The following is a 71,750-nucleotide window of genomic DNA, read 5'->3' as shown; positions in this document are numbered from 1 at the left end:
TCCTCTATTATGTGTAATATATCCTCACACCTTGACAAGAGGTGGGTATTTTTTTTTCCAGCGATGACGCACATCTGCTCCGGAGGCAGGTTTGTTCCCATGGTCTGTTACCTCCAACTCTTGCCACGTGCTGCCTCCTGCTCCTGAAAAACTCATTGGTGTGGATGGTCCCACAAGACCACATCTCTCTCCTTTACCACCACGAAGCCATTAGCCGTTGCCTGGATGGGTGTGCTGGGACACAACCTGCTTCAGCCTCAGCTCGCCTTCCCCACCTGCTCAAGTGTTTTCTCCTATGTTGAGACCCAACACCTGGTGACTCATTAGGTCCAGTTTTCATTAATTCACTAGGAAAAATATCCTTGGCTCTGTATGTGTGCATTTATAAAGCGTTCTGGACTTCTGTAGCTGTTCTTTGTGATTTTTTTTTTGTTGCAGTTTATTTTATTTTTCAAATAATTTTTTTTTATGTTCCAAAACCTAATCCAAAAATATATATATAAGTTGCAAACTGTTTTAAATGCATTTGTTTTTTTTTAAAAAAAAAAAAAGGCAAAAAGGAGACAGAAATAGTGACAGTTTTATTTCAGGAGACTCACCTTCACGTGCTGCCCTGGCTTGCAGGCAAGCCTTTCCCATCTGCTCCTCTGTGGCTCCAGCCAAGTAGGCAGATCTCCTTAATCCGGCCAGGAACCGCACACCACCTCCGGCTGGACCTCGGAGACAGACCTGCCTCCCCAGAGGCTATCAGTTGATGTCTCTTTGGATGCAGACTCAATACAGCTCTTCACGGCCATTTAAAGCTCCTCCACGTGGAGCGTGAAGGTTTGAGGAAGACTCGCCAGCAATCACAGAAGTGCTCCCTACAGGCTGGGAGAAAGAGTTTGGTTTTAGAGGAATAAAGGCTTCTGGGTCCTAATAAAAAGGTGTGGCAAGGGCTGGTTTTGGCAACAAACTTTGCTGAATAGTGCAACTCAGGACAGGGAGAAAAAAATTGTATTTTGCCAAGCAGGAGCTTGTAACTAAGAGCGCTTGAGTTAATGATGGCTCTGAGAACAGGCTCCCGCTTCTACTGAATTTTCCCTGGATGGTGAGGGGCTGTGAGAATTAATGGCAGCAAAATATTGACAGTCCATTAATGGCTCTATGGCACAGCCCCGTCGGCGTAAAAGGCACGTGGCCTTTCCCCAGTAATTCCAGCTGTCTTGAGCTCTGGTCTCTCTTTGCTCAGCTGAGGCTCCGTGGAGCTGCCTGCCACGAGCCGCTGCATCGCCCCATGCAGGGGTCAGCCACCTCCTCTTCCCCTGCCCCAGGGGACACCGGCAGCATCTTCTGCACTTTTGGGGTTGACCCTGGGCATTTGACTCAGGGGAGCACTGGGACACCCCAAAAGTGTTGGCTCAGTAATGATCATTTTAGCACCCCAGCACCAAGAGCGAGTTGGATTTTAAGTATCATTTTCCTAGCTCAGCAGTGGACTCTAGCCTGAAAATCATAAGAAAATTGGTAAGTGCACACACCTATGTTCATTACACAGCCATTAACTAAAAATAGCCACTCTGTAACCTTCATAACTGGACTTTGGGAAGAAACAGTAATACATACCTGTAATAAAAGTGCATTGCACTGGGCTGCAACTCAGCTACGTCACGATCAGAGAGAAAAGTTGTATTTCATTAATTTTGCAGAAAATGTATGGTAGTCTCTGCCTAATGAATACTAATAGAACCTTTAAAGCTCATTTACCAAATACATACAATTAAAGGACAATGAGAGGCATTACTTACAGAGCACATTCGAGCATTACTGAAATATCCCATTTGTTTATTGCAATAATTGTGAAATAAAATACATCGATTGCTCCATATTTATAAATTCAAGAGCTATTTGGGTCTGCGTGTGCTCTTCCTAATGTGTAATGAAGGTTATAAAAGGAACAAGCATCTTAATGTAAAATACAAGGAAAACTCTCAAACTGCATGAAATTTGAGAAATAAGACCCTGTGAGTCAGTCATTTACTCATATTCTCTCTTACCAAAGTACACGGGCAGTGATGCAAACAGGATGTGGGAGGATTTGCAGATATTTATGAGCAGGTGCTCTTCAGCTGGAGTCAATTTTGAAATAATTGACACCTGGGGGCAGAGTCTGCCTGGGGGGGTTGTGGTGGGTAGCAGAGATGCTTCTGCAAAGTGTCTTTGGATTTACAGCACCCTCAGGGACAAATTTATCTTCTAGCTTTTTTTTTTTTCTTTATAATGCCCCCAAGAAAGGCGCTGGCCAGGTTGCATCTCTGCCAGTGTCACTCTGGGTCGCTCTGGGCACGGCACTGGGCGGTACTTGGAGAACAACAGCAATGAACGGGTTCTGCTGGTGTGTTGGAGACCTTCAGCCCTACCTTCCCCTGAGGTCTTCCTTATGGGAAGCTGGGGGAAGGGCCCCAAACCATGCTGCCAAATGGGGTGACAGTGCCCAACCTCCCCTCCCGCTGGCTTTCTCAGGGCTGGGGCAGAAAGGGACGGGGTGGGTGTAGGGTGTTTAACCAGGTGATCAGGCCCCGTCCGCACGGGTTTAGGAAAGGCAGGTCCTGCTTGACCAACCTGATCTCCTTCTATGACAAGGTGACCCACTTCGTGGATGAGGGAAAGGCTGTGGACCTTGTCTACCTGGACTTCAGTAAAGCCTTTGACACCGTCTCCCACAGCATTCTGCTGGAGAAACTGGCTGCTCATGGCTTGGACAGGCGTACGCTTTGCTGGGTAAAGAACTGGCTGGGGCTGGATGGCTGGGCCCAAAGAGTGGTGGTGACTGGAGTTAAATCCAGTTGGCGGCTGGTCACCAGTGGTGTTCCCCAGGGCTCTGTGTTGGGGCCAGTTCTGTTTAATATCTGTATCAATGATCTGGACGAGGGGATCGAGGGCACCCTCAGTCAGTTTGCAGATGACACCAAGTTGGGCAGAGTGTTGATCTGCTGAGGGGAGGAAGGTTCTGCAGAGGGACCTGGACAGGCTGGATCCATGGGCCAAGGCCAAGTGTGTGAGGTTCAACAAGGCTCAGTGCAAGGTCCTGCACTTGGGCCACAGCAACCCCATGCAACGCTGCAGGCTTGGGGAAGAGTGGCTGGAAAGCTGCCCGGCGGAGAAGGACCTGGGGGTGTTGGTCGACAGCCGCCTGAATATGAGCCAGCAGTGTGCCCAGGTGGCCAAGAAGGCCAATGGCATCCTGGCTTGTATCAGGAATAGTGTGGCCAGCAGGACTAGGGCAGTGATCGTGCCCCTGTACTCGGCACTGGTGAGGCCGCACCTCGAATGCTGTGTTCAGTGTTGGGCCCCTCACTCCAAGAGAGACCTTGAGGGGCTGGAGCGTGTCCAGAGAAGGGCAACGGAGCTGGGGAAGGGTCTGGAGCACAAGGCTGATGGGGAGCGGCTGAGGGACCTGGGGTTGTTCAGCCTGGAGAAAAGAGGCTGAGGGGAGACCTCATCGCTCTCTACAGCTACCTGAAAGAAGGGTGTAGAGAGGTGGGGTCGGTCTCTTCTCCCAGGTAACAAGCCATAGGACAAGAGGAAATGGCCTCCAGTTGCGCCAGGGGAGGTTTAGACTGGGTATTAAGAAAAATGTCTTCACCAAAAGGGTTGTCAAGCATTGGCACAGGCTGCCCAGGGAAGTGGTGGAGTCACCATCCCTGGAGGTATTTAAAAGACGTGTAGACATGGTGCTTCTGGTCATGGTTTAGTGATGGACTTGGCAGTGCTAGGTTAACAGTTGGACTCGATGATCTTAAAGGTCTTTTCCAACCTAAACGATTCTATGATTCTGTGATTCTAGGAACAAGTGCCCTCAAGCCCCCACCTTGCAATAAAAGGTTTCCACTCAAGAGCCATCTGCTTCCTTTTATTTGCAGGCTTGAGTCATTTTGACATTGTTTCGTCTGCAAAGACAAAAAGATACATCATTTTGCCAATTTTTTTTTTTTTTTTTTTTGCTTTAGACCAAGAAACAGCTGCAGCACAGACAGTTAGCGGGGTCTCAAGGGCTTCAGTGGTTGTAAAGGGGTGTCAGAGGTGCGTGCGTGGCTGCGTTCGGGGACATCCCGTGTGGGGTGACAGGCAATAGGCAGGGGGATAAATATGAGCATCACCAAAAGACTAAAAAAATCCCATTGCATTTAAACCATGGAGCTGAAACCCTAATCCCCAGAAGAATGATCAAAAATTAGACTATTTGTCTTCTGCTGAAACACATCCATCGGGCACTTGGATTTATTCTTGGGGCTTTGGGCACATCTCCATAACATCTATCTCCCCGCTAGTTTACGTATTCCCGCTCTAAAGCCGTGCTATCCCACGGTGGCAGCCCCTAGCTGTGCTGGATGCATCGGTTATCATCTGCTAGCGGAGCAATTCATCTCTTCCAGGTGAGGGAACGCAGACATACGTAGTTTTCAGTGGCAGTTTAGTCATTGTCTTTATTTTTTAACTGATTTCTCTGATTCCACAAACACACTGTTTTCAGGTTTCTGCTTTAAAACCCCAACTCGCCCATCCATCCCTCATCTTCTTATTTCCCCTAGCTCAGAAGCAGCCACCCGCCGCTCTGCAGGGTTACCAGCCTCTCAAAACGCACGTATCACCCCAAAACTACTGCCAGCCACAGGCGGGCCATGGTGACAGCATGTCTATGAAATAGCTGGATCTTGACGAACAGCCTGAGACCCACCAGCCCATCCATAACGTCTGCTCCTGCGGTGAAATGCCTTGATAAGTCTGCAGAGCCGATGTGTGCAGCCTTCAGGACAGGGATTTAATAACTTAGGTTTTTTTTTCTTCCAAGGATCATTTATTAGCTCCTTACAGAGCTGTTTGCTTCTCACTCAGAAAGTAAAGCCAACATTCTTTGTGTGTGTGTGGTTATAATGCCATTAAACTTCGTGAAAACCCATCAGCTATGATTTGGCCCCAGGTATGTACAATTGAGGAGGAAAAAAAAGCAGCATTTTCTTGCTCGCCTGTGGACCTCAGGAGCCTGGCGGGCTCTTGTTGCAGTGTGTCCTGGCTAGATGTGGCTCCTGGACGTGGTCACATCCTCCATGGAGCCCGAGGTTTGTGCCAGGTGATGAATGGTTTGGACATCCACCAAAATCTCCTCCGAGCCATTCTGAAATCTTAAAATGCAGATTGATGTCACTGGGACCAATCAGGAAGTCCTGGGTAAAGGGGGAGGAAAGCTTTTGCTTTGCTCTTGGGGTTTTTTGGTTGGTTTTTTTTTTTCATTTAATGAATTCTTTTGCTTCAGTAGATTTTGAGATGGGAACATTGTTGGGAAATGAGAGGCTGAAGTACCACTACGTAGGGATGGCAGTGTGAAATGGTTCGGGGCAGAGTGTTTACAAAATTCAACTGAGCGACTCATGAGCGGTTCTTTGTCCCCCAAATAGTACTTTTTAGCAAATGCAGAATTTAGATTAGCCAGCAAGCCCGCTCTGGGATGGGTGGCAGAAAGACCTGACACCTCATCATGTCCTGGCACATCTTGTGCATGTCCCTGGCGAGGCGTGGAGCCGGGTCATTCCCATGGCAACGTTGCCAGCGCTGGACCAGGGAAGGTATATGTCAGTTGTTAAGTGGTACTGACACTAATGATATAATTAGCTGTGTTAAAAGTCATGTCTGGTAGCATCTACTTTGTTTCCAGGGTGACTAAAACACCATAAATAATGATGTCCAGCAGTGTTTCCATAGAGCCACTGTCCCCAGCAAGAGCAGGGCAGAGGGTCCTTCATGGTCAACGGGCAGGAGATGAACGTCAGAAGTTTCCATTCTGCTTCCCAAACCGGCAAAACCAAGATCGCCGAATCTTGCTCTGACAAAGGGAGCAGCTCCAGGCTGGGATCTTCTTCCTTGGCTTGCCACAGGTAGGTGGTGTGTAAATACATCAAGAGTTTGGTCACCAGAAACTCATGAGCAGGAACCCAAACCTCAGTTCTTGCTTCCAGCCCTTCCCGAAGCTGACTGGGAGGAGAGGGAGATTTTCCAGTGAAAATCATTGATTTGTCAAAATGGCGAAGAGCGTGGTTTTAACCTGCTTCAGCCAAAGGTTTCTGGTAGAGAACCACTTCTTTGGCAGCTTGCCACACGGGCAGGGGAGCTCAGAAATCCAAATCGATGGGTATCATCACCCCACCACGTGTCGCACATGTCCCCTGGCCCCTGGGGATCACCAACGTGGAGAAATCCTTGTGGGTCCCCCAACTCCTCGCACCTTTGCCATGCACTCACCCCTGGCTGTTGTCTATCTTCCTAGCTGTAGTTTTCATTTTAAATTGCAGGTTTGTTTCAGAAGTGTGGAGTTTATCATGGATCTGATGTCCTGATGGTCCCTGCCTGGGGGATGCCCATGCTTTAAACCGGCAAGGGCTTGGGAAGGAATCTGTCCACAGGAAAAAAATCGCTCACGCACACTCGTTTTTGCTGTTTCCAAGAGGCTGTGCTTTGCAATTTCAATTATTTCGACTTTTTGCTGAAACAGAGCGCTCGATTCGGTTCAGCTGCTCCGCTACCTCCATGAATGCTGCGTACTTCATTTTCAGGCTGATTAAATGCACGTATTCCCCTTCTCATTTTAACAGCCAAGCAAACCGATTCACGTAAGGGGGTAAAAGCAGGTGACTGCCAGCCATGAGCTGCAGCAGCCGGGCTCGAGCCGTGCCCGCGGTGTTTGCACAAGGCTGAGCTGCTGGAGGGCCCATCGGCATGGGCTCTAACGACCAGCTCGGGTGAGGCTTCAAATGGGAAACAGGGAGAAGAGAGGAGGAGGAGGACACGCATTTTCAAATGAAAAGCAACCTCAAAATCTTCCACTCCTGTTAAATCAGAAGCAGAAAGCCATGTGCACAAGGCTGAGCCTGATCCAACCCTTATCAATATTGAAGGGAGGATTTCTAATGACTTCCAGTGGCTCTAAAATTGGCTTTTACAGTGTCTAAGATGCAACCGCAACTGAAAAAAACCCAAAGCCTCTATCTTAATTGTTCTCTTATTTACTCCAGTCTTCTTACGTACTTTTTATTGAGCTCTGCAACTTAATACTGTAAAACCGTAGTCAACCGCTGTTAGCACGACCTGCACGAAACCTATACCTGCAGAGTTTCCAGCTCTGCTGTCTTTCAAAGCATAGACATATGCAGAGGAGGGGGTTACTGCTCCGGTTCAGGGGGTGGACTATCAGGGCAGAGCCAGGAAAGACTTTTCCACGGATTTTAAGCAACCTGAGAGCCCTTTGGACTGATTGCCTACCCTCTACAAGGATTTGATGACCTAGTGCCATTAAAGTCAACAGAGCAAAACTGCTAATAAAATCTGTAATATTTTTCAAGCAGGTGTTAAGGAAAATGCTGTGTCCTTCAAACTAATTTCTCTCCACCATTTTAACTCAGAAGTTGTTCGCTGGGAGAACTGCTGCTTTGGCGAACACAACTGCTGAGACACTCCGATAGTTACCAGGAGGTGGCATTTCAGGGGATGCATTTTTATTTTCATGCTGCCACTGCACAAAGACTCCGCATATCAGCGAAGGAAGGTAGAGAAGTGCACAATTATTTAAGAAGGGACGAGCAACGAAATAATAATACATGAAAATAGCCCCACGCCTTGGGTATTCACAGTTATACAACAATGAGGAAATAGTTAAATTCATCACACCTCAGCTCCAGCAGTGACCACGTCCATATTCAGTGCATACACCCATTTGCCCAGACCGCAGCACGAGCCCCGAATGGATCCCCCTCCCTTCGCCGTCACGGGACCCAGCTGCCACGGCAACATTTCATTAGTCAGCCTCACTTTATAAAATAAATTCTTTTCCTTTTGTTAACACAAACATGTACTGACTAATACACTGTTACACCAATCCAAATCACTATGAAAACCAAAATACCCTTAGATTGTTTGCATTCCGCTCTTTAACATCACTAATGGGAGAAGTTGATGAGGTTTTTTTATATTTCCCAAACTCTGAATTGTTTGGGATGGGGTTCCCCGTCGTATTGGCCCTGCAGAACCCTCAGGATGAGGTGTGTACATTGCAGATGTATACATTGCACGTGTAGGAGGCAGGTTTTTGCCACTCTGCTCAGTGGTTTAAGCCCTAAGGATATCCCAGCACAAAAGGGGAGGTAAAAGAGGGAGCAAAAGCAGGGGGGGGAAAAAGAAAGTGCCAGAAACAAAGTAAGCAAGAAGCGAACAAAAAATATTTTTAATCTGAAGATGTTAAATGCAAGTTTTAATAAAGACAAATCACTCGGTTTTTAAACCTGAAGAACAAAACCACTTCCGATTTTAAAATATTTTTGGTTTTATTACTTTTTATTGTAGCTCTGCTTCATAGTCTAACTTAATAACCTTGTTGACTCCAAGGGGAGCCAAACTTTTACCTAAAACATGCTTCTCTCACAGGTTGGTTAGTTTTTGTACTATGACCTGTTTTCTTGTTATGACCTTACTTAGTATCCATGGGAAAAAAAAAAAAAGTCACATTTCAGTTCAGAAAAGCACATAAACGTGCACCTGGATGTGTCTCTGTGGGAAGCCTCCGTGGAAGCCGTATGAAGCACGTGCCTGGCTCGCACGTTGGATGTAAAGACTTCTGACGCTCTTGTTTCCTATAATAAGAGTTGGGAAATTCATTGACTGAATACATTATTTAATGAAAGAGCTAATCGATGCAATAAATTATTTAGAGTTTAGTATTAGACCAGCTGTGCTTGTCCCACACTATTAAATTTGACAGCTGCGATGTTGTTTCTTATGGTCATCTTTCTGCCTCGTGATTGAAAACATGACTGAGTGTTTGGGCTGGAACTTACAGTTTAATCAACTTCTAAAGAAGCGTAACGAGTTGTTTGTACTTCAATACGAGAAGTTCACAGCTCTTTCTTCTGACCTGATGGGGTATATAAGCCGTTCAAGGCAGGTAATGAATCCAGACCCTTGATTGGAAAATGTCATTACCTGGGAACTGCCAGGGATAAGCAGGCAATACAATAAAAAGAGATATATTTCAACATCCATTTTTATCCTTTAGGCAAAACTACGAGCCGCAATTTCAGCCTATTGTCTGGAAAATGTCAGGAGCTGATAAAACGCTGGAGGAAGAAATTGTTGGCGTAAATGGTGAGAGCACCGCAGGGCTGCAGCAGCATCTTGAGCCCAGACTTGTCGTGCTCCCAGCACCGCCTCTCCTCCGCGGGGAGAACGGGACGGCAAAGCCGGCACCGGGCAGCTGCCGAGGATGCCGAAATGCCTCCGGTTGCATGTGTTCAGCAATACAGGAACATATGGGCAGCATCATGTTCCTGTCTATTCTGGAAAGCAAAACAGAAGGAGTGCAAAATAAATTCGTATCAACAACAGGATGAGAATATTTACAGGAAAACGAAATATAGGATGGGGGAAAAGGGGCTCCTATTGGAGGGCAGGGCTTGCGAGGGAGCAGGGCTGCATCTCGGTGGGGTTTGCTACGCTGTCTGTATTCACGTACACCCAGCATACAAGGAAAATATAATAAAAAATTACATTAACCTGTGTACATGCAAGCACACACTTGCACATAAACATATATGCACGTGATCTGGATCCAGTTCTCTGGAGGGCTTTCTTTTTTTTTTTTATTTTGTAATACATAGCTGAGTGAGCAGCCTTTGAGTGTAATTATTACGGGATTGAATTGCTTTCCATGGTAACTAATTGCGATTTCAGAAACACAGGTTCTGCAACGGTACAAGATGAAATGGAGCTGAATATGGAAGCAGCTGGTAAGAAGAAAATCACTTGCTTATGAAATAGTATTTAATGATGGAGATTGATGGAGCAGAAAAAATGGGGGTGGCAGGGACTAGAAAACAAAACAGCCCTCCCTTGCCTTCATGTATTTCCTTAGATTTTGAATTCCTCAGGAAAGTGTCTGGTGAATATTTAAGGAAAGGAAATCCCCCTATGTGGGCTGCCTTCCCATTTCCCACTTACCGCTTTATTAAGAGGCAGACTATTAAAAATCTGGCTGTATAAAAGAAAAGAAACGGTCAGGAAATGAAATTATGATTAAATGGTTATTACTGGTTAAAAAAATGGGAAGGCTTTTACAACAATGTATCCATTCCACTAAGAAAAACAGGTGAAAGAGCATGTTTTGAGCAATGTTAAAAAAAATAAAAGGTTTCCCCATGCTGTGGGAGTCTCGCTGCCCTCCCGCACCCAGAGCTCGGGACGGCACGGGGTGCGCAAGGGAGAGCTGAACGGAGCTGGCTATGCACGCATGAAGCGAAGTGGTAAACCATTGAAGACCATTTTGAGTCAATTTATGAGCGTCACTAAAGCAGAGAGGAGATTTGCAGATTCCCCCGCACAACAGGTTGCCATTCCCCTTCCCATCCCTTTAATCTCATCAGGCGTTTGATAGCAAAGGGGCTTTGGGGTGCAGCTCAAAGGGGCTGGCGAGGGTGAGGGAGCCTCTCCGGCATCCTCACGCTGCCGAAGCACACCAGTCCCGGCTGCTTTTCCTCCCCGTTTCCACCACATGGCAGCACCTTTGCCGCATGCGAACCGCAGCAGAGTCTCGATACTGCACAGTCAACACCGCAAGAGGCTAAAAGGCAATAAACACCCAAGTCAGGAATTTCTGAGCTCTCACATGGGGCTAAAACCTCCAGCATGTTCCTTCCCCTCCTCTGTAAGGCACCGGGAGGGTCCGCCGGATCTGACCCCCCCCCCAGGAAGAAAGAACACTATTGTCTTGTCCTTTCTTAAAATTACGATTGACTTAATAAGCAGTAATCCAAAACCCAGACCATGAACAACAACAAAAAAACCCAAACCCCCCCAAAAGCCCCCAAACCAGAAAATCCAAGTAAGCAACCAGAAATCTAACTGTGATGAATGGGGTTATGTCGCCCGACTGAAAACTCAGAGTTTGTAGAAGTTTCTCTAACCTTGGTCCAACGTCAGCTGGCATTGGCCGTGTTCATACCGGACAGAAATTCTACAGCTGGGATAAATATATGTTTAGATTTATGGGAATGTGCACTCAGAGTAGGTAAAATGTATTTTTAGGTATATGTTAAGTCAACTCGTTTGTCAAGTATTAATTTTATTTACCCAGCAGACAGTCATGTTTTTATTATATAAATATATATCTAGGCACTTAAAATGTGAGTATTTGACACAAGCCTGTTTGACAACTAGCGTAGAGCCATCAAAATATATCAAAGATATTAATGATATTCAATTTGGTCATTCTGTAACCTTCAGTGTAGGTCTGACAGCGGATCAGTGGTAAGTCCGAGTTGGTGGTTTATTGACCTAACGAACTGTAACTGAATTTTTAGCACTCTTGCAGTTAAAACACACCAGTTTGGCTGCTAGAAGAAGTCTGCATGCTAGAATTGACGTCCAACCAGAATAATGAAAGTATTACAAGCAAACCATACATTAAACAAGAAAGTTATTTTAATGATCGCTCCCCAAATACCCAAAGGCACTAGTCAACACTGTGGACTAATGACCTACAAATCTGTGAGATTAGTACACATTTTTAGCATCACAATATTTTTTCAACAGCTTCGGATGGCACATTAAGTGAAATACTTCTTTCGTCTGCAACAGCTTTGTCCTGAATACCCTTCCATTTGTTGAGTTTAACAGAAAAACATCCCAAACAAAAACTGAGCTGTAAGAATCATGCTGACCTGCCAAACTCTCTTTGCTGTCCTTTCTCCAGATATTTCTGCAAATCGTATTGAATACACACCTGTGTAACTCCGAATTTATGTTGATGTAAGTCCTCTAACATCAGTCAAATTACACAGCTAGACAACTGAAGTGACGCGGTGGTAAATCAGATCCATTACTTCACAGATCTGCAGGCTCAGTGTAACACAACAGACGACAGAACAGCTCGACTGAGGACAATTTTACATTTCTTTTATCCGTTGCAAAAACCTTTGTAATGTGTCGAGTCTAAAGCTCACAAATTACATTTTAAAGGAACTACCATAAAGTATATGCTTCAAACAGACCTTTTACAATATAACACAAAATTCAAATGACATTTTTTAGGAAAGCACTTAAAACTTTAACACTTAGGTCCTGACAACATTAGATTACTTTAAGCTGTAAACCTTAAGAAGTTTTATGTGATTAAATAAAATCAGCATTACAATTTCCAGGTATTACAATTATTGAACAGATTGTAACAACAAGATATAATTATAATGTAAACATGAAGCTCAGGAGACTGGTGCTGAGAAAACTCTCTCAATTCTTTGTAGATTTATATCTGCACATAGTAAAATCTGCAACAACTGGAGAAGAGGTTACAATATTCCGTCTTACATATTGATATCAGTGTTTTGCAAGCAGCAGTCTATACAATGTCATCCCCATTTTAATATTAGTTTACAGAATCACTACTACCTTGAAAAAAAATCTCCAGGTCAAATGCTGCTGCCAGGTATCAATATAACATTTGGAAGGAAATATTTAAAACCGTCAGATTTTGTTAATTGCCCGTGTATGTGTAGATATGTGCGATTTTATATATGTTGCTGTATATAAAATCATAAACCTCACTTAGCCTTTGAAATTGAACTACCTCTAGGTAAGAAATACAAGACCTTTTTCAGTAAATTTAAAGGGTTTATTTATACCTGAGACATTTTTGCATATTGATGTCTTTGTACCTTTACCTGTAGGTACTCACGTAAGTCCTTCACTCTTTTCCGGGGTCTCACGCAAAGCCCACTAGAGTTAGGTGGATTCTTCCCCCTAACTCCACGGGCTTTGGCTGAGTCCTTCCTTATCTAACCTGGATGTACAAACAGAGACAAACCAGAATGAAATATCTATATTTAAACAAACAGTTGCTGTACAAGTGGACAGGCTGGTTTATACAAATCCAGAGCTAGTTCACCATTCCCGATACTTTTCGCAATGTCTGATTCAAAAAAGAATTGTAGTCCTTTATACAGGGTGATACATGTTTCTACTTGTTGGTTAAAAAACAACATTTTGAAATGTTTCTCCAGGTAATGGATCATTGGCTATACATGACATGTTGAAACTGCTCCTTCTTGGCCGGCCTCTTTCCTGGTTCTTGAGAAGATCAACCCATTTCTCCACCCAGTAAGCAAGGAAACCAGGAGTGGAGGAGTAAGAAGTTGATGTAGCTACATTACATTAAGGTCACAGGTCAATGCCGACGGACTAAGATTTTTCAAACAAATTTAGGGAGTTTAGGAGCCCAGATCCTCCTGAAACTCAAGCCATTTGGATGCCTAACTCCCACAGATCCATTGGGAAGTCCCGGCTGTGCCCAGCCCAGCTTTCGGCTCTTCAGCCCTGCAGATCACACGTGCTGAATGTTGAAGCACAAGCGTTAGCAGGGACATAACCTACATAAGGCTCTTACAGAATTTCACAGTGCTATTTAATTTGGCAAATACCAAACTAAATTTAAAGGTTCCCTTTGTAATCTAAACAGCTCAATTAAAAAAAAAAAATCCACCATGTTTCACTCCATTTTGCTTCTGACAGGGGGAATTCCCTCAAAGTGCTTACATGCAAATCTAGTGTTACCATATTTGATAACATAGCAATTAGAATTGCCGATTTTATTAAACATAGTTTAGCCAATGGAAAGATACTAGTGGAAGTGAAATAAAATGTGCTTTTAGACACGGAATTGGACACACTTGAAAAATCAGCAAAAATAATAGTACTGCACTCATGAAAGACATCACAAAATGAATCAGCTTCCAAGTAGATTAGTATACCCTTCTTATGTTGCAGAAACATTGTTTTTTGCACTATATTTTACAGAAAAGAGTTGACTTTAGCGATGATGGTCAGCAAAGTTGTCTTTAAACAGCTCTTTGTTCTACTGTACAGGCATATAATGGGAAAAAGGAAAGCTACATTTCACTGGCAATAGGACTTCATAGACCTTAGAAATTTTAGAAATGTTTGATTTAAAATAGTGGTATGTAGCATATTTCTGTGTAAAATAAATCACTCTTTCCCAAGTAGCAGAAATTTCTAAGACCTGACACCTGTTGTAAATAGATAAAATGTAGTCAGTGTTTTTAAAGATGACAAGGAGGACACCCAGTGATGTACCAGGAATGAACTCGTCGTGTGACACAGTGGCGTGTTAAGCATCAGATGTAAGAAACTCTACTGCTTGCATTTCCAGTTGGCTGTTCCGATTTTACAACCGCACCCATGCTAAATCTCCTTTTCATTACTATTCCTTCTTGTACCATATTCAGCATCTAAACCGGAGGAGTTTCGGTGAGGACACCTTAGATCCATCTGTCCCAAACCTGCTCATGCTGAAGCAAGTGGTCCGAACCTCTCTGACCTTCAGCGCTACGAACACTTTGCGACCCATCGGTGGAGCACCAAGGGCATGCGTTTCCCTTTCCCCATAATTCAGGAGCTCTCTAGCATGATTGCCAACAGCATTACGACTTTCATGGAGCAACTGGCACAGGGAGGCACTTATGTGACATGTTTAAAACTTATCTTTGGTAAACACTCACAGACACAAAAACTTGTAATTAATGTTTTACTTCCTGATCATAAGAGAAATCTTCATTTGCTACTAGTGTATGTGTGCAGGTATCTAAACATATACAGGACATTGCTAGTATAAAATATTTTTTCAAATGCCACTGCCAAGGATTCGTTTTAATTCACCTAAACCCAACGCAGTCCTGGGCTTTTTGGTTTTTTTCCTGACTCCATTTATTGTGCATTAAAGCATCTCTGATCGATAACAAATTAGCAATAGAAAGCAAGCCCTATGTGCTCAATTTTCACCTTCTTTCTCATTCTATTACCTTGTTTTTCAAGACCAATTTAATCAGAATAGTTGTATCTCTTACAACTTTCATTATCTGTGAGGCAGATCCTGGGGTCCAACGCTGCATTACTCAAGCAGCCAAATCTCTCACTTGGATCAGTGGAAAGTTTGGATACACAAAAATGCTGAGTCTGCTCTTGGTAGGGATGCTTCGTGCTAACCATTACTAAACAGTACTCTGGTGAGGAGAGGGACCTCACGTCTCTAATTGGACCTGCAGAGCGATCAGACCGGAGCCTGTAAAGCAGAGCTCAAACCACCAAGAGACAGCCCATCAATGCGTATTTTCAAAAGGTGCTGCAAATAAATGGTGCTGGAACTGCATGGGTATAACTGATGGATGATCTACGTTAATGTACCCAGAACACTATCACTTCTAAAATCAGGCATTTCTACTGAGAGGTATTTTATTGGCTTAATTTTTAATTTACACTATTTAAATTTTGCTTAAGAATTTTTTAGAACCCGGAACTTAGTGCATTTCATTTTATAAAATTAGAATAATTTATATCCTCCTCTTTTCATTGAAAAAAAAAAGTATAGCCCAAACACACGTAGGGTTATAAATACTTCATGAATGATAGCCGTTTCACTTATTTTACGATCTGCTTAACAGTGATTTAGACATTGATCAACCCAATAACTTTGGCAACTTGCACAAAAATATGTCCTTAAATCAAAAGTGATGATAAAACTTGCTTTAATGAGGCCTTTATTACGGAGAGAACTGGAAAGAGAGAGGAATGTAAGTGCTGAGGAGGCTACCGTGGTCCTAAACCATGCTGCTTTGCATTTGTATGTGAAACGGGTATGGCTGGTAGATGATAGGTGGTTGTCCGTGAGCAATGTAGTAATTGCTGAAGTTTCTGTCACTGATATATGGAGCAGGCTGATAATAGCATGTTACATTGGCTGCATTTGGGATGATATTTTGTTCTCCGAGTACTTTTAAAGCCAGAATTGTGATCATATTTAGCGTTTGTCTTCGTTCATGTCCCATGAGACAGACTGTGCTCTCATTTACAACTCCACGCAGAGTCATCAAGTAGTCATACTTGCTTTTCTCTTCCCCAATGAAGTGGTTGCGCAGATATGACTCAATTTTCCTTTGCTGCTCAGCAACATCTGGAAAATCAATGAAGAACCTGGAGCACATGTAACGTTCCAGAGATTTAATTTCAGCCTCATCTGCTGGCTTGAAGTCACGAACCAGGAGGTTGCTGTACTTCAGGAGGCCACCTCCTCTGATTTCCTCTGGGTTCCTTGTGGAAATCAGTTTGTACTTTAAGTGGTCCATTGCTTCGTTGAAGTCTCCATACATGCTCTCGGCGATGACAGTGGGGTGAGAGTCTTCTGCCAGTTTGCAGTCTGTTGCTCTGTAAACATTTAGTATGGAGTCCAGTATGATTTGGAAGGAGTCCACGCTAAATTCAAACTGCCGTCTGAGCGAGTTGACGAACTTTAATTCTACATTCTTGCCGCTGTTGTTTGACAGTGAGATGAGACTCCAGCGATCGTGGTCAGTGGAGACTTTGACCATCTTCTGCACATAGGCATCTTTCATGGTCTGAGCAGTGATTTTTTCCTTATTAACACATTTTGGCAAGAAGTCCAACAGGCAATTAAGAACTGCTTCCTTAACAACCTGGAACTCGAGCTCACTTGGAAGTTCCACCCCAAAAATGATGTCTAGGTCCTTGTAACTGGTTCCATTCTGCTTTACTAGGATGTGACTGGCTGTCGAACCGTTCAGGCGGATATCTCTAACGTTGATTTGCTTTTCAATGAGCTGTTCCTTTACCACGTGAATGATATCCTTTGGCTTTACATCCAGTGTTGGAAAATTTCCTCTTCCATGAATAGGTATGACCTCAGCTAAAACTTGATCCAGGATTTTAATCTGATCCCAGGTGAGACTACTGAATCTGTGGTCTAAATCCTCAGTCATTGTGATGTCGGTTGGCTAACTAGGGAGAAACAGAAGTGAAGAGAAAAATGTTAGAACTTGCTCAAATACAAGAGAGCCCGACATTTCACTATGCTATAACAAACATGTATCTTCCTTCTTTGGTGCAGTGAGAAAGCAGTTCATTTTAGAGAGACACAATCCTAGTTAACGGTCTGAGTCAACCACTGCACTTGTCACAGGCTTTTAATTGAATTTTAATGCACTCGGGTTTTAATCCTGCTGAGAAGCCATTGTGTGATTGTATAATCCATGACTCAAAGTAAATGCAGTAAACCATATAGACTTCATTTAAAACTACTCAAAGGTTAATAACATGAAATACTTGGTGGTTATAATGAAACTCCAAATAAATTTCCCTGTGAAGAGCTAAAATGAGCAAAAATGAGCAAATTTGATTCTTTCTGTCCTGCCTAGAAATCTCTATTTCAGTGACTTGCATACTTAAAACTACTGAAAGACCAGGAAGTGTTTTTAAAAGCAGGAATGGTGCAACATGCTCATTGTTTATCTAGCCATATGCCCTGCATGTACTTTAGTCTCTGTGGATCATCTACATGCATGCATCCTTTAATACCACTTGTTACGGTTTAAGAACTGGATATCCAATAATCGTTAAGCTGTTTCTACTATGTTTGTGAGGCAAAATCTTTTCCTTCTAAGCCATCAACCGTGTTCCTACATTAACGTACCAATGCTGCGAGTTCTGGTTTGCAGAACGGGTAAGAAAACCCCTTCCAGTCTGCACTGATACCCGAAAACCTCACAAGAAAGCCTGTAAAGAAGCGCCTATAGAACACATGGGATAAAGCTTAGGCTCTGGAATTCCTCAGTTTAAAATTATATCTTGTCTTCCTATCATCATAGTTAGCAAGTAGATAGATCTTAGCATGGATAATTTATTTACATTTTACAACGAGAAAGAAAAAGCTGCAAACCTCGCAACATTGGTTTTAAAATTTTTCTAATTGATCATATGCAAACTTTGTTTGAATTAAATTTTTGTAATGGGAATTTGAATGCTTTATTTTTTTAACTTTATGTATACTGTGAATAAACACAATCATAGAACTATATAATTATGTGTGATTACAGTAAGTAATGAATTTAAGGAACTACAGAAAAGAAAAACATCATTGAGTCTTAGGTGTCCAAGGTGCACCGACATTAATGTCAGCGTGACAGGGCAGAAGCAGTTCAGAGGGCTAAAAATCTTCCAGAATCCATGGGCACCATTTCATGCTGCGTCCCCTCTTCCCTGCTCACACTTCCTCAGTTCTTTTGGGGTAGTTAATGCTCAGACAGTTCATCAGAAGGGTTTATTGCTGGATCCTATCATACCATTTTTCTATACTCTTTCAAAAATCGCATGATAACTCACAGGCAGATACTGTGATTTACTGATAACTTTCTGATTAATCCCAGTGCTTGGCTGCTGTGCCTCAGTGCGTTGAGTTGGAAGCTGTTTGCTGCTCTGAACTACAGGTGAAGGAAGAGAACATTTATGGACATAGCAGGACCTTTCTTCATCGCTCAAGAGAGCAAAAATTCTTTAGTTAATACAGTTATTTTGGGCATTTTGTTACTGTCCTGAGTCCAATGTGGACATCCTTAACCCATGGGAAGCTGCTGTTTAGACGTCTTATAGATGGAGGTACAGATACTGAAAATGACTTTGATTACTGAAAGGAATTTCTTTTTTTATGCACAAACATTATAATTTTGCTTTCTCCTTTAATGTTGCATGTCTTAGTTAAGGCTTGTTATAAGAATATTTCTGTTGGGTTTGTGCAAGGTTAGTTCAGAGAGAATTCAGGGAAGCTGAAAATCATTTTAAAATAATTGCAATAAAGTATTTGTTACGTAGCAAGGGGGTTTAGATCACGGCCATCGAAACACTACCTGAGCACCTAAAAGAAAAATGAAGCTAAACATCACTGTATTCCTTAGTACTGCATACAAGCAGGATAGAAATTATACCATGACGCTGAACTTCATCATCTATTTTCCACAGAAAAACTATGAAATCGGGACTGCTGCCCAGACAAAGCTGTGTCTCCCAGCCGGGCCGATGAAAAGCTGGAGTTTGGAGGGACTGAAGAAAAGTGACTGGAGATGCGAAACTCCGGTGCTGTTCAGGTGTGATCCGAAAGGGCCCCGTGAGTCACGAGCCGTGTGAAAGAAGTGACTTCGGCTATCTGCCAACACTGCAAACAACACTCAGTGCTGCAGCATTGAGAAATGTTTCTGCAGCCAGATGGCTAAAACATATTTTTTCAGCTAAAGCTCAAGAATAAAAATAAAGTAAAATCGTACTGAGTAATAACACTACCAAAAAGTCTGCACTGTTGTTTCTTAACCAGTAGTGACTATATATGTATGTTGTCATATATTTTCCTTCCCTCGCCTTCAGATTCCACATTCTAGAATATTTTAGTAATTTCAAGTAATTTGTGAACCGACAAACGGCTTGGGAATATCACAGAGCTATTTTTCACATACTTCTACTGTAGTTTCAGCTCCCAAGGAAGCTAATCAAGAGCATATGTAATTTGAAGCACCTTTCTGGCCTCATTACAAAGAACGGAACTAACCATATGTTTGAAGTTAAACGCATGCTTTAAAAGTTGGCTAAATCAGGACCAAAGTTGGGAGTTTAATTGCCGCTGAATTGACGGTGCGAAGGTCTTGGATTCAGTTCTGTAGCTCTGGCGCAACCATGTTGTTCCTGGCATTGTTTACGTAGTATGTAACGCCATATACATAACATGTAATTATATATGTGTTTGTATACACACATTCCTGCAGGCGTTTAGAAGATAGGACATTCAAACTGAAAAGGAGAGAAGTCGCCATCCATAGCACTGCCCACTATACATGCCTATGTCTTTACCATTAGCTATTTATTATTATGATTCCATGCTTCTTCTGTTATAACCCCAAACTAGTATTATGAAAAACTTCTATCCATCCTTCATGGCCCTTATGACATCCCAGTACGTTTTTACCATCAATAATAGCTGTTACAGAAAGCTACTGTGAATTTTGGAAGTAGCACAACACTGGGTGGAGAGAGAAGGTCGGGAGGAGAGGTTCTTGTATCAACTTCTTTGCTGCCACGTTTGTCATCTGTGTTATTGATACGTCAGACTATGGTAGGCCAGCTCTAACGATCTACTAGCAAACTTCTAGTCGTCAGAATTGTTGTATAAGCAGTACTCCTTGTTATGCGATTTGTCTGATATTGCAAAACTTTGAGAGAGCTTTTCAAGGTTAACGCTGTGATGCAAAAGAAAGGGCTTAGCGAAGGGAATGTTGAAATTCTATCCCCTTTTTTAGCAGAGGGACCCTCTTCAAACACTTTTTGAAAGTCAGAAGATGGAAGTATCCCTAAATAAGCTTAGAAATCCTTCCTTTATTGCTACATGGTTTTAGTTATTTTAGATTTTATTGCAATATACTAAGATTTAAAAATGACAGGAAAAGGTAATGTCATTAAATATTTCTTTTGTGTTGAAAAGTCGTACCTCAAAATGTCATTTCTCTAAAGTGATTCCTGGAGAATCCAGTGATGCTTTGTGAGTTCAGAGCCTCAACATTAACGTCTGAGAAATGTCTTATGATAAATACTAAGAATTCTGTGCTGAAATAATGCCTTCAGCTTTGACAAGTAAAGAATTAAGTTGTCAAGAATATAATTAATTTACAGATAGACCTAAATAAACTTTTTAAATTATTTATTATTTACTAATTTGCTTCCAGTTTGCAACCCAGTCCATAACCCTGCACTTTCCTAGAAGGACTTTCTCTTGGTCTTTTCCTTAATCTTGTCTGGGAACAAGAACAATTTCCAGGCAATTTTATCGTCATTAGGAACTTTATTTCTTAAAGCAGTGGCAAATTTATTTACCAAGGTGCTCAGGCTAACGTCAGGAGTTATTATTAATGCAAGTAAGCCTGAGTTACAATAAATCAGCAGCAGTATTGAGCCTATAATTAGTCAAAGCATTATGTAAAACAAGAGATATCAAGGGATGAAAGGAAGGCAACTCACTGCACGCGACCACAGCCAGACGAAGCCGAACACAAGCGAGTGCTGGGGTTGGGTCGGTTAGTGGGAAAAGAGGTTGGGAAATCGCTTCATTCTTTGGAAACTGGTGATGTTTGCAATGGAGGATGATCCCTGGAGGCAGCTATATCTCACTGCCCCTTTGCCAGCAGCAGCATTATGCCATTTCGGGTATCCAGCTGTGTGACACAGACTTTGAGAGCTCTTACTCACCGGCACCCACACCCCAGCCTTCCCTAGGTCTGCCCTCCTACACCCTGTCAAAGAATTCAGTTTCTGTAACTTCTTCCACATAAATACCTAAAAGCATTTCATGTGTTTCACATTCAGTGTCTTCCTATCTTAAAGTCCGTACGTGGGCAAATGGAAGGCTGCATAAACACTAACACCGTGGCAATGAAAGGAACAAAGAGCCTCTGAAATTGTGTATTGAAAAGAGGCGGGGGTTTTCCTCACTGCATCAGTATTTGTAACTTATTGAGACTCTCTCTTAGTGATTTTTCATAGTTTTTTGTTTATGGGATTTAAAATGTTACTATAAACTGCAATGGACCCCGAATCCTGCCTGATTTAAGACCTCTGCCAGATAAAGTGATGAGGAAAAGTAGTTTTCAGGGTGTTTTCTTTTACATATACTGGCTGGAGAAGCACAGAATAAGGTAGATCAGACCTAGTCAAGTTTTGTGATATATTATCCTCATTATAAGGTCAGAAAAATATTTCCCTGATTCAAGTTCCAACTTGTCCTTGAGTGGTCACCTTCAGCTGATGAAGTGGTTGCAATGTGGAAAAATGTTTAGTTACTGTGGGATCACTGAACATAGTTTTGCTAATTTTTATTATTTATTTTTATATTGAAATTAGAGGCTCTAATTTTCTTCAGCAGGGTTTGGACCAAACAACTATGAGTGTGGTTTTACAATGATGCTAAAAGGTTTAGTTAACCACCTCTTAGCGCTCTGCCGTACACCAGCTTCATCAAAAAAATAAAAGCAGATCTGGCTTTACATCTGAACGAAGAAAATCTGCCACGCTACTGATAGCTTTCATGTTCCACACAACTTTCATAGAAACAGATCCTTACAGTCTAGAGGACAGTCTCATCGAATTTAGCTCATATTTTACTGATAAACTGTTTAAGATTCTCTTTTTATATACTCTATAATGTTGCTTCAGTGTATTTTCACAGGGTTTGCAATGCGATGGCATTCTCAAGTAGAATACATCTGAAACAGCTTTTGTGCAGCTGTGTCAGCTCCATTCTCTTCCCTTTGCTTTCATCTGCTCCCCTATTTGTCTGTTTTACAACAATTATATGGAATACTTTAATGCTCCAATTGTCTTTACTTTGTTTGCACTTGAAATCGGTTGCGAAGGGACCTTTTACAGACCAAGCAAAATGTCTTGTCAGCTGCCGTAGTAGCCTTGCTTTTGGGGGTTACCCCAGAGATGCTCAAAGTGACTACTGCAATTCTCTCTCTCTCTGTATTGGTTTTGCTGCATACACATTACATGCATCACTAATGATTTCCGTGATATCTTGCTAAAGCTTTATTTTTAATTCCAAGATACATTTCTCTATTAAGCTGGACGTTTTAAAGTATTTTGCATGCTCACTGACTTAAGGACTGCAGCTGGCATTTGCTCTGAAGGCAAGAGTGTCAAATGTGGAAGAAGTCCCAGTCATAATTTAAATGCGTATGAGACAAGTAGAAGCAGTAAAGCATCTGGGGCATCCTAAATGGGGACATATTTAAACTGGTTTGACAGTGTTTTTCACGAGTTTTTCCTTCCATTAATGTTAATGCATGCAGTGAAGATACTGTTTATTTATCCTGTTATCATGAGATAACGCATGAGTTGCCATAAGTTTTCAGTACAGTTACCATTTAGTTACCCTGAAATAACAAATAATAACTCAAGGCCATATGCTCTTCTCCTGTGAGATAAGGCTGCATGGAGTGCAAAATACACTTAAGCAGAAAGCAGTTTGCTTGGGCTATGCCACAGAATGTCACCTTCAAGGGCAGAACAAGTAAGCAGAAAAGGAGGAGAGAGTTTATCAACAAAAAAGTGTCCTACCTTTTCTCCAACCCAATCCAAGGAACAGGGAAAAGCAACAGAATCATGTACCAGCCTGCACTGCCCTTTCTCCCAAATGAAAATGATTTGCAGAGCAGTGCAACCCAAGGGCAGCCGTACTCCCCTATAGCACAAAGCTGGGAAAAGGAACCAAGTAGCCTACACCTCTACTGGAACATTACAGGGTATTGGCTCGAGGAGCTGGGAGTTCGCAGGAGGGACAAAATAACTAAGGAGTTTAATTTGGGCAACCAGTACGAATACATAATCCATGTTATGTCATCCTGGAGATTTGGGTTTTTTTGGATGTCGGATTTTTCCATCATGACTCATGGTACACTCGTTCTTAGCTGCATGTGGATCCCCTCACAGGGCGTTTTCAAGGCCAGATCTATTATACCTTTGTATCAGTCCCCACAACACACGAGGTTCCTTCTTACACAGCCTCCAGGTTCAAACCAACCAAGCCCTTGTAAATAGCACGGTATGAGGCACAGTCTTCTCATGTGCTCTAAAATACTTGGATAACTTTAAAAACAAAGGTGTGATATGCAATATTTGGTCTATTTGGGGCTGTGGTCATCACTGAGAAGCTACTGCTTTAGGTAAAGATTATTTGTAGTACCGAATGCATACTACAGACTAACTCCTGAAAAATGTTTCCAGAGAGAATGCAAAATCCCGCTGACTTACTGTGGCAGGACGATTGGCAAGCATGTATTTCAGCAGAGTTAATAGGATGACTCACTGGATCCTTTGGTAAAAATATGAATTGTCATCTTGTCACTGACAAAAACACGCACCTCCCAGGGAAAGCTGCAGGGAAAAAAAAAACCCAACAAACAATAACATTCATTTTGAGATAAATGTTAACTATCAGTCACCTGCTGTACATAATAAATGATGCATTACAACTTGGCAGTCCTGCAGTCATAATAACAGCCTTTTAAGTCAGAAATGATAAGGTAAAAGCAGTGGAAAGGCACAGAAGTGCTTATAAAGACTCTAGGTTTCAGGTCATACTTAATCCTCTGCAAGGATGTTAACAAACTTGCTATTTTCTCTATGGGATTTTGAGTAAGAATTTAATATTATGAACAGACATGCAAATTAGCAGGGACGTAGTGGAATCAAACAAAAAAAATAGAACTAATAACGACTCAGCAAAATTAAATATTATTAATTGTGTGGTGGTTTCATATTCTTCCTAAAAATGTGTGCAGATGACAGGAAGGTCTCGTTTCCTGGCAGACTAGGTTGTTGGTTCGTTTACAGTAAGCCCAGGATTCAGCCTGTTACTGGAATTTCCAGGCACGGAATGGCCCGTTGACTGGCTACGCAGGAATTACAGCTATTTTTTTAAATATTTGTATGCTATCATAAAGGCACTTTTTAAATATTTCTCATTTCAAAGATGTGCTGACAGCTAGGTAGTCTTTTTAAGGCTTTCCTTCAAAGACCTCCATTCCAGCACCTCATCTCGCGAAGTTCATAACACCTACATAAGGTTCCTTAATCTCTCCTGAGTAGGACCCCGTCCTCTGTACAATTTGATATACATGTGGATTTACTCCTTGTTGCTGAGTTGTGCTCCACAATCTCATCTTTTATGCTGAGAGTATATATGCTTCTGAGTAAAGATAACTTTGCAAGTATGACTCGAGTGTAAATACATGTGCAATCTTCAGGAAAAGCTGAAATAATAGCCCTAGGAGGTATGGATTGTATTATTCATTTTATTAAGAATATTGTGGGTTTTTTCTCCATGCTACAGCAGTCAGATTCTTGTCACTGAATACGCTGTTTTTACTGCTGCCAGAAGCCCAGTACTTGCTTTCCTCACTCTGTGCCCTGCTGTGCCAGGACCTGTCTGCGGCTTTCATTTGCTTTCCAACTCATGATGGGCTACGAATTGAATGAATGCACGTTCCCCAGATCCGTGCAGTGATGGCTCATGTTTGCAGCTGGGAATAAAGGGTTAAGTCTGGCAAGGGCTGAGCTCTGGTTAGTCTGAAATTGAGAAGCCAGTTATGTGACAAGGAAAAGAGGTTCTGGACTGCTTAGATAAAAGAGTCTCAGCATGTGGAGTCTGGCCTCCTGGAGGAGAAGTCAGACAAATACATAATCAGTTGCTTAAAAAAAAAATATATCATTTAGTCTTTTTAACAATGAACTATTGTTATTTATTTCTGTGCGAGGGTGGAAGATTTAATGGATAGATGATATCCATTAATGGATAGATCATCATGATAGAATAGATTAACACTAGAGTAGAATTAATGGCTCCCCCTTAGGGGAAGGAGAGAGACCTTTACATTTTTTTGTAGAAGAACACCCATTATTGTATAACATGTTCATAAAAGCAGCAGCTGAGATTGATGAAGTGCTTTGGCTGTTGGGACATTATTCTCAATGGCTGCCTTTTATTGGCTCCATCATTACAGGAAAAAGTGCATCATTTCATTATTCTGTAGTCGTGGTTTCCAGGATTTTTCTAACTGACGTAAAAACAAAAATAAAAATTACTATGTCAACAATTACCTTGTATCTCAAAGATAATACTTTCCTATTCCTGAATTCAAAATGCGAATCGTGATGATACGCACCAACAAACTCATTTCGAAGTCTTTTACCCTTGTGTCTCTGTGCATAACGAGCAAAAGACCATCATGAGAACCAGCAGGGTCTAGGAGATAACGCGTGACTCTGCGCCTTGGGTTTCCCCCTCCGACACGCCGTGCCACGAATACTGCTTGAGAGCACGTTCCCAGTCGGTCACTGCTTCTGGGTGCCCCTGCTCCCAGGTCCCACCATGAGGCGTATTGAGCCTCCAACCTGTTGGGTGCCTGCATCTCCCATGGGCTTCAGTGAGCGTGGAGGTTGCCCGGACACCTCCTCAGCTGACCCAGGGCATTTCACGGTGATTCCCCCGAGTTGGCAAGGACGAGAGCCAAGGATCCTCTCCCCTCTCCAGAGGTGCTCGCCTCCCCCTTTCTGCCTGCCAGCTTCCAAGAGCAGCGCGTGATTGCTCTGCTCAGCTCCTCAGACTAATACCAAAATCTATCTACTCACTCGAGATACCAATGACTCAATCCGAAGCTCACTTATCAAAAACTCTCATTATTATGACTAAACTGCAGCAAAAGCAGGCAAGGTAAAGAATTAAACAATCCGCCTTTTCCAACTATTAACCATCTTCATAATTATCTTTCCTCTTCAAATGCCAGAGGAAGAGGGATGAGCTATGCAGCATGCCATTACAGCCCTAATTCTGGGCTGCTTTCAGGGGATAGAGGGTGTTAAGGAGTCAAGGCTCTCCTCAGAAACTCTCCAGAGGCTTCCTCCCATCATCTACACCAAGGGAGACCCAGCGAGTTACAAAAGTGGCAGAATGTCCCCAAGAACCTGTCTTGTGGGAAAGCCTTGGTCGTGAAAGCATTAGAGGATACCGCCAGGTTTGCAGTCATGTCTGTTTTGAGAGGGTTCCAACACAACACACACAGTAAATTGAATGGATTTCTCTTTTTTACTGATCATACCAAAAAATGCTGTGCCTTGCTAGAAGCTGCATTTACTTCATTCGATCAATGCAATGCTTTTGTTTTTTTTCCTTCTGAATCAGTACTGAGCCATTGAAGCATTGAGGGTGGATTTTGATAGTACATACAGTAGTACAATGGATTTGGAGAGTTTTCCTTGGGGTGAGCCAGAAAGCTGAAGCCAAACGCACTCATGTTCCATAAATCCCTCTCCGCATCACTCCTGCTCTGCTCTGCATATTTTATAAAAGTGTTTGCTATTAAGCAATTATCCTGTTTCACTCCAGAAGTATTTTCATTGTATGGCAGAAGACATGAACTCTGGGCACAGGCTCCAGGTTGATTTGTTAAGCAGTCTAGGATCCATCCCTCCGAATAAAGCCTCTTTGTGACTGCTACAGCAAGCGGCGAGTTTAAATTGAGGTGGAAAAAACTTCTGTATCCTGGGCCAGGCTTGGCCAGCACCCTCCACGGAAACGTGTCTCCCAGAACTGATCAGAGGGCAAGCTGGGATCCTATTCAAAGATTACGATGTCTTCCACTATTTGTGTTTATGTTAACATATAATTCATATTTTTATGAATTAATTTCCATACTTATATTAGAAAGTTATTCTATGACTACACAATACAGTAGTGGGATTTCCTTTTAATGCTATTTTCCCAATTTTATGAGTTACATTGTAAAAGTGGGGAAGAATATATGAATTATTTATTAACTTCAAAGTACTTGCTGTACAAGAGTTTATTCTTAATCCTGCATCAGTAAGAGCTAGGATTCCCCTAGAAAATAGCTTTTTGATAACTGAAATGTTTTCTAGACTTCTGTGATAAAGTAAAAAACTGCATAACTCCACTCAAACTACATCAGGAAAAAGGATTAAGGCTGCAGCACCAGGACCAGGGTACTGCGACTCTTTCGTGGTGAAGGCAGCATGAAATGTCCCTGCTGACATTATTACTAAAATGCAGAGAGAAGATAAAGCAATGATAAACCAAAGAAAAAGGCTAAGGCCCTGCAGCAAAGATGTGTGTATTCGTGACTTTTCCATCACTATCAATAATGCATAACGACCATCATGCGGATGACGACACCAATTTTTGAGAAAGACTGAGTCAAGCTTTCTATCACCAAATGTGATAAAACATTCAACATGACATTGGATGTCAAGAAGACAGGACCTGCTAGATAAGCAACGATCCAGCAGAAAGGGTAATGGAGAAGAAAATCAGCTGATGTTGACATAAATTGACATCTGCTGTACCAGTTTGTAGTGTTTTATGGAGGAAAACCATTCTTTTGTTAATATGAACTGAAAGAAACAGTTTTTAGGGCCACAAAAATATCTTGGCTAGGAAAAATCCAAAATGATGATTTATCTGTGAGCAATTCGGCAGCATGAAGAAACCACGTTCAATATTATGCTCAAATTTTACAGCTATCTATGGTCTCCCTTTATGTACTGCACTCTAATTCTGCATGGCAGTAGGGAATAGGTACGTTGCTGATTCCCTGTGGTATCTTAAATTCTGTACTGATGCTTTAAATAATTATTTTTGCATGAAGATCATGGTGGCAAAGGGGAAAAGCCAAACCGTAACATTCAAAAGATTTCTTTTTTTTATGTTTGAATCCCAATGGCATAACTTCAGTTCTCACACCAGAAATTGCTCTGGTGTAAATGAGAGCAGAACTGGCCCAGTATGTGCATGGCTGGGCATCTGACTTCAGTAAGATAAATTCTGTGCTCGCTTCCACTCTGTGTGGACCATCCCTCACTCCACGTTACCTATAGTTTGATGGTAAAATCTGACTTGGAGTTTGCCTACAAATCTTGTAACTGTTCATTGAGCTTCATCCATTAAAACCAGTGGGTGTTAAACATAGACATGTAAGACATATATGTGATGTGTAAGACATATATACATCTTAAATCCATAAGACAAATTCTTTCCCCATATGCAGATGACTATTGAGCTACTGGGAACTCAACAAACAATGTCAATAACCTCAGGGTGACCCACCAAGGGCTGCTCAACATGAATGAAAGAGGCAAAGCAGAGCACAAGCTACCAACATTTCCACCCCTTGCTACGGCCAAGCACTGATGGCACAGGCCAAACACGGCCTGGAGGTGAGGAGCCCTGATTCCTGATTCCCTGAGGGACCTGGGGTTGTTCAGCCTGGAGAAAAGGAGGCTGAGGGGAGACCTCATCATTCTCTACAACCACCTGAAAGGAGGGTGTAGCGAGGTGGTGTCGGTCTCTTCTCCCAAGTAACAAGTGATAGGACGAGAGGAAACGGCCTCAAGTTGCGCCAGGCAAGGTTTAGATTGGATATTAGGAAAAATTTCTTCACTGAAAGGGTTGTCAAGCACTGGAACAGGCTGCCCAGGGAAGTGGTGGAGTCACCATCCCTGGAGGTATTTGAAAGACGTGTAGACATGGTGCTTAAGGACATGGTTGAGTGGCGGATTTGGCAGTGCTAGGTTATCAGTTGGATTTGATGATCTTAAAGGTCTTTTCCAACCTAAATGATTCTGTGATTCACACCCAGGAGTCCCAGAGCTACAGCTGAGGATGGAGTCTGATCATCAGAGCCCAGAACTAGGAAGGCCATGAAACCAATCTGGATTAGGAGCATTTTGAAAATACGGGTAGAATTTCATTCCTCGAAGCAGTGTTAATTAATGAATGAATATCCACTGCCAGCCTAAATGCTGCTTAATTTACTCTCCAAAATAACTCAATCTCAATGTGATTTCAATGTGACCGTTCAAGGAACTTGGTCCCCTTATCTCTCCCTGATTTATAGTGGATTCATAAATTATCAGACTCTACTACGTCAGCAGTTCCTTCTGAACTTGAGCAGGAGCTGTTGATACAGTCTCTGGGGGAGGAATTTAAGCTTAGGCCTTTACTCACAAGGGCCGATGTTAGACGTCTCTCTTTCTGGCAGCTGAATCATTCTAGAGCACATAGTCCTTACTACAGTGCTGTATGTCTGATGCCTAATGAGGCAACAAAACTAAATTTACTGTAAAGTTATGCCTCTAATGCATAGCTGAGCAGGGAAGGTGTGCAAGCAACACTACCACGAGGTCAAAGGTCTGCAGCAACTGCAAATTAATGGAATTATTACTGTTCTCTTTAAACCAAGCTGTGGGAATGCAAGAAGGCTAAGACAGAAAGGAGCAGAAGGTATAATCCAGACTCTGCTGTTCTCCCCTCCACACATCACACCCTTATTCCTTACTCCTGGATGCTGCAGCCACAGCACACAGGAGGATGAAAGGACAAGGAAATAACTTTAATGTTTGTGAATGGGACATACACAAGTCACAGCTGACTCTATAGTCTAAGGAGAACGCAAGAGCATAAAGTGTGGCAGAGTCCCTGCTCTCAGTTCACTTTCATTTATTACTCATTTCTTGGCCTTTAACAGTGATCCACATCATTATTCATACCTACCTTGTTGCTTTTTATGGGAGCCATGAACAAACTACTATTGTTAATGCAGCACGCGGAAGACAATGTGTATGCCTGTGTAGTCAACCATGCTCTTTTTGAGGGAATAATAAATATGGTTAAAGATTTGCAGTGGCTTAACAGATGTATCAAAGAGACATGCTTGTGGATGGGAGAAGGCAGTGAGCACGGGAGAGTGATTTCCTGGCTGGGAAGACACAGAACACTGGCCCCGAGTTGCTGGAAACCAGTTTTGCTTTGCACGCAGGCATACTTATTGGAAGAGCACTTCCAAATAGTTTAGGGCAGAGAAACCCAGCTCGCTGCCTGACCGTCACCTCCAGGCTCTGACCTCCCTGGGGAACACGGATGGCCCCTTCTGAATACCTAGAAAAGGCCTAAGGTACTAGGGCTACTTTATGCCCTCTAGATGAGATGATAGAGCTTCCAGCATCTAATCGGACAGCAAGCAGTGAATACCACGCTTCTACTACTTCCGCTATTAATTTGGTGAGGCAGGTCTTGCCCAAAATTCAAGAAGTTTTTAGGATTCATGCAAATGAGGGCTCGTAGTAAGACAGAGCTCGCGTGCAACGAGAACCTCCCCCCCCCCCAAACGCTGCCAATTTGCCAAACTGCCCTTTTTATAAGTTGATAAAGTTTTTATGGAAAACGCCTTACAAAGAGAGGCAGAAGGCCAGTCCCGAGGCAATCCTTCCAGGGTTTGCAAAGTTTTGTAACTAAGACCAACCGCTTCCAACGGCCCCGGAGCGCACCGCTCCCTAAAACACCCGTTCCCTACGCGGCAGCCTTCCCACTCGGAGGCACCGGGACACGGGCTGCTCGGGCAGAGCGGGCAGGCGCAGATCCCCGCCGAGCCCCGGCAGCGCTGCCCGGCCAGCCACCCGCCCGCGGAGCTTCGCCCGCCGCCCCGCTTCCCTCCGCCCGGCAACCGGCGCGGGGCTCGCCAGCCGCGGCACGCAGGGCACCCCCCACCCCCGCGGGCCGGGCCGGGCCGGGCCGGGCCGGGCCGGGGGGACCCGCGGGCCCTCGGGGCGGCTGGGGCGGCGGGTGGCCGGCGGGGGACGACTCACCGTGCGGGCGACCCTTCTCCTCCGCCGCAGGCCCCGGCGCTGCTCCCGCACGGGAGAGGCTCCGCCGAGCCGGGGCCGCCGCCGCTGCTGTCCGCGGCCGCCCTGGTGCTGAAGCGGCCCGCCCCTCCCTCCCGCCCCCGCCGGCCCCCGGAGCGTAAAGCAGTGGCCATGGCAACGCGCGTCACAGCCCGAGGCGGGGCCGCCGCCGCCGGGGCTCCCGCCGAGCGCCCGCGCTCCCGCCCGCCGCCTCACGGGGGAGGCCGCGCGCCGCCGCCTCAGGCCGCCCCTCCGCGGGGAGACCCCAGGGCCCGCGGGGAGCGAGGCCGCCGCGGCGACGCAGGGAGCCCGGCGGAGCGCCCGTCTTCAGCCCTTCCCTGCTGCCTGGAGGCCTCCGCCTGCCCTGAGGGCCGTTGCCGCGGGCGGCGAGGCTCGGCGCGGGCGGGGAAGGCCCGAGACACGAACGTTGCGCCGGAGAAGCGGGACCGTTGTATTTGACGGATTCCCGCGGGTATCCCTGCGCGGGTGGGGTCCCATCGACTTTACGACCGGCTTTTCCCTACCACGACCGAGCGGGAGGCGGACCCCCGAGGCAGGGACGTGACCACCACCGGCCCTCGCCCTTCACCACCGGCGAACCTACCCCATCCGTCCCCGCTTCCCCACAGCGGTGGGATGGGGAAGCCGCTCGGGCCGGGCTGTCCTGGCAGGGCGGCAGAGGCGCCGTCAACCCAGCACCCGGGGAAGGAAGGTCCCATTCACTCGGTGACAGACGGTTCCAGGCTCCCGTGACCCATTTCTCAGCTCATTAACCCCGAGAAATGTCAGAACAAAACTTCTTTGGTTTCGAGATCCTTCCTGCATGGAGAGCTGGTGGTTTTGGCCTCATTACTTGCATTACAGGAGCACTAGGAAGGCTCAGCCCCTCACCTGGCCATACACTGGAGATGGATAGATATATACTGTGCATACATAAATATGCATAGCAAGAGGACATAAAGTTGCCAAGGGAATCTCAGCAAGGAAATCTTAAGTTTCAGGGATGCAAATAGAAGGATTACAGTGATTTAGCTAAACTCATGCAAGAAATCAGTGACGTGACCACCAGCAGCTGCAGTTTGGCCACTCAAACCCCCAAATTCTGCCTTACCTGCAGCACAGTCCTTCCGGCAGCGGAGAGGCGCTCGGCTGCTGCGTGGCCTTCAGCTGTCGGACCAGGATCTCCCTCCACCACGGCTTTGCTAGGAGACGGTCCCTCCATACACATTCCATATGTTCCTTTATGTGCAACATGTGAGGTCACTGACTCGGTTCTAGTTTTAAATGGCAGGTTTAGAAAACCAGGCTTTCCAGCTGTGGGCTTCTAAAATTTATTATCTTCGATCACTTACTTAACTGGCTGGCTGGAATGAAACCCTGCATGGGATGAGGTTATGGCATTTGTGCCTTTTTTGGTCATTGCCATTCCACTGTAACACAAAATACCTTACATTTGCTGTTGCACAGTGTCTAAGTTTGCTTTTTTGCCACTACACAGAACTAAAATGGGAGATAATTTACTTTACTGTTCTGAGCAACTGTGCCGAATGGGTAAGCCATGATTATTTTTGCAAAAAGTGCAGATTTAGTACTCCGATGACTCATAACAATGAGCATACCTTGGCCAAAAAAGGTTATGAAAGTATTTTAAGCTGCATTTTATCATAGGCAAATATATATAATAACCTTAAATAGCCATGTCTGTACTTTAACTTACAGCACCCAGATACTTCTAGGCTGGCTCTTGGGTATTATGCCAAAGCAAGATTTTAACCTTTTATCTTGAAAGAATCCGCAGCAATGAAATAAGACCCTTGCTAAACACAGAAATCCCCAAACCAGCTGTTATTCTTTAGGGCCCTTAAAAACATCTTCAATGTATCTTTCCTCTTGAGAACAGTTTTATGACTCCAGTGATAAAGCAATTGCAGCAATTACAGAGCACTTCGTAATGAAGAATCCCGCCCGTGAGCCGACTTCATTTTATATCATAGACATCAAGTTAGTTTATATCAGTTTATATTCCTAGTTGTCAAAAGTATTTCCATTTAAATGAGTTGAGATTATTATATTAGTTTATTATTTATTATTTATCATTTATCATTTATTATTCTATTAGTTTATATTCCTAGTTGTCCAAATAATTTTTAAAAAAGGTGATGAGACTTTTGTAACTTCCAAAACCCTCACGAACTCCAAACACGAACCAATTCTCAGCTACAACAACTGTTATTTTCCAGTTGCCTGGTTCTGGGCCACCGCAGCCGAGCCGGAGGCTCGTGGCCCTGAACGAGCAGCCCGCTGCCGGAGAGATGAACAGGACGGGAGTGTGCACGCTCAGCCTGTGCCAGGATGAAGCCCACAGCTCTGCCCAACCATTGTATGTAGCTATTGAGTGATTAATTGGGCAAATTAATTAATTAATGGTTCCACTGCACTTTGAAAACGGTGAATTACTCAGTAAAAGCTACGTATCTTTCTTTTTTTTTCCACTCTATATCACTAGGTAATTGCCAGCACCATGGCACGGCTGGGTAAGGGAACAGTGTTTAATATACAGAGAAAAGCTTACGTTCGATGGCTGATAAACCTAATTTAATGTCAGGCAGGGAGAGCTGGATTTTCTTGGAATTGTGCCTTTACCTCTTTGCGCATTTTCGGGGAGGCGGATGTAAATCTGTGCCATCGTGATGTCACCAGGCTGCTGTGAATGGCCACAGGCAGGCAGGCCAGGGACATGATCGCAGGACTGGCAGCAATATAATTTTCAACAAGTCGAAAAGTGGCAGGAGACTGAATGAAGGAGAAGGACGTCTGTATGATGACATCCTGGGCCACTGAATTTGCTGGGACTTTTGCTACTGAGTTCAGTAAAGCTGGGATTTCACCCAGAGCACTTTGTTTGTTTTGGAGATGAGGATTTTAAAGGTAACCTCTGAGGCCAGGTCTCCTCTGCCCATGTGACGTACAAGAAACACTCTCTAAAGCCTGGACTCTTGCTGCCTCCTCCGACTTTGTCCCTAATTCAAGAAAGCACTTAACATATACATAAATACATTTCTCATCAGCAAAGCTTTTGAGCAAACACCTAGTTTAAAGATTTGCTTATCTCTAATTCATTGGTTAAGAAGTAAGGTATTATTCAATAGGAGTAAAAAGTGGGATAATCTAGCTGTAAATCCTTATCACTTATATCATTTATAACCAGAGCTGAGTCATCTTTTGACCAGTGACGCACAGCACCGATATCTTGCTGAATAAAATTTTAGAAGCACAGCCAATTTTTCACAGAGGCTTGGAACTGTGCCCTTTATCGGGTTTTATGAATGCAAAGCTCAAGGTCCATAGCATGCAGCGGATAACCTAATGCAAGGTCAGGTTTTGCTAGAATAACAGCACCTAAATCCTCAAATGCGACGATGGGGTCCAGCCCTACTTTCAGATTTTATCAAATTTCTTAGGGATTCTGATGTGCAGAACAAGCTCAAACTGTGATAGCAATAAAGGCAGTTGCAAAATGCTGAAGATTACCAAGCTTGAAACTGTAAAGGTCAGATCCTGATCTACACTTCCCCAATTCTCACGTGTATTTAGATCTGAGATATCCTGCAAATTTAGCTCTCCGCTCTGCAGTTCAGCAGGGTGGAAGAAAATCTTTACCTTTGGAAAATTCCATCACAGGACTACGTTTTCCTTCCAAAACTCCAGGATTTAATGTCATGAATGATGCATATTCTGTCTCAAAGGAAATAATCTGAGAAAAAAAAAATCCCCATGGCCTTAATTTTAAGCGTATGCTTCTGAGACAACATGAGGGGGGGAAGTGCCCTTTCCAGGTTAACCAGGCATTCACTTTTGCACACACACCAAAAAAAAAGAGCAACGCAACCCTAAGAAATTTTCCTTTCTATCCTGTCCGGGTGAAGCCAGCAGATTGCACACATGACTCTCAGAGCACTGTAAGCTCTTCCTCTCGTCACTGGGCACTTTGCATTGAGCGCTCGGCCAGATTTCAGAAGGAATTTATACTGTCCCTGCCTGTTTTTTCAATTTAGTAGCCATAGTGGGAAAACTGGATCTTACTGAGTAAAAGTACGGAGAACTACTTGATGTGCAAATTTCTCTGAAAGGAAGTGGAAGGAGAGAAGTCCACTGAGGTCAGAGTTTTTATAGCTCCTGCTACCTGAGAGTTTTACTCTTAAATGTGAAGAGACTTGTTGATTTATTGCCTGAACCTAGAAGTGGATAATGCTTTCATTCATCCAAAAAGGTCTCTCTGAAGACAGAATGCAATTCACTTTTTCTTCTGCCATTGGTGCTCCAAATGAAAATGAATCAAAACAATCAAAACCATGAGATATTAGTCAGAATTAGCTCTTTTCCTGTACTGGTGCTCAAGCACTGGTTTGTATGAAATAATTTCTTGACCTTTGGCCAGAGAGGAAAAAGTTAAAAAGCACAAAATAAGCTATAAAAATGACCATTAAAACATTTCCTCAGGAAATCGATTTAAATGCTGATGTCATTTTCTACAGTAACTTCTTCAATCTGAAATAGCTTCTTTAACTGTGGAAAACTAGAAAGGCACCGTCAGAATCATAAGGGGAGGACGGTTTGCCGATGCGATGGCAGACACACTGTGAGACACGTTGAAGGGGTGATGCACGGGCAAGGTCCCCTGCGAAAGGGATGCGAAGAAGACCCTGCTCCGAGATGAACGAGCAATCTGAGGAAAGAAGTGTCTCCCTACTCTGTAATTGGAGTGCAGATCCTGGGACATTCAGCAAACTTTGCTCCAGGTGTCCAATTTTGGAGAAGCCCACGTAAGCACAGAATTTAAATGAAGATTTAATAGTCCAACAGGTGAGAGGCTGCAGAAAATCCACTTGGTATCATGACTATATAATGGAGTGAAAAGGAGGCTTCTAATTCAAGACACAGAGTGGTGAATGTCAGTTTATTGGGAAGCCAAGGGAAACAGGAGAAGATGCGGCCTCGTAAATCTGGTTATATGTCCAAAAATATACTATAGGAACATTAGATGCTACTGGGAACACACATAGTAGAGCTAAGTGCTCAGCAAAGCATGCTAACCTAATTTCATCATTACATGAAAGAAGAAAATCCTGACTCATATTTTATGAAAATTGTTATGGTGAATCAGCAAATTACTTCTGTTTATCTCCTCCAACGTCAGCACACTGAAGTCTGGAGCAACTTGAACTAATCTCAGGGCACTTGTAAATAGGGTATGTTCAGACCAGCTGAAGCTGGGCTAAATGGAAACAAGCAGGAATTCGTCACTGACGGACAGCTGGGAAGCTTAGAAAAATGTTATTTCCTGACTGTCCTGTCAGAAGGAAAGACAAGCTCTGTGTGTGCCTTTCACCTCTGACTCCTTTATCAGATCCCAAATAAAAATGTTTACACTTAAGAAATGTGTGGCCATTATAACAAGATCTCCCTGTACGGCAAAGGCTGGTGTTTGTATATATATGCCCATTTATACATATCCCTGTAGTGGTAGGGAAGAAAATAAAACTGCACAGAAATGTATAACCTGATCTGGCTTGTTTAGCTGCTAATCCAATTTTCTCTCCTAGTAAAGCTCAAATAATTTGCTTGTGTGTGTAGGGCATTCTGGAGCACCTGAGGGATGAGAATGAAATCCTGCCTAAATACTGTAAACGAGCAGAGAAGCTACTGAAATGCCTTCCTGCATCAGTACTCAAACTACGTCATGAAATTTCTGCTGGTCACCCTCAAACCCGGGTGATCTCCTGCTGTAGGGCCTTTCCAGCCATCCCGGAGCCCTTGAGAGGACCACATAAGCACGGCAGCATGGTGTCCCTCCGTCCAGGCTGCTTCTGCACTGGGCACCGTTCTGCAACCTGAACCGTGCACTTCAGCTACGGGCTGAAAGCAGGAAACGTCCCCGAATGTGGTCACACCTGGCTGCATATCTTGCTGTGGATTTCTTGCGTGCTCCACTCGTTGGTGCTGTTGTAACAGCATAAACTGGCTGTAAATTCACATTATCCACTGAAAGATTTCTCTTGCAAAAAAAAAAAGATCCTTGGGCATCACAGGATGTCATACCATCTCAGCCTTTGTCTGTCGTCTGGCACAAAGATTAAGAGCAAGACTAAAGGCCCCGTAAAAATGCCTCAAGGACTGTGGCTCCTGAAGCACTGATGGTGACTTCAGGGGATCTGTGGGCTCATGACTCTGGTGTCAAGCAGCCTCTTAAACTTTTCTTTCTACAAGAGGGACAGAGGAGAACAGGATACAGCCTCAAAGGGTGTCTGTGCAAAGAGGCAGCAGTAAAAGCAGGCAGGGAGTATAGGCATACAAAGAAATGAGGGGGAGTGAATGCTAAGAAAGGAAGCATTTACTGATTTAGAAGATGACTTGGAGCAAGATCTGCTCCCATCTGAGTAACGCATGTCCTAACCACTACTTTCTATGGAAAGGGGAAAAAGAGTCAAGACAGCCCTTCCCAGCTCTCCCCGCAGGCAGCACAGGAGCGGGGCAGAGGCTGGGGTCTAGCCCGTGCCCTGGCCCCAGCCCCGGAGCAGAGGCCGTGGGTGACGATGGCACTCGTGCCCGAGTGACTGCGCCGTGATGGAGCAGGCAGTCAATGAGAGGTGACAGGTATGCAGCTGGGCTGCACGCACTGACTTCAGAGCTCAGCTGCCGCTTCGGTGCGTGACGCCAGCAGCGCATGAGTCACCCGGGGTAGACAGGAACAATGTTAGTAGTTTCCATATTTACAAAGTGGAAAAAGCTTAGATCAGATTTCATGGTATTTTTAACAGAGAAACGGCTTAGCGAAGCAGCAAGGCTCTTCAGTAGTATTCATGTGCTACAAAGAATTGTTTCATGGGCTTTATATGAAAAGAGATATATTGGAGCTTGATATTGTTATTTACTATGTTGTGCAATATTGTAGCAATCAAAAAGAATGACAAATACAGAGCAAAAGCGATTCCTTTAGAGAATAAACCACTCTGACAAATACCGTACAGAGTAAAGATTTGTTTTGATCATCATTGGGAAAACACCTTTTAAATACTCAGTAAAGCACAGGCAGGCCTGGTAGCAAAACTCTCTTAATCCCCGGAGCAAGATAGCAGTCACGTAGGCTTCTTGGTGGTACCCTGTCACAGCATCCTAACTGGCGAGCTGTCAGCTCCCCCTGGCATCGGAGCAGGCGTGCCATCTGCGGCAGGGGCCAGTGCCAGCTGCGTCGGGACTCCTTGCGGGACAAAGAAACTGCCAGCTCAGCCCTAAATCTTGGAGAAGTTTGGTAGTTTCTGCCAAGATCTAAAATGTGTAGCATCGAGCAGTAAGGATCACATATGCTGTGACCTACTGCTCTGCTGGGGAAATGGGAAGAGGAGATGGTGAGGCTCTTCTAGGCCTCCTGCTTCCCACGGGCTTTTCCCTGCTGCAGATGATAAGGAAATGAAAGAAAGGGTCTTCTCCTCCTCCTCCCTGCAGAAAATTAATGTGCTGGCCCTGCAGGGATAGAACAAACCACCTCTTTCTGAGCCACGTATCTATCTCCTCCTTGAACACGAGAGGACCAGGTGTTGTGGCTTAACCCCAGCCAGCAACGAAGCCCCCTCCAGCCGCTCGCTCACTCGCCCCTGGTGGGATGGGGGAGAGAATCCAAACGGTGAAAGTGAAAAAACTCGTGGGTTGAGATACAGACAGTTTAATAGGGAAAGCAAAAGCCGCACACACCAGCGAAGCAAAACAAGGAATCCATTCACTGCTTCCCATGGGCAGGGAGGTGTTCAGCCATCTCCAGGAAAGCAGGGCTCCATCACGTGTCTTCCCACTCTTGGGAAGACAAACGCCATCACTCCGAACGTCTCCCCCTTCCTTCTTGTTCCCCAGCTTTACATGCTGAGCATGACGCCATATGGTCTGGAATAGCCCTTTGGGCAGTTGGGGTCAGCTGTCCCAGCCGTGTCCCCTCCCAGCTCCTTGTGCCCCCCCAGCCTCCTTGCTGGTGGGGTGGGGTGAGAGGCAGAAAAGGCCTTGGCTGTGTGTCAGCACTGCTCAGCAGGAACGAAAACACCCCTGGGTGATCAGCACTGTTTCCAGCACAAATCCAAAACATGGCCCCATGCTAGCTACTGTGAAGAGAATTAACTCTATCTCAGCCAAAACCAGCACACCAGGGAACTCAGGAGACCTCTTGCATTGGGACCAGCCCCTACGTAACTCCTTGGAGAGTTCTCTCTTGGACAGTTTGGATCTTTTAAAATTGGCACCAGGCTAAAAGGGCAGCAAACATCAACTCACGTGCCAGCGTGGCAGGGGATAGCCGGGGCTATCTCCAGCTCACTGGGGCACTTTGAGCTGCAGGATGGGGCAGCTGTAGCACAAGTCAGGCTATGCCTTTTTCTTCCCTCGCCCTCTCTGGTCTTTTCCCAAACCATGAGATGTCTAAGCAGGGCTTCCTGCTCACCAAGGCCTCCAAATGTGAAACTAATACATTGCACTGTGCAGAAATGAGAGATCTTATGCTTGCAGGCTACTTGCACAGCTCTTTTCTTACAGGTTGCAACCTGTTGCGGTGAAGCTGACAGAACTGTAAAATAGGTTTATTGCTTCACCCAGCAAGAAAGAACCCAACCATCAAAATTTAAAGAGCTTGAGAGGGGAAAAAGAGTCCAGATGCTCTGTCCTTTCACTGGAAGAATTCCTGTATGATTTCTGAGACTGATCACCCAGCAATTGCTTTATGAGGAGCTGGCGAGTTGATTGAGGATGTTCTTATTTGATTTATCTGTAAAGACTCATGCTTTTCATCAATCCCCACTGGTGGCTGTCTGCACGTAACAGAAATCTGCAGCTTCCTTTTATAAGCAGAAAGATCCTACGAAGAGGCTATGACAGAATGCTGGGATCACTAGAAAAATGCTTGACTGTTAAGCAGTAACACTTATTTCTAATTGAAAAGGCTGATCATAATGCCATCCGTGAGGAATTTTAGGAGGTGCTGGCACGAGCCAGGTTGACCTGGGCTGTTTTGTTGAGCAGAGGTTGTGTGAAGCATCGCTGATCGGTCAGAGCCGCGATACCACCGTGTGCCCCGAGCAGTTCCTGAGCAATATGCTGTGTTCTGGTGGATGCGACGGGCATATTTGTTCATTTGTTCTTATATTGCTTTCACCTCCATGCTTTCAGAAACTCTTGTGAAAAAAACAAACTCCTTTGGAAGAAAATTACTTTCAGCGAAGGAGCTGAAGGTAGATGATGTGAGCTGCATCATGTGAAATACCTGTTTGACTTCTCAAAACAGCAGTTTTAGTAGCTCAGAGAGTCCAAACAACCTCCCAAAGCTCAAGAGGCACAACTGTAACACAAGCTTTCTAATAATACAACAACATAATCCTCGGGCCACTGAGAAATGGTGTGATAGTAGTTTCTTAGTTACGCTGGCTTGTTGAGAGCTTGCATTGGAGGGCAGCTACCTTGCTAAATCCTGTTCCTGTATCTACCTCGCCAGCCACAGTCATGTAACATCTCTCTGCTGTTCACCAGAGGAGGGAAAGTAATGCTCTACTGAACGCATTTTTTACCTTTTGGTACAGCCTTCCAGCTAGAAACCAGACGATCACCAGGAAATGCTTTGCAGAAAGCTGAAGCCCTTGGAGTATTGTTTAGGAATTACTTGAAATGAAGGTTTTAAAAGCTGTTCTTTAAAAACTAGTAGTAAACACCATCTGGTGCATAACTTTATATATAAAAATAAATTTGTTTTTTATTACCACTAGGTATTGCTGTCACCTGTACGGCAAGCAAACATAAAAGTTGCTTAAGAGAATCCAAAAGAGTCCAACTAAATAGTGCTACATTTATTGTAAATCTGCAAAATGAAGGCTTGGGATATCTGGCTTGTGTACGGTTAGAAATCTCTAGCATGTTTTTGAAACCACTTAGCATTTAATTATGCAGGAAGGAACCACTAATATGTTGACATTGTCAAAGTACACTTTGTTTTTTTCATGTAGGTATTTTCTTCCATAAGTGGGTTGAAAAGAGAAAGGCGGATGAAAGCGAGGATCAAAAGCTTATGCAAGCTGGATTGTGTTGGTTTGTTCTTTCCATTACCGTGACATCAAGGCTGCCTCGAGGATGAGAGAGGCACTGAGCACAGCTCTGATCAGAGGTCTCCCCCACGGTTACAAACCAGATTTGTAACGGCGAAGTCTGGGAGACTACAAGACAAACAAACAATGAATGGTGCTCTCCATCCCAAGTGATCAGATCCACTGAGTGTGGGCTGGAGAGGCGGCTTCTCGAGCATGGGGCCCTGTGCAGCAGATACGGCCTGGCAGGACCGGCCCCTGGATACGCAGAGAGGTCCTGCAGCACACCCAGCTTGCATGTACGGTGCCTCCACTGATGTGAACTGCTGCTCGTCCTGCTGCTGCCGGATGCCCAAGGAAGCGGTGGTGCCACGCGGATGAGGAAAGGCTACGCTCTGCATGCTTTCCACAACGGACAAGATGTGAATGTGTTAGGTGAGAAAACCCGTACTACACAGGGCATCTACCCAGCTCAACAGTCGCTTATGGACCTGGGTCTGAAGATGGCACTGACGGAGATTTCCGAGGTTGCGCAGTCACCAGGAGCTGAGGAAATCACTACCTCTGAAAAGCCAGTCCTGAAGGATCTTTGGGTCTTCTCCCAGTCTACCCTCTGCTCTGTCAATCATAGTTCTGCTGCAAAAACAATGGTGTTGTTTTTTTAAAGCAACCAATTTTAGCTCTTTTAAAATTGATTTTAGAAATATTTAACATTCTTTTTTTTCCCTGGAGCAAATAATTACAGCTTAAAAATTACTGAAGCTTCAAAAAATTTTGGCTAATTTAATCAGCCTAGCTTTACAGCGTCACTCGCCTTGCAGAGGAGACAGCTAGCTGAGAAAACATAATTTCAGCTGTGAAAAAAAGGGAAAAAACCCTAAAAGTATTGCATATGATTATTTCTCAAAAGCCACCCAAAATAAAATGCAAAAATGTAAAGCAAGGACATAAAAATATCTTCTTCATTTGAAAACATATGCTATTCCAGATAAAAGCTTTTGCATCCTGCAGTCTCCACAAGCCTTTGGAGGTCCTTGTCTTCCTCCAAGACAGTGGTTGAATTTAACCACAGCTACACAACTTGTTAAGCTGGTAGGGCCATTCCTGGGTATTGTATTGATTTACTATCGAAAGGAGCATTCATTTTTTTAAAGAAATAATTTTGTATTTTTTATTTCCATGCAGGTTCTTTTAACTGCCTACCTCCTCTAGTCTTTTTCCAGAAGACAAATCACTTCCCTGCACATTAAGTGAGTTTAATTTTCTCCTTAAATTTGTCCCAGGCTTCTCATTTGTTTAGTGGTTGACAGAGTATTTTCAAAGTCTAAATATTAATCTATTTTAGAAAAGAACTGAAGCATTTCGGGGAAAAAATAAACTTTCAGATCTTTTTCAGAACTAGCAGTCTATTTTCTTCAATCTGTTTTTGACTGGAGTGAAACCCCTTGTCCTTATTTTAAATTGACTATCAACATCCCGTTACAGAACATGACCATTATAGCTCAGGAGATGGTTATGTCAGTCTTACTGGCATAGATAAGCTGGAAATGAAGCTTATTCAGTAAATTCATGGTAACAGAGCAGGGGCAAAACTTATTTTAAAAAAATCACCCCAGTGATGTAGGGTCCTTCGGTTTTCACTGTATCAGTGACTTTCAGGAAGATCTAGCTTAGATTTACACCAATCCTTCTGAAAACGACACGATCTGGGAGCATGAAAAACCTTGATTGCAATTATCACGGCAAGAACACGTACCGCACATGCTGCACGTAAGCACAGCTTATTTTATTATACCACCGATGTGACCCACAAGCAAGGTCCTGTAGCTGGAACGAGCCATGGAATGAGCTCTGGGGAACAGCGAGCGGCTCTCAAGGGCCTGAGCAGCCTTCTCAAATGTTAGCAGGCAGGTTGTTCCCCGATAAGTCCATTTCCCATTATATTTTACCTTATTTATACTTAAAAAGAGTAACCTGCTTTCATTTTTGAATCAAGTGCATTGCTCCAGTGGACCTCAGAGGGAGAGAGTCAGATAATTAATGCCAGCATTGGAGAGTTAAATGGTTTTATTGAACTGATTCTTTTATGCCCTCTGGCTGCCTGCTTTTCAGAGCCTGGCAGGTTAGGTCTGAATACCTAAACAGTCCATCCAGTTACAGAGGTTTTACAGTCCTGTTTTCCTTCATTGTTCTCCGAAGAGACAGGAAAAATCCCTCTGCTACTTCATAGAAATAATGCCCATATTGGAAGACGTTTTCTTTCAATTAAACCTTGAGGGAGAGGGTGACATTTCAAAGGAGAGCCAGAAGGAAAGAGAGGGAGAGGCTGGCACAGAAGGATGTCGGGAAGGGGCCCCAGGCACCTCTGCACCAGTAACACGAGGTGCTGCTTTAGCATCTACCCTCAGCATGTTCCCCATCTTGTGTTATTCCCCATCCTTCAGCCGTCACCTGTATGAATTATTGAGGTGACAGGAAATCACTGGACATTAACAGTCCAAGCACTCATTTTCTGCCTCCTCCAGCCCAGCGTTAAAGATTACATATATAAGCCTATCTGTAAAAGCACAAGCTGGGCAGTATAAGTAGATAAATTCTATTTCTCAGTGTCGATCCTTGGCTACACATCACTTCATGCCAATGAGCAGTGCCCCAAGGAGAGGGTGGATTTCTCAGGAAAAGCCAGAGATTGTGGAGCCCACACAGGCTCCCACAAGAGCTGCTGGGCATATCCCAATGGGAAAAGTACCCGAGCAATGGTCAGCCTGGGTCTATGACAAGCGATTTTCGCAGGCTTGAAGGACTAAATTCTTACTTGCACAAAATCTGGATATCTGTAGAGTCTCCTGATTGCAATTTTAATTTGTCCTCCAGCCACAAAAATACAGTTTGGTTGCACGTGAATTATGGATAAAAATGTGAAGGTAGTTAGAGCGTGTCACATATAAGAAAAGTTATTTGTTGTCACTAGGTCTGCCAACAGCACTCTGGTCTTCTAGAAGAACTACTAAACAGCAGTCCAGGGAATTGGGGGGTTATTTGCTTGTTTAGCACTGATGCTATGTACACCAGGGTCTTCTGATTGAATTTATGCAGCTTGTTATTACATTAATACCAGCTGTGACGAAATAAAACTCTGCTGCATGATCAATTTGACTCATAAAGCACAGAAAGTTCTCCTGTTCCCAAATTTGGTTTTTTTTTTCAGTTCTCTTTTACTTCAGCTGGCGCAGAAAAGGCCACGACAGAATGACAGAACATCTCTATGCACCCCTCTGCCTACACTTCTTTCTCCTGTTGAGCATCATCCGGAGTAGCTCAGTTGTACAGGGCATGCAGTGCTGCCTCCTCTCCAAGTTACATGGTCACCCTTCCTCTCTTCCCCCACGCATGCAAAAGGGAAGCCAGCTGTTGAGGTTCTTTGTGCTTCCCTCAACAAGAAAGTCTATGATGTTTTAAGAGCATGGAATATGACGAAGAGGAGTTTTTGAAATATATATATATATATTAAAAAATATATATTTTTAAAAAATATAAAAATAATAAAAATGAGCTTTTTTTAAAACATGAATTGTTGGACTCTCCTTTCCATGGAAAACATCACAATTTCCAGTATTCACTCTAAATGAGAAGAATTTTTGGTGAATTTTCTGTGGAACAGAAACTCTTTAGTTTTGCCCACTTTCAGCAGCATCTTTGAAGTCAAAATATTACAGAAGTACCTCTGTGAAAGAAGACTCAGTAATAAGGCTTCAGTACTCAACGAAGTGACACTGACATTAAGCCACCATCACTGCCAACCTCATTGTCTCCTGTTGTTGTCTTACACTAATAGCAATTGTATTGAATCATGGAAAAGCTTATTTTGTGATTTAGTGTTTGCACACAGTACGTGGTGCAAACAATTGCCTGGATTAACAAGCCTTTCTACATCCACAGGTACATGGCCCCTTATAGTCAGAACATCCGCATTTATCCAAGTATAGAAAGTGGGTAGACCTATACTTTGCCATCATCTCTCCACACTGCACCAGGACTAATTGCATTTTGTCGTTAACTCTTTGAACTCGCTGCAGTTGCCAACCATTTGCAATGGAAACCTGGTGTGTCACCAACGCTTCGGGCCATTAGTAATTCTCACTGTTTCAGAGTCCATCTGCTGTAATGAATATTGCTGCAACCAGAAGAGCAGAGTAGACAGTGGGCAACGCGTGCACGTTCCTGTGCCAGCGTTCCTCCATCAGAAAAGACTGAGGAGGCCAAGCTGCCTGGCTCACCCCAGCGGCTAACATCATTCAGCCTTCTGTAGCCAACTGCTTCTGCTTCAGAGAAGTATAAATGCAGTGGTTAGTGAATATCCCTCATTCCCTAATGTCTTTATCACTTTAATTTCTTTCTGCTATATATAGACTTTAAATCCAACGTGAGTCAAATCCTTGTATTGCTTTTACTTGGCATCTGGTAAGAAAATTGCATTTTAATTACAACAGTGTTCTCCACAGCATTACTTTTAAAGTTCTCAGTAGTGTTTGCATCATACCTAGATTTACTTCTTCTAATGTTCTATCCCCTGAATTTCTTTTTAACATTTACTTTCTTCTGCGCATCATGCATGACTGACATTAGGAATGACTAAGGGTGTAGATCAATTGTTGTGATTAAAATTGATCCTCACTGCAACGCACTCCTGGCGTCACAGTCCACAAACCAACGCACAGGAGCTCATTTGGCTTGGTCTTGCAACCGTTACACATGGTGAGAAGTCCACTGAGTACAGCAGAATTATTGCTATGTCGAAATTACAGTATTTGATCATCAGGAGAATAAAAAGCAAGCTGTGTTTATGTACTTTATACCTAGCGGTAAAGTCGAATTTGGTTTCGAAAGCATTTTAGAAATGAGCCATTTTATAGCAAGAGCCAATGTTTAGGGGTTTTATGCAATATGGGACCTCAGGTATCACAAAAATAAAATGTACCTTTGTTTCCTCTTACAAAACATGAAGAGTAACCCCTATTTCTGTAGGCTTAGCTGAAAGGCATCAAACAAATGCTAACTATTTGTAACACTTTGCATTGATGAGCTCATCATAAACAGCTAACCTGTGACGACTACTGTATTGGTCTATACCTGCACGTTAAAGCACATAGGAAAGGGAAAAAAAATAGAAAAGGGGCACGATGAAGGAAGAATAAGAGCAAGAGAAAGACTGAGCTGAAACACCACAGACAGAGAGGGAGAATTTTGTTTATGCATTTAAGGTTTTAAACCTCATTGCGTCATTCCAGTCCTAAAAGCCATCACCACCTGTAAGTGTATGCATTAAAATGGCAAATCCATATACCTCCATCATGTCTGGAAATTGAATTCTACTGTAGTTCTTCAGCACTCTTATTTAATAATTCTGATTTTTTTTTCATATTTTCAGTTCACTGCTTTTCTAGTTCATCCTCTTGTGCAGCTTAGTTCGTCTATTTTATTTCTCCAAAGTGCTATGGAGGGAGCAACATATAATTCACAAAATAAAATTTAAGGAAAAAGAAATGTTTGCTGCATCAAAGATGAGATGGAGATTGTGTAGGAGGGAAGGTGAGGGGAGAAAGCAGGAGGTAGACTTTAAATTGCTTCTTTTGGAAGAGGTGTGAGAATTGAGAGTAGGTAACTCAGAGTACAAAATGGCTGAGGTTCTAAAATGGACATATCAAGAACTCAAATGCAAAAAGCAGGAGGAAAGCACTCAGAAGTAGTGGCTGTGCAGGGTGATTTCAGCCAAATGAGAAGTACGCAGTCAGTACTGGAAATCTATCATTTGTTTGAAGTAAGGTAAACCAATTTGTTTAAAATTTTATTGGCTGGAAAAAGCCAACAACTGCATCTTCATCTTTCGAAAACACAGGATACAGCAAACTCCTCCTCCTTTTACGGAGGCAGAAGGTCTGTACCGATAGTTCAGAGATCAGTCAACAGCTGTAGTCTGATTTCAAAGAGGAGGTCATTCAGACGCCAAATAAGGGACTCAAATGTCAAAATTATCACTATTCCTTCTTCCTAGATGAGACCGGCTGGAGGGTCTTAGCACTGAGTTACCATTAAACAATGTCTCATTTTGCCCCCAAAATACAGCTTCTGGCCAGCTGAGGAGTGACTAAAATGGAGCTGAACTGGAAAAGTGCAAAGGCAACACAGCTGCACAGCACAGGTATTTTGTTTCGGTATATATATTCGGAATGAACACAAGGCATTTATACTGTGGTAAAACTTGCCAAAGTAGGGCCATTTCCCTTCCACGCCTGTGACAGCATTACAGCTTTCCAGACAGCAGCAGGGAGAAATCTCGCAAGGAGGGTCCCCCGCTGCCTTCCACGTGCAGCGCTCTCGGGGTCTGGCCGTCGTTGTATTCCTGGCATCAGGGATGCTGCTAAGAGAAAGAGGATGGAAGAGAAGCTATGAGTCTCGCAGCAGCCTGCAGTGCAAGCTGGCTGTGCCAGGGGAGTAAATGGAATCAAAGTGGTAACACAACTGAAAGAGTTTGCATTCACTGGATCTTTCAAGGAAGACTAGGCATTTAAGACATACTTGCTTCTTCCAGTCCCCTTCCAACCTTTTAATCTGGAAAAGCAGCACCACACTGCTATCCGGCTATGACAGAGTTCTTACTGTCTTCTAAGCACTGGGTTTTTACTTGGATCTCCAATTAATTTAAAAAAAAAAAAAAGAAAACCTTAAATGGTTATGAAATCCAGAAGCAGATTCCCAACCCTGTAGCTTTTGTGCAAACGCTCCAACTGCAATGGCAGCAATGGAATTACCTTTGGTTTACAGCAGTGCAAGGAGAAACAGAGGTTGCCCCATTTTTGCTGAGGGAAAACGTATCCATCAGAGCAGACTGAAATTGGATGGGGCTCCCTCCACACCAGCCAGGGAGGAGGGAGAGGAGGTAGCCGCTACTAGCAAGAATTGGGGGAAGGAGTCTCCCTGTCTTTGTATGCAATGAAGAGTTCTGCTCCCCTCACGTCAGTCCTTCACATCCATTGCTTGGACCTTTCAAGTGTAGAACTGAAACGGTTCAAACCCTGCCTCTTCCATGAGCAATTTCCTGCACGGTGGAACGGAGATCAGAATTATCCCCACGCTCCTGCCAATGGCACTGGACTGTGTAACTGCAGATTCCCCCAAGCTGCAAGATCGGCATTTTAAGAAGTCTCAGTTGATATAATTTACCCTGTAATATTTATTCCCTTCTCCATGAAATAGTAAATTTCAAATGAAAGCATGCAGAGAATATGTCATTTGTGTATGTTAACGTACTTTCAGTATGTTATTGTAATGAAAATGTTTACAAATATATAAAATACATACATTTCATTGCAATCTTTACTAACATCTTGGTATGTCTCTACATCTGCACGCACAGTAGACACAAGATATTTAACTCGGGTTACTGAAGATAAGTGCTGGGTAACGTATCTCTTCCAAATTTCTTTATGGCCTTTTAGCCATGAAAATTCAGTGATGTATGTCAGTAAAAAAAAATACAAACTGTATTTCTGTACATTACTCTGTAATTGTATTTTAATTTAATTACTATCACATAGTAATGCTGCTTGTCTCTTAATCACTGCAACACTGATAGGATTGGATAATAAACAGGTCAATAATCCTTAAAACCTGCTCTGCAGTTTAATCTTCTTAAAAGCAACAGGGCTCCGTAGAGAATAAGCCACACCATCTGCAGATAAGCTCAAAAATAATAGGTGGATGAAAGAGTGGAGACCACCTAAAGCGTTCATTTTTGCAGTTAAATGCCGTACTCTAGCATAACTATACTGAAACAACATGGTGCTTGGGGTGAAACCCATCTCCCGTTGAGTCAACAGAAATCCTAATACTTCACACACCGTATACCGACATATAGCCGACCAAGTAATTGCAAAGCAATAAAATCTATTTTTCTTGTGACACAACTGCAACCACAATGTTGCCATAGCAATGATTGAGCTTCATTGGCAGTATTTCATTTACAATCCTCCAGCCATTTAAAGGGTTTTTTTCAAAAAAAATTGAATAAATGATAGTGTGAGTCAAAAAAACCCAACAGGCTACTTTCTCTAGACATTTACTATTTTAAAATTAGAAAGCAAGAATTTGCAATTTTTCATAGGTGCGTTTCCTGGTTAAGCTTATTCTTCAAGCTGTTCAACTGACCAGCCCTCGGAACTTTGTCATGTTAAATTTCACTTGAACTAACACCCAGCTTTTAACGAACCTCTTCTCTGGTGGTGGTGTCATGGTACTCACACAGTTTTCGATCTGCAAGGATTTCATAGCTTGATTATATCTTTCTAAATTTCCTCTGGCTCTTTAATAGGGGAACAATTGAGAGTTTGAAGAGGTGGCTAGCAATGAAGTCAGAGGTAATCAGACTGATTTCTTGGGGGCATCCATAAAGTCCTCTTCTCGCTGCCCTTGTTTTTCCTTCTAATGGCCATGCAGGACATTAGACGAAGGATATGAAATAGTGTCCAAGTATCTCTGCTGCTGTGAATGACGTACGAGAAAAGGAAGGAAAGCAGTTGGCATGCATTGGTTTGTAACTGCTCAGCGTTGCAGGAGGTTTGTGTTCTTGAGAAAATGGGAAAGACAGAGAGGAGCCCATCACCAGAAGGGTATTTTTTCAGCAGTCAAAAGGGAAGAGGGATTTAAGTTGTAATTTGGCTCTGTTAGCTTATGTCCTGAGCAGCGCTGAAGAGGTTGTAGCCTAGTTGGCTCCCTCCTGTGTCAGCTGTGTGAATCTGATTTATACTTTTTCAGGTTTGATTGAGGTAAAACATTATATGCTCCTATTTCTGAGCAGGTTTTGCTGCTTTGTTCTCTAACATTGTTGTGGATAATTAGGCCAGTTTTACTTCTCTTTGACATCACTGAAATGAATCATTTTTTTCAAAGTGGATGATCACTCTAATAGTTCCTATCTAACGTTGCTGCCACCTCCAAATCATGTCCTAATTAATGAGTTCCAGTAATATGACAGAAAGAAAATGTGGCTATTCAATGATCTAGCGTCTGTTTCTGACCCTGGAAAACCTTATTCATTTAAGTAACTATTACTCATGAGAATTATTGTGTGAGCTTCTAGGAGGTTGATTTCAGTAGGACTGTTCATGCAGGAGCAGTCTGCTCACAGTTAGTTCTCTATTAAATATGTTAAATCACTGCTACATCTCTCCACAGATTTGGTTTTAAAACCACAGGCAATAATACTTGCTTCTGTGAACCAGTGATATTGAGAATTATCTACCAACGTGGATCAGATCCAGAAAATCACACACCATAATTGCGTCTTTTCCCATCTCCTGAGAAGGTACTTTAGATAGACCTCTCGCGTTAAAAACAGAGCGCAGTGCAGCTGCTCGTCACCGCACGTCTGTCACCGGTAGGTATTTCAAAGCTTTTACAGTCAGGATTCAGCAATCTTTATCATTATGAATTCAGACTCCCAAGACACAAGCTAGAATAATTACTGTTACTAGCTTTGCTCAAAAGTGTCTTCTGCCACACTTATTACAGTTCATTTGCTATAAGTACTCCTACATTATTACCATATCCACAAGCTATTCGTATATGAATTTCGCAGCGCGGGGGTAAATGAGGAAGCTGTCAGCTCAGATACATCACTTTACTGGCAGGGTTTTGCCTGAGATGCTTCAGCAGAACACAATATTAAAAATGCAGCAAGCAAGCTGCCTTTCCCAGTGCTGCTGTGCCTGTGACCAGCCCGCGAGGCCATCGCTCCTATGCCGCCCATCCAGCAGCTCCCACCTTCACGTAAGAAGATAACTTAGGGAAGTCCTCTAGGCTCCCTGACCCAATCTCAAACTTCGTGTTCTGCTCCCAGCTCCTGGAATGAAAGGGTTTCATTTACAAATGTTTTTATATAGTGTCTTCAGAAGTAACAAAATGAAGGAAGTGATTTATTCCTGCTGTCTTCCCATAAAAAGCAACAGCTAAATAACGCTCATAGGCGTATCTAAGAAACCCTATTCACTATAGCAAGAATTTAAAAGACATACAGATTCTAATAAATAAATAGAGACTTGAGTTATCATAAAGCAGGATTAAATTTCCTGTCCCAATACCTTTTCTGAACACCCTATTTATGAAGAATACAGATACCCGTGTTTAGGACCGAGAGATAAGTTCATCCTCATGAAGAAAAAATGTGATTTCATGTTTGAAAGCTTAGCTAGCTATGAAATAATAAATCAGCATTTTTTTCCAAAGCATTCCGATATCTGAAGAAAGCCTCCTCTGACGGAAGTAGTGAAGATCAACCTTCTCAGCATCGTCCAATTTTCACCACTTCTAACAGCTTCCAGTTACCAGCCCTAAGACATTAAAAGCCTATACTTAGTTAGGAAGAAAAATCAGAATCTTAATACCATTTGTGTAACAAACAGGTGACTTCGCATTAACCAGGACTATTTGTACACTATAAAGAGTTTTATACATTCCATTTGAAAAATGCAGTCACTTCCCTACTCTGAAGGCTAACGGCACTCAAAGTGAATCAGTCAATAAACCAGCAAGAATGTTCTTCGGGTTTTAGCAGGATTAATCTAGTTATGTTAGCTAGAAAGATTTGTTAAAGAAAAAAAAGCCCTAGTCTGATAGTTTATTTCATCTAACTTAAATGATGAATGAAACCTAAAATCCTCCATGGAAGACCAGGTCTTGAAGAGAAAAACATCTTGGCCTGAGTCTAAGTGCAAGCTATACTCCTCTAAAATATGGCGCATTTAACTCTGAGAACCATTGTTACATCTACCCTGTAGCAAGCAAAGTCTGGCCGTGAAAAAGTTAGGGTTTGAACTTAGGGAGCAGAACATGTTCAGTATGAGTAACAATACTTTTAGCTTTTAGATTGAGCAGCTGTCAGTTTTGAATTAAATCAAGTGTTATCAGAAATTAAGCTTACAACACTTCTCAGATGCGGGATGTCAAGACTGTATCACTTTCAGTCACCAGATAGCAGATTTCTTCCCGTTTGCCACTGCCAGACGAGATGAGAGTCAAACAGTAGTGACGGCAACCATGCTTCTGGGAATGATACCGAGAGGATTATTAACTACGCCAGTGCTCTTCTGGGACAGTGACAGACATGGAGATTTACTTTATGGTTAGCTGAAAGGTAACAAATGAAGGACTCAAGAGGTCTTTTGGTATCATAAAAGATTAGAGTCCAACTCCTCAGTTGCTGCAAGTGGCTGACATGCTGTTTGAAACACCAGCAGGTGAGACTCTCGCCCTATTTATCTAAAGAAATAAAAGGCAATGAAAAAAAATTACATCTTAAAACATATAATCTGTATTTTGTATCTCACTAGGATGTATAACTTTTTACTAAAAGTATTAATTTTACTTCATCCTGTTAAAAATAGTTATTTAATTAAAAGCTGGAGGCAATCAGAAATACATTCTCTTAAAGAGATTTGAAGGGTGAAAAAAGCCCTTCAGCTAACGATACGCTTGTGAACTTTATTTTGGAAGTTCTGTTCCTATAATTATGTTCTATCTCACAGTAAAGGCAAAGGCAGAAGATCTTATTTTTTCACTCTTTTCCAGGTGCTGAACAGTTTATTAGATATGATGAACGCTGCTGTCATTTTGTTCTTTCTTTTTTGGAGAAGTGAACCTTTTTTGGGTGGGGGTCTTTGTCTCAGAAGAGGTCTGTGCATAAAGTTATGCTGTTGTTAACACATAATACAATAAATGACAGTCCTCCTTAGTTCTTTCAAAGTTATTGGTTCAGACTCTCAGTCTTTTAATAATTAGACATCGCAGCACTTACGTTAACAACTTCTGTCTGAAAGATACACCATCAGGAAAAAAACCTGCATCTCAAGATATCAGAGTGACTCAGCAAGGTGACTCAAGCAAATAATTTAACTTGCCGGAGGAATTACCACTTATTAAAGCAGACTGTCACGAGCTTATAAAATGACATCTCCAGCAATTCAACAGTGAAGACAACTCACGTTTGATCTTTGTGTTCTAAGTGACCTGAAGAGAAATGTTGCACGCTTAGTGGGGTATCTTCTACTTAGGTATACCAAAATACGTGCAATAAACTGCAGAATTTTGGAACTTTTTGATAAATATGATAAAAATACAGTTTGGTATCAAATGCTTGTACTAAAGGCTTTATATAGGTCATCCTTGGGGCTGTGAAGAAGATTAAGGTCTCTGTTCTTCAGAACATTAACCTTATTCCTGTGAACATTTGCACTAAGTGCAAGTCAGTGAAAGTTCTTCTGGTAACTCCAGCGGCTGTTAAATCAGTATCTTTTTGCAGGTTATTTCTCTTTTTCTCCATGTATTAAAATTCTGCAACTTGGTCTAGTTCTATTCTGTTCAGCCTCAAAGGGAAGACCAGAGATTGCTCTATCCCAGAATAGCCTACAGCTGCAGGTAGGACATAATGCGGGGAATTCAGTGGAGGGACACAAAATTCATAGAAATATTGCGTGGGATTTATAGTTCATTTAATTATCTTCATGGAATAACATTCTGCTTTCTTTGAAAAGTAATTCCACTGGTTTCCTTTGCTATTGGAAGACAAGAAAGAGTAGCAACAGAAAAATATGATGTTACAAGTTTTCAGTGTTTCCTCAGTGCATCAGAATTGTGTGTTATTTCCTTGTCAAGTTTAAAATTTATTACCACTAAAAAAGTATCACAGTATATTAATATTGTATTTCATTATATTTGAAATGAAACTTAACACCATATCCTCAGAGGGGATAATCTTAAAAATAGAACACAATTTTTTAATGAAAGTATAAATAAATTACAGGTAAGGCCAATACAAAGCTTTAGTCTACGTTATCCTTCCCCTACATACATCAAGATTTCATGTATGTGCATGCATGTATAGACACAAATACATACATATGTGACGTGCTGTATAATAACCTAGCTTTACCCAAAAGTGCAGTAACATAAACTACAGCACTATGCAGCAATTGAACACATATTTATCTTTAAACTTCTGAATTAGTCCCGTTGCTCTTTTGGTTTGTTTGAAGGTTGTTTACAGAAGCTTAAGTACATTTTACGGTTTTGTGAGCCAAGGATATATACTTAGCAACAGGTAGAAAAAAACAGTGGTATAATGTGCTTCCCTGCCTTCTTAGTCTGGTTTACCTTCTTTATGTTCTAATTTTATAATAAAAACATAAATATATTTTATATTAATCCCTCTTGATATAAATAAAAATATTCTGAGCTATTCTGAAACTTGGCATATAGTATTTCTGTGTCAGAATCGAACTGGAAATATCAAATCAGCATTTTTAGCTATTTTGGGGGGGAGAAAAAAAGAAGGCATATCTAATCAACTTTTTCATCTTTTCCAAACCAAATAAATATAATCCTGATTTTTTAACAAATACTTATCTGATATGTTCAAATCTTGAGTTTAAATTCTCACTAGTAAGATCCTCACTCCTCAGTTGTTATTATTATTACATGCTTAAACTTACACACAATGAGTTGGTTTATTAGCACCCCTAGGATGACACAGGGCGCCCTTCATTAAGCCTGTTCGTCAGGGTCTACAGGACCGGGGCTTTAAATTGCATCTCCTTAGAAGAGGGATCCCATTTTATTTTGGTTGAGGCCATATTTAGCGGGGATGTTGTTTAAACTGGGGAGGAACAGTGAGGCAGCAACCTTTGCTCAGGTTGGTATGTTCTTGGTAGAAAGGTGAGAGCTGGTTGTGAAGAACTGCAGATAGTGAGTGACTGGCCAAAAAAATCATGGGTTAAATTCAGTGCAGATATATGTGGAGAAAAGAAATCCAATTTCACAAATAAAACAAAGGTTCTGAGCTGCTTGTTATTATTCAAGGACAAGTGTTGGGTTATGATGGAATTGAGTAGACTATTAGGAACCTCTATGAAGGAACAGAGAACAAAATGGAAAACAGTATTGTCAACAAAACCAACACAATTTTATATGAAACCATTCCTCTGCAAGAAATGAAGCACGGAAAATGCTCATAATGAAGCCAGACTGAAAAAGCAACGGCTAAGGGTGTTTTCCAGAAATTTCTACAGAACAATGAGTGTCACCAAAAAGGTGACTAGGGAATGACTGCTTACTACCCCTCCTGACAATGAACTGAGATGCTGTAATGGAACTGGCCAAGAGCAAGTTCAAAGCCAGCAGTGGTACTTCCCACGACACACTGGAACCATTTAACGCATTTAGGAGGATGGAATTTTTCACGAATCTGAAGCCCAAGGTGTAAAACGCATCAAGCCCTTGAATTCAGGACAGTACAGAAACGCGTGGCTCAGGAGGTACCTCTGTCACCAACGTCTGGGTGCTTGGAGGGTCCCCTGGGGAAGTGTCACTCCATGCTTGCCCTGTCCTTACGCTGCTCTCCAGGCGCCTGTCCTCAGCAGCCAGACATGGGTTCTGCTTTGGCTTAGTATGCGTTTTTACACTCTTATGGTATTCATCAGCACGCAGATGTACATGTAAGCTGTTCAAAGTTATATATCAAGTTTGTTGATCTCAGATCTAGAGCTTTTTATACCAGTATCTCCCCTTGAAAACAATTACTAACATCCTTTGCATTTTTTCCTTTAATGACTGCTCGTGTCTTCCTCTGTGAAGTGCACTAACTCCCTTCAATTCCTGCAGGTGCTCTACATACACGTTAAGTAGGCTCCAAATATTACAAAGCAAAATTCACTGTTCTTGATGTCTTTATAAATGGATAGGTAAGAGCTAAAACAGCTGCTGGACGAAATAATTTCTACCTGCTCTTGTGTCCAGGTTGTGGGGGCACAGCAGCCAAAGCCACGGTAAACCCCCCACCCCACCGTCCTACCGCTTTCTCACCCGTTATCTTCCAACCCTACTGCGTTCGTGCTTCGCGTTTGTGCTTTCCACTGCAGGCAGAACAGCTGCTTCCCCGCCGCTGAGGCTCTCGGCGCTGCCGGGCCTGCTGCTAAGAGGGGCCTTCCACCCCACCCCTCAGGCGGCCGAGCCCGGGCCCCCGCTCCCGGCAAGCGTCCTGCCCGTCCAGGCCGGAGGCTGCACACAGCCCGGCCCTTCCCCGGTGCTAGTGATGGCGGCGGGGGAGCCGACAGAGAACCGGCTGAGGCACGGCGAAGGAGAGGGGCCGAGGGAACGGCCCTGAGGAGACGGGCGGCCGCGCGCGCACACCCGCGCGCTCCCACTCCCGCCCCCGCCCCCGCCCCGTGACCGGCAGGGCCGCGCACGCGCACGCGCGCCCCCGCCCCGGCGCGGCTGCGCGTAGCGGGGCGGGGTAGCCGGAAGCCGGAGCCGCGACAGCGCCGGGCGAGGGGTCGAGCGCCGGCCGCAGCGTCGCGCCCCCTCCGCTCCCCTCCGCCGGGCCGGCCGCGGAGCCGCCCGCCGCCATGTCCAACATGGAGAGTATCCTCGGGGCGCGGGTCTCGTCCGTGCGCCCCCGCCGTGGGGCGGCGCTGCGGGAGGGGGGCGGCGCGGAGCCCCCTCGGTCGTCGGTACCGCGGCTGCGGAGCCCCCTCGGTCGTCGGTACCGCGGCTGCGGCCGCTCCCGGTCACTGTTGGCGCCCTGGGGCTGGCGGCGGGGAGGCCCGGCGGCTGGCGGGCGGCCCTCACGGGGGGGGGCCCTCACGGGGCGGGGGCCGCGGCCTGGGCTGGGCTGGGGGGAGGCCCTGGCGCAGCGCGGGGTCCGGCCTGGGCTCGGTGCGGGCCGGGCCGGGCCGAGCTGAGAGCCGGCGCTTCTGGGGCCGGTGCTTGCTCTGGGGCGGGCGGGGGTGGCGTGCGAGGCCTCTCCGCCCGGGGAGGAGCCCCCGAGACGCGACAGGGTGCGGTGGGAAGGAGGAAGCGAGTCCCTTCCCTCATCGCGGCGGTCGGTGGCCGCTGGGGGAGCGGGGTGGCCCCGTGGGGGACAGGGGCCTCGCTTCAGAGGGCCTCTTCCAGGAGGAGGAGGGCTTCTGTGACACCAGGAGGAGCTGGGCTTTCCAAATGTGGGGGCGGCCCTCCGTGCGTGGATGGAGAAGGGAGTGGGAAGTTCAGTTTCTATTTCCAAGGCAAGATCAGCTAACCTTAGCTGGGGGCGAGGAGAGGGAAGGCGGTCTCGCCTCCCCCAGGGCTGCCGCGCACAGAGGGGCAGCCCAGTCCCTAGGGCAGAAAATGCAATTTGCGGTGTAGAGTAGTGCAGATTGTGCACCAGGGACATCTGACGTGCCATCCATCCAGCGCTGTGTATAGACTGGAACGATGTCAGCAAGGGTAGCTCCTCAGCTGTCCCCCCAAACAGTGACCGCCGCCAGCTGAACAAACCTGGCCACGTTTCCTGCTGTTGAAAATTACAGGGGAAATTTTACAGGGGAAACTTGGAAAATTACATGTGAGGAAAACCCTTATGGGCAAATTTAAACTTTCTTGCCGTATAAAACTGTCTTAATGCGCTGGGACAAAAAAAGCCTTAAGGATTACAGAGGTCTTGGTGTGGCTGAAGTGTGCTGGCAGTGTTTGGCGTTGCCGGTTGTTATGGTGGAGGCTGACGGGAGTGCTGGAGCGGGTGACTGTGAGTCATGGCTAATGGTGGAAGTTCGGTTTCACTCTGGTTAGGGCTCATGGAGAAAGACACTTCAAGGGAGGAGCGATTATGTGCTCGTCATGGGATGGAAGAGCTGTGGAGGTGGCAGGGTGAGCTTTTTTAATGTCGAAGGTGAATGCCCCAAGTGAGTAACTGAGGAAGTTATTTCAAAATAAACTGCTCTGAAATGCTGTTTCAGTGTAATCGGTGTAAATAGGTGATGTCGTGTTTTATCTGGTTCTGGTCTCTGACCTGAAGTATACTTGAATGAACAACCTAAAGGTATTTTCCTCTTTGGTGAATTATCTAATCTGTGGCTCAGTGCGATACACTTGCTGCTGAAAGGGATGGTGACTTAGGTTTTAAAGCAAAGAAATACAAATACAAGCAGCAATTTTAGTGTTACTGGTAGCTACCTGAAGAGATATCCTAGATGTATAGGCAGAGCTGTTGCCTTTTTGTAGCCTGCTTGTGATGGTTAATAGGGCAGGATAACAAATATGTCAACAGACTTCCTAATGTCTTCAGGTTGCCATCAGAGCTCTAAGATGCATGGCTGGACTTTAAATGAAAAAAAAACCAGTTCTGGAATAGTTTATATACTTGAAATATTAAAGAAACCTCAAGTACCTCATAACGTTTAGCTTTATGTGCTTCCACTTAACTGTCAAGCATCTTAGTACTTGCTGCGTCTTCCTCTTGGGATATCAAAAGGTGGCATGAAAGAAGCCTATAAAGCTTTGTACTTCCGTTTTGTTTGAGAAAGACTGATATTATGTAGAGGCTTTCATCAACAGTATATTAAGAGTATGGTTTTTTACTTGTTATTTTTACGGCACGTACTTTATTCTCTGTCAGTAACAGTTTAATGCAGTCATTCTAAGTCACTATGAAGGCTTGTTCTACTGTATTCTTAGAGCTTTCAGCTCAAGCAGGACTTGAACTTTCCAAAAAGAAAAGTTTCTCTTGCTGACTGAAGTATTCTTTCCCCAAAAGCCTGACAGCTCTGTCATCTGAGACCCCAGAATCGCTCAGATGACCCCGGGCTGGGAGGCTGCTCTGTGAAGGAGCTGCACGAGCAATTTAAACCCGAGATCATGCTGTGGCTTGAAAGGGCAGTCCTGCCTCCCGGTTTGTACCTGGGCACCGTCAGCCAAGCCAGTTTGTGATTCCGCTGTTAATTTGTCTGTTGTTCCTCGGTGGCTTTTTTTTCAGATGGGGAGGTTCCAGGCAGGCCAGTAAACCGCACTTGATTTCACTGAGAGTCAAGGACTCTGGGTGTGTGAGTGAAAGTAGCTGGCAGAGTAAGACTTTCAGTTCCTCTTGGGGGAGGTTTGGTTTGTTGTATTTATCAGTCTGAAGTCGGTTTGATGTTAAATGGAGCCTGTTTGGGATCCAAACTTACGTTTTATGGCCTTACATTTTAGAACCCAGATGATAAGTGGCATTATAATTGTAAAGAAACTTCATAGGTCTCCTTATTGTGTGAATTTCAAGGCCTTACTCAAATTACATTTTCCAAGTTTTAATATCACTAATGGGGAAACACAGTGTATGCTAGGTTTGGTAGCACTTCAAACAGGAGAGCAAAATACTACGATGAAAGGATTGATCCTGTTCTTGAACCCTTAACTTGCACTGCAGAACACCTGTTTAATTTGAAGTTTGCTGCAAAGGAACTCAACAGGAACTCAAAAAAATGCGACAAAGAAGAAAAGGCTGAGAAAGCTAAAATTAAGAAGGTAAGCAGTGGGTCTGAAACAGGCTCCTTAGATCTGTTGTTTACATATTATAACAGGAAAATACCTGGTGTTTTTACCATTTTCCTGGTATGCATGCTAATACTATTGTGGTAGATGCTTGTGATATAAAATATATGACTATAAGCCTTCCCGTACTTAGGAATAAATGTGAGGATACCTTCTTGTGTATCCTCTTGTGCAGCTTGTGGCATTTGCTTCCTGAGAAAATTGTGTTTTGTTAGAGACTGTTGTTCTCAAAGTTAAAAACATTTAATCTTAATGTTTATCATCTTGTATTAAAAGGGCTTATGAAGAGGAACTGTAAAATAGTTTTTGAGTCCTTGAAGTAGTAAAGAGAGAGACTAAATTTATTTGACTGTATTTTTGTCCATGAAATACAACTATATCGACTGTATCTGTGTTTGGGTCTTGATACTGAAAAGGTTTTTAAGAATGAGAAAATTATGCTTCTGTAGCTCTGTAAAACCTTCTACTTGAAGTGTGTGCTAGATACGTTCCTTGGAAAGAAGTTAGGGGTTCACCTCTTGAAAAAGTTTGAGAAATATTGGGGGAGGAGGGAGGGTTTTATTTTCTCTTTTAATACAAAAGATATTGTGATGAATTGGTGCCTATTTCAAAAATGAAATAGGCTATTCAGAAATCATGTTTACAAGAACTGGGAAGGTTAAAATGCTTTTTCTCTCTCTTCCCCCCGCCCCCCCCTCCCCAACAGGCAATTCAGAAGGGTAACATGGAAGTCGCACGAATACATGCGGAAAATGCAATCCGCCAGAAGAATCAAGCCATCAATTTCTTGCGCATGAGTGCCAGGGTAGATGCTGTAGCAGCAAGAGTTCAGACTGCAGTGACAATGGGCAAGGTAAGTCTGTTTTCACAAATCTGTTGCAAGGATGAGACCTCTGATCTTCTTAGGAGTGACTTAATTCTGTCTATAATGAGCTGAAAAGTTTCAGTTTTGGTTTCAGATGTAGCCAATCGTAAATCAGGTACTGGAATCCCCCTGGCAGCTGCTCTTCAGAAATAGATTGCTATCCACTGTTTTGTAGCTGGTAACTTCTGGTAGCTGTTACTATTCATGCTCCTAAGGATGCAGTGTGTTCTGCTGGTTACACTGTTAAGATTATTTTGCAAAGATACTGCTACACTTCCAAATACATAAAGTCATGGTGTAGGACATGTGATTCCAGAGATCTTTTTTAGCTCTACTGTACTGCTCTTCAGCCAGAGAGTTTATTCTGTCATGTGATCTGTATACCAAATATATCCCTTAATTTTTGACACGTCTAGAGACCCATGAAAGTTAATGCCATATACGTCTCAGTTTTTAGTGAGTTTCAGCTCAGAATGCGTATTTCAAGTGGTTGAGTTAATTTATAGAATTTGAAATGGTGGGAGCTATAAAAAAAAAAAGTGGTGTTCTAGGTGGCAATAGTGTGTGCCCTGCTATTTGAGACTGTAGAAACTGTGGATAGATATAAGAGAGCTTGGTAAGAAACTGCTCATTTTTCTTTCTTTGTAATAATTTCCTTTACCTCATTTCAGGTAACGAAGTCGATGGCAGGGGTAGTTAAGTCTATGGATGCCACGCTGAAGAGCATGAACTTGGAAAAGGTAAATAGATACTTACTTTTCTTGGAGGTGCACATCACAAGCAGAAAGGGCAGTGGACACACATTTGAAAAAGGGGAATTCCAATCAACAGAAGAGGTTTTGCAGTGAGGTTGGTAGATTCTGGAACAAGTTGCCCAGTGTGGTTCTGAAGTCCTCATAAATGGAGATGCTCAGAACTTGACTGGACAGGGCCCTGACCAACCTGCTTGAACTGCAGTGTTAGATCAACTTCAGAGTTGATGCTGGGAGGGGACAAGCTTCTGATCTCCAGAAGCTGCTTGCAGCCTTTGTTATAGTGTGATTCTGGTTTTGCCAGTTCAGATATATTTCTCTTCCGTTATCTGCAGGTCATTGATTTGATTCATATTTTTAATAGATATCTGCACTAATGGATAAATTTGAGCATCAGTTTGAAACACTAGATGTTCAGACACAACAGATGGAAGACACAATGAGCAACACTACTACGCTAACAACACCACAAGTAAGAATAGTAGTTTTTTTTTTAAAAAGGTGATCTTAAATTATGTTCAAACTGTGTGGAAATGTCTGATTCTCTTCTTTCTGCCTACTTTAAGACATAGCAGCAACTGGAGCCTTTTCACTTTTGCTTTGTGCTTCTTTGTAATGAAGAGACTATTTCAAATTATAGTCACAAGTACAGAGGATCACATATATGCATTTTAGTCTATGTCACTGTTATATAGCAGGCTTTATTTCAAATAATATCTTGAAAACTTTAACCCTCCTACTGAATAAGCAGCGTTTTGATGAGTTCTTAATGAACTTCTGAACCAGAAGACACTGCAGCATTAATTATCAGGGCAGAATACGCTGTAAGAAAATCAATAGTTCTCACTCACTGATGTTAATAAAATGACATTAGTCACCACCAAATTAGTACTATGTGCAGTGGAAAGGTTGTAATTACCTACTTTTGATTTATGGACGTGTGTGTACTAAAATAAATTCTTAAACAGTGCTTTACATAGTTAAGAATTCCTAGTACCCATCCCCTTGTGCTATTCCACAAGGGCCTAAATGTGCTATTCCAACAGAAGTTTTCTCAGAGAGAAATTTACTGGAGACAGTGCTTTGTAAATAAAATAAACAACCCTAACCCCCAGCCCAATAAACCGAATGTATTGGAGATGGGCTTTTTTCCATCTTGTGCAAAGCAGTGTTTTAGTGGCTAATAATCAGCAGTTGATAACACTTAAAATATTCAAGTATACATCTGGGTTTTTTATAGATAAGTTTAATTCTTTAGAAGCATTATTTCAGAAGCTAGAGTTCAATTAATAGTTTAGCAGGCTGGGCACCTCTACTCGTTATTTTTGGGTTCATATGGGGCCCTCTGGTGGTTAAGCACAAAAGTGTTCTGTGAAAGACATTTACCTTTAAATCAGTTTTGTTTACTTCTGTTCTCTCAAGATTTAACAGAAGAGCTTGTCATAAACTACACTATGCGGCAATCAATTTTGTTTTCTTTACCCTAGAACCAAGTGGATATGCTTCTACAGGAAATGGCAGATGAAGCAGGGTAGGTAACATTTTGAGTGACTATTTCTTGAATAAATCTTGGTTCCAACAACCCTTCCTGGTTAACTTGAAGGTCAGATATCAGATACCCTTGTTTTATATGTGTTTGTCTCTTGGAAGCAGAGAAGAATCACAATTTTCCTTTCACCTCTGGGCATTGTTCTCATAATAGTATAGTTGCCAGTATTTCACTCTGTTTTCACTCAAAGCTACTGTGAATGTCAGGATGCAGGGGCGGTTGTGCAAAAGCCTAAAATCATATGTCACTTGTCATGTCAGGATAGCGTTTTATTATTTGCTTGGATTGGCTTTAGCATTAGCAGTTCTTGCCATGTTTCTCCACACTTTTCCTCTTTTTTCCCTCTCTTACCACATTAAAACTTCCTGTAGTTCTGCTTTCACAAGATAGACATTGCGAAGCCGGTCATCATGACATATTTAAGCCTTTGGGGTATACTGAAATATTTCAGAGAATTTTACTTCTCTTCTTGGTGATGCATAAATTGGAAGTGTGTCTCTGTTGGCTTGAGGATAAATACTTTTGACAAATTTTTTAGTAAAACTTTTTTTATGAGTGAATTTTTTGTCATTCATACGTATGCCATGTTGTGATATACCTCTGTTAAACAGAAATCTTGCTCAGTCCTGATTAAGCAGAATTTATTTAGCTATTGCTGGTTATAGTATATGACTTGTCTTCTTGGTAATGAGTCAGATTTACCGATCAAGTTATCTAATTAGTTGGAGTACAGCATTCATGGGATGCTAGTGGCCTCATGCAACCTCAGTATTGCTCTGCTTGTCAATTATTGTGCTTCTTCCTTTAGCTACATATGCCTGACTTGGTTTTTTTGTTTTGTTTTCTCCTATTAGTCTTGATCTGAACATGGAACTACCTCAAGGACAGACAGGTTCTGTTGGAACAAGCGTTGCCTCAGCAGAACAGGTAAATGTTAGATTCAGTTGAAATCAATGTTTCTAGAGAAATGTGATATGAGAATTAATGCTTCACTCGGTCAAAACAGGCTTGCTAAATTGTAATTAGATTTTAGCTGTCCAAAAGAAATAGTGTGTAGTTAAAACAGTCTTGCCATCAAAATAGTTTTAACAATGCATTTGTCTGCTTAGTAAATCCAGAAAGTTTAGATGGTTCAGATGTATTTTTGCATAGTTATTTCCTGGAGTTCCAAGCAGTTGACTCTCCTACCTACTCCAAATTTAAGGAATCCAGCCATCTCCCATAGCATACATGGGGCCTTTGGGTTTTTCCCTTCAATGTGTGAAAGGTCTTACGGAACTAGTGCAAAGGATTCCGCATTTGCTCTAGATGGATAGCTTAGAATTTCTTGTGCATGGGCAGATTCTGATGTCAAGGTTGCACAGATCTTTTGGTGAGTTGCTTTTCCCATTCTAGGGGAATATATTTGAGGTAATGGAAAGAGAACAGTTTATTTCTGTCATCCCATCTGTGGAGAAGGCTTTAGGGAGCCTCATCGTAACTGAACAATGTTTGGGGAGCCCCAAGTATTCCACATTCTTTGAAAAGTTCAGTTTCACCTTGTAGCAGACCCTCCGAAACAGATAGACCTACTGCTGTCTTGCTGTAGCAGTTCAGTTGGATACCAGCCTTGGTCAGTCAAGGCTGCATCCACATACGGATGCAGTTCTGTAAGAGCTGATTTGCAGTTGCAAAGATGATACATAAAAAACCAAAACCAACCCTGTCTCTGCTTGCTGTGTTCTGAAACTCCTTCCTAGGTATCCACTGCTGGAGATAAGATAGCTGTGTGGACCTCTGGTCTCACCTGGTACAGCCATGCTTGAGGTCTTAAGCAGATTATCTACATGAGATGGTTTCCTATCATCTGGACATGAGATTGCTTGACCATTGCAGGACTTTGCAAAAATTAATTTTCCTATTACTGATAGCCGGTTTCTTTGTGTTTTACAATTCTGCAGGATGAGCTGTCGCAGAGACTGGCCCGCCTACGTGATCAAGTTTAACAAAGCTGCAGTTCTTTGTACATGCTTTCAAAATACCCTTTCTGTAACTAACCCTTCACTACGCTAGAAAGGTGTATACACTATGGCTTAGGTGTTTGAATATTTGTAATATAGGGTACTTCACTCCTAGCTTGCTGCTCTTTCTAAATACAGTAAGTAACCCAAAAATATCAGCTCTCTAATGTCCTTTTCTGTACATTTTGAAGTTGATATATTTTTCGCAAGCTTTTTTCATAAAATCAAGTTGATATTCTAAGTCAGCTAGTAATGTTGGTACATGCTAGCTAAAAGCAAAGCAGAGTGTCATTGATATATATTTTAAATTATGAAGTGATTTTTTTAAATTATGACAACTGTTTATGGTTGGAGAACTGATGTATTCAGTTCAGATGACTGTTGTAGATAACTTTCTTACACAGCCAAACTCCTGGAACATGCAAAGGTGGACAGCGTGGACTTCATGGAAAATACGCTTGTTAAAACTAAGTGGACCTCAGTCTGGGTTTTTTAGTCTTTTAAAGGTGGGGTAATTGTGTTGAAATTAGTTGTTCAGTTAAAAAATGAGCTCTTTTCATATAATTGGGAACTTGTACGGTGTCATCAATTTAGTACAGGAGGAATAAAATACATTTTTCAACTCTTTGTCAGTTCTGTTGAATGTTGCAGCTTGCTTGTTTTTGAATGCCAAGTGCTGTAGCTTCTCCATTTTGCTTTCTTCTCAGTATCCTGGGGTGCAGCCAGTTATGCCACTCACCTCTGTTTCTGCTAACATAACATCTAGTTCCTGTTAATAGGGAACTCATGCTACCCATTTTTTTTAGGTTCAGGCTGAGAAGCCTTATATGAAGTAACTGAAGCCTGCTTTTCTCCATTCCTTCTTACCCTCTTTGCTTTTAATCTAGTCACTTTTTTAATACGTAAGGGCAAGTCTTGTGATCATATTCCACACTTCGGTATTCTTCCATAGATGAAAAATACAGAAGTGCTCTTCCTCAGGTTCAGATCTTCGCACTCCTCCTTCGTGAGTCAAGGTCCCAACCCTGTCTTCCCTAACCAGGGCGCTCCCTTAGATCAGCTTTTCCTCCTCTGCCCCTCACAACAGGTGAGCAGGAGCCGAGTAGAACAGGCCAGCTCAGTCAAAGGGGCAGGTTATGCTGGATTAAGAACAGCTACTTTATTTTGTAAGGTGTAATATTGCTCTCTGCAGGTAAAATAACATGATTTGTAATATTGCAGTGGTATGGAGAAGCTAGTTTGTTTTAGTGATCCCTTTGTATTTCTGCATGGTCAGAATCTGCTGGCTGCTTTCAGTATCTTCAAACTCTGGCTGCAGTTGTGAAGTAAAGAAATGGTTGTAGAAATTTGTAGCTGAGACTTCTTGTGATGTGATAAACAATGATGTTAAAATTCTCTTTCTGACTTTCTGGGCTTGGTTTTTCATTTTATCTCTGTAGGGGTGAGGGAAGGTGTGAAGCACTAGACTTAGAATTAGTTCTTAATTCGCTGGTGTTCAGGATCACATGGGTTTTCCAGTGTTCGGGAAATATTTAAGAAAAAAAATACTTTGATTTTTTTTTTAGTCAAGCAGGATTTTTTTGGTGAAAACATGCAAAAATGATGAAACATTTGAGAGCAGTTTCAAACTATATTTTGAATGTGTTATTCAAATCACTTTGAAGGTTTAGCAGGATGTTACATACTGAAGTATTCAAGGCTACTATGAAGATAAGATAGACAAAACAACCTAAAATGTGGAATCGTGTATCTCACACTGGCAGCCTAAACTAAAATGATTTGTTTAAAATGTGGTCTTTTCACTTGTTCCCATTTATTTTCAGTGCAGCTTTCTTTTAAACATCTTGAATGTTCCTCCTGTAAATAGGAGAAATTGGAAGGTGTTTGAAAACCATGTACTCGCATCTGTAGTCTTGGTACAATCCTTTCAAATTATTAATAAAACATCTTGGGAAAGGGACTATATAGTCCTTTTTTGTTCCCTAGCTCCTTCTGAACAATTTAACAAAACCAGAATGGTAAATCTATGCAACCAGGTTACCCGCAACCGTGGTAACTACTTGTGTGTGTGCCTTTGCCTTGCTGAACTTACTTGATTTTTTTGATACTCGGTTACTTCATATCTCATGATAGGATTGGAAAGTTACTGTTGTGCAATAAATCCACATCTGCGTTTACTTTGCGGTTGCTTGTTGATGGAGCTGTACCATAAACTGCTGAGGTTTTCAGTGTTTGATATTAGACAGTTTCAGCTAGCTCGTCCGGCTTATTTTAATGTTAAAGGTTATGTGGCTTTTACGCTGTTCCTGGCCATTCTTAAGCTGTTTGAGGGGACAGACAGCAGCTCTGAGATCCCGCGCGTTTGATTTTCTGCGTATGTTGCTTTGCTGTGAGCCTTGGGACTTTGGAGGAATTTAAAAATAAAGGGAGGTGAGACTGATTGCTGCAAGGTAAATGTTAAATAAGCTTATCTTACAGGCTATACGCAGCCTGTTTCATAGTTTTGATCTCATCCCAGGCTTGCCAACTCCAGTACCAGAATAGATTTCCAGTATCATTTTTTAAAGGGATTAAGAAGTGAACATAAAGGCTTGATTGACATAATTAATGTTACCTCTGCGGGACTGTGATGCAAAGAGGTAGGCAGGCTTAGCTGACCCGGGGAGGAAATACGTGTTTGAAACAATGGATTTTTGCCCTGCTGACTTCACCCCAAGAATTTGCTGGATATTTCAACAGGGCCAGGATTTTGCATCGGTTACTTCTTTGTATAGATCTCCTGCCCTCTCCTGGGGAAGATGATTTCTTTTCTCTTCAGAAGCACTTGTGTATGAGAAAGTTTTAAGAGTTACATTTTGGATGTATATATTTTTCTCAAGTCTTTTGGAAATGCTTAAAACTGAAAGTTACTCTTAGAGCAATATTTGAGTTTCATATCCTTCCTCCATTCAGGCTCTCCTCAACACATTTGCTCTTTTCTGAACAACTCTGGCTCCTCACTCCTACCTTGCTGGTGCTTCTTGTAAGTTGACTGTATGTGTTTGTAGAAGTTCGTTTCGTGTTAAATAAATTGTGTGCACTCTTATGTACCTTATTACCAGCTAATATTTCAATACTTACGCTTATGAGCAGACACATCTAAAGTGAAACGTTGCTTGAAATGTTGCAAGATGGTTTTGCTCGACATTTTTTTCTTTGGTTACTAAAACTGCTAGTGTGTAGTAGCATTAGTCTTCATTCCTTTGAATTCCAAAACTGAAAGCCATGAAGAGCTTCAGATGAAAGGAGAGGGAAGGAAAGGAAGAACAAGAACTTTAACTTTCTTGATTGCCGTGAGATGAAATGATCAAGTTGCCTTTGTGGAGACCCTCAGAGACAAAAATAGTGAAATTTTGTTAAATATAACCAGCAACTGTGTACAGAAATAAATTCTGAAGCTGGTGACTTACAGAGAAGAGAATAATTTTTGTAGCTCTGGTAGAGTTCGTTTTGAAGACTGCTTTACTTGTGTGGGACAATTTGTAAATGTAACTGCAAGTGGTAAATAAAATTGTACAGACAAATTATTTCAGATGTGTTCCTAGGTTATATGGCTGTTTGCTGGTGGGGCTCAGCACGTGGATAAACAAGCAGATGTCATAATGTCATCAATATTTTCCTGTGAGAAGATAATCAGAAAACTAAATCTTTATGGAGACAAAATAAGAAGGAAGTAAAGCGGGCCCTACTGAGAAAGATTTGGGACAACAGTTTAGGGAGTAATTAAATGTAACAACATAAAATATAATCTATTTAAAATTTTATGATTTTTTTTTAATGTTTAGTCTGGTATGGAGTGTATTCCTCACGCTTCAACATCTAAGAAGGTTTTCTATCCTTACCATATATAACAGGGGGTCATGTGGACAACTGGCAGGAGATGGTGTGGGTTTGAGTTTGTCCTCCCCAGAGGTAAAAACCTGTTTTTGTCTTCCCCTTCCACTGTTGTTTGGGAACCAGCAGAGGGAGCCTCAGGCTTTGTTTTTGCGTAGGTCCTACAGAAATAACTTTTCTTTTTTTTTAATTCTTAAAACAATGGACTTTCAGAGTCATCACTAGCTGGTTTAAGGAACTCTCTCTCCTGTGGAACCTCTGTTTCTGGGCGGTGTCAAAGCTCGGTAGGACGTGCCTGTATCGGGGCTTTGATCCTTGCCTAAAAGCTGCTCTGTTGCACAAAATGCAACCTGGAAGCACGTTGCACAGGGCCGTCAGCCAATTTGTGTCACCATCCAGCCATCTTCGCTAAATGCACCCCAAAAAGTTTCTTTGCTGTCCTTGGATATTAATTTGGGACTTGGAGATCTACTGTTAGGAGTGCGATACTGAATAACTTTGTGCTTAAAACTTGTTGTAAATCGTTTAATTTTAAGTCCTCTTGGGTTTCTTTAGCTGTTGTGTCATTCTTTTTCTTGTTTTGTGATGATAATTCTGTTTTATACAGAAGGAAACACACCCTGCATGCTGATGGAAAATGTGTTTTAATAGAAAATTTCATTTTCTTACTAGAGGTATCGCCCATGTTGAGATTTGATTTGGTGAAGTATTTTCTTTGGTTTCAGGATTCTCTCTGTCCGTATAGCGCACTGCATTTTTTGGCTTTAGCATTAGCATTCATCTATTGCAAAGGCCTGGTTTGAACTAACGGCAGCATGCTGCTCAGTGCTCTCTCTTTTTTTTTTTTTTTTTTTTTTTTTGTCAAACAGTATTTTTCAATGAAATCCCAAGAAGGGTCAGTGGCCTTACTTGTATCGGAAGCAGCTCTCTTCATTACCATTCAAATAAAGGAAAAGACCGATGCGAACAATCTGTAACTAATTTCAAGTGCCAATTGAACCTTTTTAACTTGGAAGAAGATGCAGTAAGTGAGTCTTACAGGCTTTCGCTTGACCTTTGCTACTCTTTATTAAGAAAGTCATGCTGAATCAGCTATGATACACAGTTCAAGGTAGAAAATCAATGGGCCGTAGGTTTCCAGTTCTCTGGAAAGCTTTCCAATGTCTTCCAACGGTGCTGGCTGCTGTGAGGAGCAGCCAGAACCAGACCATCTCGCAGCAGACAGGCTGCTTTCAAGCTCGTACCTAGACAAAGGTGACTTCAGAGGATAAAAGTACTTAAATCATATATCTAACCCACAAGATGGTTTACCGTTGCGACAACCTGTGCATATTGCTTAGGATATTCTAAACTTCTTGACTCTGAGTGAAACAATTTTTTTGCAAAAGTATAAAGCAATAAATGTTACCTACCAACAAATAGATGTATCTGATGAGATAATAACCAGCTGAATATAATTTCCCTACTATCTGATTCATAATTGATTACAATCAATTTCTATCAAAATGAGCTGTCAGGGATAGTAAAACATTTGAAGACTTCATTTAAAGACTATATGTATACTTTTAAAACTTTCTTTTTTCAAAGATTAACGTAATCCTGGAGTCTCTATACAAGATATTTCACTTCGTTCTTATCACAGTCAGGACTTTGTTTCTCTTGCTGCGAAATGGGTTAATATGGGAACCAGTAAGCTCTGTTTCTGTTGCTGGTGATTTTTCAGCTCCAGGTACCAGTATGAAGCCCCAACACTTGACTTGAAATGCGCAGGAGAAGCAGGCAGTCCCGTTCAGAGTGTTGTAAATTAGTTCCAGTCTCTAAGAGACTGCTGGAACTAATTGATATGACCTGGAAGTGGATAAAGCCCATAACAGCAAGATCAACTTTTCCTCTAGTAATTTGACAAATAGAACCTTTTTTTTTTTTTAAGTCCCATGTAGGCTACATACCTCATTTGTTCTTCTGTGATGGACATCGTTTCCGCATTGAAGTGATAATGGTTTTCCAGATTTCTGCTGATTTGTATAGCAGGTGCCTTAATTTATTAATGCCAGAAGAAGGGAGAGATTCAATGGGAACAACAAAAAAAAAGATTCCTGGCAGCAACAGTATATCAAAGTCATTGCTTATCCCGTTACGTTGCTGTGAGTATTTGACCATAGCTTAAAAACCTGATCTCTCTATACAAAATGTATACTTCTAACAGCTCTTCTGCAGAGATAATTCTATTTGTAAAGATAGCAGAAGCATCAATGTATATTAGTGGTAACTACTACGTTTAACAACGGCACTGCTTTTCATCCAAATATTTAAAAAATACACTGTACGGTAAAGATTAATCCTTACCAAACCCTGGGTTGTCTTGTGTATAGCATGTTTAAAGCAGCAAATATAGAATATCCTGGGTTTTCTTTCAAATGTAATGCTTTTACAACTTCAGTTAGCCTGTGGTTAGAGTATTAAATAGACCAGGTATTCCCAAGGTCTTCATAAAGGTTTATGGTGATGTTTGGGAAATCTAGCTGTTTTCTCAGGATACTATTTACCAAACCGCACAAGTATTCCTCCTCCTGCTTATAAAAGACTTGCAGGAAGAGTGGTGGTTTGCGGAGTCGCTGGATCTCATTTATTTTCTACAAGCACACGGAAATCAGAAAATCTCGGTTTGTGTGGGGTTCGACTCTTGCAGAATAAGCTGATGAAGTGGGACCTGTGCAGTGGTAGCTATTAGAAAGTCTGCATTTCACTGCCTAGTTAATATTATCAGAATAATTTTAGGCAGTCGCTGTAAGTAAATACGTGCCGCTTTCTGTACAGGCAGTGATTTGGGGAGTTTCTGTGTGCACCTCTGCTCCCAGCCCCTTCCAAGCCTGCATCCCACCCATCCTCTCCCATCCCCGCCACCGACAAGTCTGTCGGGCTCCGCAATGGTCTCGCCGTGAATATAAACTCACCAGCAGTGACCCGAGAGAGTCCAGTCTCCTATTTATTTGTGCTCTAGTGGGATGTGAACCTTGGTCTTCAAGGGTGAAAGGTTGAGGGATG

General features: G+C 42.8%; 2 protein-coding genes across 19 annotated transcripts; one reads left to right on the top strand and one right to left on the bottom strand.

Moving 5' to 3' along the window:
• Positions 1 to 12,157: 12,157 nt before the first annotated feature.
• Positions 12,158 to 56,536, bottom strand: TENT5D (terminal nucleotidyltransferase 5D). 18 transcript variants are annotated; one of them, XM_072877506.1, is made up of 4 exons: positions 56,187 to 56,536; positions 52,252 to 52,373; positions 23,725 to 23,847; positions 12,158 to 16,881 (listed from the first exon to the last, which is right to left on the bottom strand). In XM_072877506.1, exon 4 carries the CDS (start codon positions 16,860 to 16,862, stop codon positions 15,687 to 15,689), a length of 1,176 nt encoding a protein of 391 aa, XP_072733607.1. In that variant the 5' UTR covers positions 16,863 to 16,881; positions 23,725 to 23,847; positions 52,252 to 52,373; positions 56,187 to 56,536; the 3' UTR covers positions 12,158 to 15,686. The 18 variants fall into 18 exon arrangements, 6 of the variants coding, with proteins under 6 accessions (XP_072733607.1, XP_072733609.1, XP_072733611.1 ...); XM_072877508.1 differs by lacking the exons at positions 52,252 to 52,373; positions 56,187 to 56,536 and adding exons at positions 32,279 to 32,441; positions 32,520 to 32,719; XR_012044842.1 differs by lacking the exons at positions 12,158 to 16,881; positions 23,725 to 23,847 and adding exons at positions 38,227 to 41,912; positions 47,540 to 47,694.
• Positions 56,537 to 56,584: 48 nt separating this feature from the next.
• Positions 56,585 to 66,236, top strand: CHMP1B (charged multivesicular body protein 1B). Its single transcript, XM_072877513.1, has 8 exons — positions 56,585 to 56,744; positions 59,542 to 59,639; positions 60,373 to 60,519; positions 61,203 to 61,271; positions 61,648 to 61,755; positions 62,771 to 62,814; positions 63,687 to 63,759; positions 64,773 to 66,236. The coding sequence occupies exons 1-8, from the start codon at positions 56,729 to 56,731 to the stop codon at positions 64,815 to 64,817; spliced, it is 600 nt and encodes a 199-aa protein (XP_072733614.1). The 5' UTR covers positions 56,585 to 56,728; the 3' UTR covers positions 64,818 to 66,236.
• The last annotated feature ends 5,514 nt before the right edge of the window (positions 66,237 to 71,750 follow it).

Source organism: Ciconia boyciana, chromosome 12 (assembly GCF_034638445.1).
Source record: "Ciconia boyciana chromosome 12, ASM3463844v1, whole genome shotgun sequence".
Taxonomy (NCBI): Eukaryota; Metazoa; Chordata; class Aves; order Ciconiiformes; family Ciconiidae; genus Ciconia; species Ciconia boyciana.
This window is presented reverse-complemented; position numbering and strand designations above follow the sequence as displayed.

Bases quoted from the DNA above. Each gene is read 5' to 3' on its own strand.
- TENT5D (XM_072877506.1), bottom strand. From the start codon at position 16,862: ATGACTGAGGATTTAGACCACAGATTCAGTAGTCTCACCTGGGATCAG.
- CHMP1B (XM_072877513.1), top strand. The intron at 60,520-61,202 runs GTAAGTCTGTTT...ACCTCATTTCAG, and splicing joins CTGCAGTGACAATGGGCAAG to GTAACGAAGTCGATGGCAGG. The intron at 63,760-64,772 runs GTAAATGTTAGA...ACAATTCTGCAG, and splicing joins GCGTTGCCTCAGCAGAACAG to GATGAGCTGTCGCAGAGACT.